The sequence below is a fragment of the Hyperolius riggenbachi genome, chromosome 1 (genome assembly GCF_040937935.1).
Source record: "Hyperolius riggenbachi isolate aHypRig1 chromosome 1, aHypRig1.pri, whole genome shotgun sequence".
Lineage (NCBI taxonomy): Eukaryota > Metazoa > Chordata > Amphibia > Anura > Hyperoliidae > Hyperolius > Hyperolius riggenbachi.
The window spans coordinates 41,207,924-41,280,012 of record NC_090646.1 but is presented as its reverse complement, the minus strand read 5'-3'; the positions used below and the strand labels follow the sequence as shown (position 1 = coordinate 41,280,012).

The following is a 72,089-nucleotide window of genomic DNA, read 5'->3' as shown; positions in this document are numbered from 1 at the left end:
ACACTCCAGTACATTGCGGTGAATGTTCGTTACAGTCAGTCTAGTGCCATTGCACAGACCTCTTGCTGGCATGAGGTTTCTGAGAAGCATAATGACTGCACCAATTTTAATTTTCAGTTTATGCGGAGGCATGCCAGTGGGCGTAAGACTGTTAAGAAATTCTTCTGGGAATGAAAGTTGTTCTGCGGGATCGTCTGTGACGATGGAGTCAACACTGGTGAAAGTTACTTTGTAGGTAGGGATACGTTTCAGTTCTTGTTAATTAAGGTGTAGCGAGTCGTCGTTGGTGATGCTTAATATAGCTCGGGTACTCAGTATTTTGGGAGTGACAATTGAGAAGTCGATGTCACCATATCGTTCTTGAATGGGTATATGTAGGAGTAGTAGCAGTGCACAGAACCGTGACCACAAACTGCTGGAGTGCTGCACCCCAATTAACAGTTCATCCATCCAAGGCAAGCAGAAAAAGCTGGGTACGCACATCCAATGCAAAAGATAATTTATTCTAGATAATTGATAAAAGTAGTTACAGGCTACAATACCAGTATTGGAGACGGAGAGAGGTACACGTAGTGGGGGAAGGGTCGACAGCTGTTTCACACCATAGTAATGTGGCGTTTCCTCAGGACATCTGAATACATGCATACAAGCCCCTTATATACATTCAAAAGGCCCCGATTTACATAATTAAGTGAATTACCTCAAATACACATTGCAGGTGTGTTTCCCGGAAAACCCTAAGGTGGAGCTGAACATACAGCAGCCAATCGAGTCATCCTGCGCCGTGCAGGAAAGGAACATAAAAAGCCCACTCGCCTCATCTGCTCCCATTCAATACAGGGACGCTACACTTCCGGTATCGCGGAAAGCACACTAAACTGTATTAGGCTGCGTGCGACCATTTAGTCGTATCCGCCCAAAAGATCACGTCACTGCTGGTTGCGCCGGAAGTGATAGACAAAAGCGAACTGGCAACAGGAGGGTCTAGACACGCCGTCCCCCTGAGGTGCAGGGGGATGAAGTGTATTCCAGCCAACAAGGATCCCCAGATAGGCTGCACATGAAAATAAGATCCAAAGGGATGTGCAATGGTCACCACATACCATCAAACATACTGGCCTCTAGTGGAGCCAAAAGAAAAGCACACCATATTTTTCATTTAGTAGGCTCCAACGGATGGCCAGATGAATAAATTACATGAAAAACTACATTATTTATTTGGACCATTACACTCACCCCCCGGATATGTTACCTCGCTCCACTGGTGGGGGTCGCCTCCAGTCCTGCAATAAAACACAAAGGGGCAAAAATTTAGCATAAATGTTAATTCAAAGGGCCAAATATGCATATTATAAAGTCAGAAGTAAAACAGGGAAAATGACAGAAATTCTAAAAACAATCCCTAACCATAATAAATCTTGTTTAGTCCCAAGTTATTAGTTGCATCAAAATAGGAGATCCAGTAACTCTCTCTTCTTAATCGTTTTCTTATTCCAGTCCCCCCCCCCCCCCCCCCTGCCCACGTCTATCCCTGTTAACTATTTCTATTCCAAAGAATCGTAGAAGGGTGACATCTTACTGATGAGCGGAATGCATATGTTCTATTACACGGGGACTCCCTACACCATTATGGATCGACCGGCAGTGATCTTGAGTGATCTTGATATCTGTCTTTTAGGGGTCTCGTTGTTTCCCCAACATAAATCCTATTGCAGGGGCAAATAAGTGCATAAACAAGACCCCTAGATTGAAAGTTGATAAATTGTCTGAATCTGCAGGTCTTGCCATATCTGGCGAAGGAGTCACCTCTACATATAAAATTGCAGCAAGAACATAGTCCGCAACGGAAATACTGGTATTGTAGCCTGTAACTACTTTTATCAATTATCTAGAATAAATTATCTTTTGCATTGGATGCGCGTACCCAGCTTTTTCTGCTAGCCTTGGATAGTTCTTGAACGGGATCAGAAGTCAGAGGAAAACAATCTGTAGGCAATGTTACAGCTGTTCCGGTTTTGCCGTCTCCAACATCGAGGAGCCATTTTGCGAAATATTTTTCATGATGGAGCGCTCTCATATTTGTCGTCAGTGTAAGTACATGCATGTGATGCCACAAAGGTTGTTTGTTAATGCAACTGGCAACAGCAAGTGCTCGGGAGCAACGCATAATGACGGGGAGTATTTGTCTGAAATCTCCCCCGAATAGTATCGTTTTCCCTCCAAATGGTTGCGTCTCACCCGTGAGGTCACGTAATAACCTGTCAACAGCCTGGAATGCATATGCATGTGTCATTGGCACCTTGTCCCATACTGTATTATCAATTTCGATTGCAGCAGATGTTGAGCGTGTGGTGAGGTAGGTTTGATGTTGCATGTGGAAGCATTAGTCAGCTTCAAAGGTATTTTAAAACGGAATGTGCATTACGTCCACCCGGTAACAATGTTGCAGCAATATGGGTAGATGCTACGGCTGTAGGAACGTCTCCCCTCCCTCTGATGGTATGAATCAGAGGTTTGTAGGCAAAGGTTTTCTTGTTCCTGCAGGATCGTCTAAGAAAAAGCATGTTTGTTGCGGATAGGCATTGCTGTATGCAGCGTGTAAAACAGAGTCAACAGCGATTTTTTTTTTCGGTGTTGAGTTTAGCGTAGTGTTCCACAGCGTTTGAGTGTTCAACCTGAGCGTCGATGGTGACAGATGAATGACACAGGGGAAGAATGTCAGTGGTTGATAGGTGTAATTTGTGCAGGTTGAGGCCATGTGGTTGGAGCATATCATTAACCCCCCTGGCGTTACAATAAATTCGCCAGGGGGGCAGCGCAGCACTTATTTTTTTTTTTTTAAATCATGTAGCTAGCCTAGCGCTAGCTACATGATAGCCGCTGTGCAGCGGCATACCCCCACCCCTTCCGATCACCTCCGGTGATCAGAGCAAACAGGAAATCCCGTTCAGAATGTGATTTCCTGTTTGGTTTCCCCGTCACCATGGCGACGATCGTGATGATGTCATCGACGTTGTGATGTCATCGGGAGTCCCGATCCACCCCTCAGCGCTGCCTGGCACTGATTGGCCAGGCAGCGCACGGGGTCTCGGGGGGGCTGTTACACGGCGGGTAGCGGCGCATCGGCGGCAAGCGGTGGCGATTGTACACAACACGCAGCTAGCAAAGTGCTAGCTGCGTGTTTTAAAAAAAATTATGAAAATCGTCCCACCAGGGCCTGAGAAATCCTCCGCGGCGGCATAGCCCGAGCTCAGCTCGGGATTACCGCCAAGGAGGTTAATTTCCGCGAGAGCATACATGGAAGCGGTGGCTGGGGAGTATTTTGTGAGAAGGTCCTCACAAAGGGAGAGTTTATGCATGTCCCAAAGGCGTGGAACATTGTGCGGTTCAACGAAGACGTAGACAAAAACGAAAAGTTGTCGCAAGAAGAATGGCATTCGTATCTGGGATGCCTCTGTAAGAGTGAGAGAAAGAGAGAACACCAAGAGCCCAATATAGTGTAGTATGTACTGGTAATGTATAATTGGAAGAGTAATAATATTAATTTAATACTCACAAACCAGGGTTACCAGGTAGGCAACCACTGTCAAAGCAGGTGGGGAGATTGTCCTGACCCCACTCAGGATTAAAAAGTCGCTCTCTGTAGTAGAAGAAGGAAGGGTACAACCCTCCACCAAGGGTGGACTTGATGTAGATAATAGGATAGCAGAACATACGACTGTGGATTTTCAGTCAAAACTATTTTACTGGATACTCCAAATAAAGTGCAACGCATTTCGTGAGATACAACCCAGCTTTATCAGGCAATAACAAATAGGAGTAAACAGCATCTGCCAGTATCATCAACACTGAGCGCCTCCATCAAAGAGGCACTCAGTGTTGATGATACTGGCAGATGCTGTTTACTCCTATCTGTTATTGCCTGATGAAGAGGGTTTGTATCCCGCGAAACGTGTTGCACTTTATTTGGAGTATCCAATAAAATTGTTTTGACTGAAAATCCACAGTCGTATGTTCTGCTTGGAGGAGGTAAGTCCACCACTACCTCCTCTACTACCAAGATGGGTTTTTAAGTTCTTTTATCCTGTTTGTGCCTCTGTTATCCTATTATCTGCCTCTGTAAGAGTGTCATCCCATAACTTGTTGTCATCATTAAGGAGACCTAATTGTTGGCACGCTTCTTTGAAAGTGTTACATTGGACGTCATTGACAGTTTGTAGATACTGAAAACTTTTGACGCCTACGGAACTGGTAAGGAGAAGTCGGAGATAATAGCATTGTGTGTCGTTAACAGGCATTCTACCGATAATGTTGGTGCCTCCTCTGATTCTCTTTTTCCATTTTGGACTGTTGGACTGTTGGAATGTGTAATGTTGTGGAACATCCGTGTAATGTAAGTCCACAGCTTCCGAATCTGTTTTGTTTAGTTCAAACCATGCTAAGAGCATAGTGTTTTTGTTAGCTTGTCTTTGTAGCGCTTGTTTCTTGTGACCTTCATGAAAGAAGATGAGTTGTTGTTCTGGCAAATGAACCAGTAATCATGTAATGATGTGAGATTTTTTGGAAAGACTGTATTCGTTCAAACGCCACATAGCCTCCGGAGCACTAACATACCTACCATCAAGAAAAGACTGTATTTCATCATATTGGAAAACACCATCGACTGGCTTCTTGTGAAGTGCAAAGGATGCAGTGTCGTGTCCTTTGTACACATACTTATACAGGTACTTGATACATTGAATGGAGGCGCAAACGTCAACATTAATATGCGCATTGAATTTCTGAGAAAGCCAGGGATTGTAAGGAACTATCCAACGGTTGTCGATATCGTATTTGCCTACAATGGCAGTTCTTGCCTGTCTTCGGCGGTATATGGGGTATCGGTGTGTATTTTCTTGCGTCTCAGTGTTGAAGTCCTTTGGGAAACTTTTGGAACTTGTGCCGTCTTTCATGCAAGGTGAGTTGGAGTAAGCATTCCACACGGACCATGGACCATGCATTTAGTGACAATTTGGAAAAGTCGACAGTGTATTTGAGGATTTGGAAGCTCAGCGCAGACATACTTGTCTATGTCATCTTTGGTTCTTATTTTGGATTGTGAGTCAAGTGTAAGTAACATATGGCAATCCTCGTTTTTGGAACTCACTGACGTACATGTAAGCGATAACATTGCCAAAATTATTCTTGTCGAGAATATCTGTTAGGAATTCTTGCAGTTTGAAATGAAAGACGCGGGCAACGATGTCGGGTCTGTGTTCTGGTCAGTCATGAGGAGAAATGGCGTTGGAGATTTCCGGCCAAGTAGGATTGCAGGTGAAGGTTAGAAATAAGTCAGGCTTTCCACATTTGCGGACAATTGCCATTGCATCTTGGTAGTTCTGTTGCATGTACCTTGGACTCCCTTGAAAGATAGAGGGAAGAATGACCAGGGCAGAGGTTATGGTCTTGTGCTTTAGCAGTGATAGCATCAAGCAGTCCCCTGTATTGCTCTACATGCAAATCTTGTTGATGGGAGCGTAGGCAATGTAAAGCCGCGCCTTCTGTTCAGACATACGCATCAACGACGTATAGCTGGAAGAGTTTGCCACTGGAATGCAAGGTGGAAAATGCAGATCGCATGGCAAGCCTGTAAGCATAATATTGTAGTTGTGTGACTCGTGTTCGTTTAGCGGTTTGCTTGTGCTCAACATGGGTCAATTGTATGTGCCAGCCTGGATCTCCGTCAGGGAACAGAAGCGGATAAACCATGGGATCGCAGTTCATATTGAGTACAGAGATACGCTTGCAAGCGTCTCCCGTTGGGTATATGCAAATGTTGCATTGGGCAGGAGGTTCCCCATCTTCCCCTACAAAGATAGCAGCAACATCAGTTTGACAGGATGGGGCCTTATACCTTCTGATATCCAGACTTGGTTTTTCCATGAATACCATTCGTACAGCAGCAACAGAGTTACTGTGACTGATAATGTCATGCATTTGAATGTAAGAATTAGCGAAGAGATTAACCTGTTGTATCATTTTGTCTAGTTTCATAAACAAAATGTCCTTGCAAGTAGTGATGCTCAAATACCCCTTTTTAAAATTCGAGTTTGGTCGAATTCGAATAGTAAATTATTCGAGGTCAGTCGAATATTCGAGTCGAATAATTTTTACTATTCGATTCGACCTCGGACTTCGAGCTCACTATTCGAGTCGGTATTCGAGCTCACTATTCGAGCTGACTATTCGAATTGGCCTTAAATAGCTTCCAACACTTGTTTTGAGGGTGAATGATGCAAGAAACATCTTTTTTTCCAAGTAACAACAGCAAGTGATTATGTGGGGATGTTCCTTTAAAAACAAAATGTGGAAAGAGAAGTTGTGTCCTAAATTTTGTTCAGTAGTGTTACTGTATATACTTGTTCTTCTTCTTCTTTATCTTTCTTCTTCTTCTAGATCTTCTTCTTCTATATCTTCTTCTTCTTCTTCTTCTTCATCATCTTCTTCTTCTTCTTCTTCTTCATCATCTTCTTCTTCATCTTCTTCATCTTCTTCTTCATCTTCATCTTCATCTTCTTCTTCATCTTCATCTTCTTCATCTTCTTCTTCTTCATCTTCTTCTTCTTCTTCTTCTTCTTCATCTTCTTCTTCTTCTTCATCTTCTTCTTCTTCATCTTCTTCTTCTTCATCTTCTTCATCTTCTTCTTCTTCATCTTCTTCATCTTCTTCTTCTTCTTCTTCATCTTCTTCTTCTTCATCTTCTTCTTCTTCATCTTCTTCATCTTCTTCTTCTTTTTCATCTTCTTTTTCATCTTCTTCTTCATCTTCTTCTTCATCTTCTTCTTCATCTTCTTCTTCATCTTCTTCTTCTTCATCTTCTTCATCTTCTTCTTCTTTATCTTCTTCTTCTTTTTCATCTTCTTCTTCATCATCTTCACGTATTTCTCTTTTCAATATTTTTTTAAAGAAATGCAGCTATTTTTGAGCGTAACAAATAGCTGGTGGGCGCACGCATGTTGGAAGCGCCATTGTATGTGCTCCCTGGCAGTGGAAACACAAAGACAGCAGGAGGTAAATTCAGCAGCAGGAGGAGGAGGATGAGTGTGTGGCAGCAGGCAGTCAATGAGGCAGGCAGCTCGCCGTGACATAATAGCCCTGGTACCTAGCGGTGATACCAGGGCTGTAAATAAACACAACAGGAGGTCCCAGACAGCGGTCGTGCAGCCCACATTGTGTCCAATACACAACTGGGACAACACAGTTTTCAACCCGGGCACCTCAGAAAAATTAAACCTTTTTTTTTTTTTAATGGTTTTTTGGTTTTTGGTTTTACAACCAATATAGCTATTGTTTGACGTAATAGCTGGTGGCAGAGTGGCAGCAGAAGAAGGTAATGCTGTGTACCCTGGCAGTGGGAAACACAGACAGACAGCAGCAGCAGGAGGAGGAATGGAGGAGTAGGCGAGCAGCTATTGTTTGACGTAATAGCTGGTGGCAGAGTGGCAGCAGAAGGTAAATCATCTGTGTACCCTGGCAGTGGGAAACACAGACAGACAGCAGCAGCAGCAGCAGGAGGAGGTGTGGAGGAGCAGTGTGAGTGTGGCAGCAGGTAGGCAGCGTGACATAATAGCCCTGGTACCTAGCGATGATACCAGGGCTGTAAATAAACACAACAGGAGGTCCCAGACAGCGGTCGTGCAGCCCACATTGTGTCCAATACACAACTGGGACAACACAGTTTTCAACCCGGGCACCTCAGAAAAATTAAACCTTTTTTTTTTTTTTAATGGTTTGTTTGGGTTTTGGTTTTGCAACCAATATAGCTATTGTTTGACGTAATAGCTGGTGGCAGAGTGGCAGCAGAAGAAGGTAATTCTGTGTACCCTGGCAGTGGGAAACACAGACAGACAGCAGCAGCAGGAGGAGGAATGGAGGAGTAGGCGAGCAGCTATTGTTTGACGTAATAGCTGGTGGCAGAGTGGCAGCAGAAGGTAAATCATCTGTGTACCCTGGCAGTGGGAAACACAGACAGACAGCAGCAGCAGCAGCAGGAGGAGGTGTGGAGGAGCAGTGTGAGTGTGGCAGCAGGTAGGCAGCGTGACATAATAGCCCTGGTACCTAGCGGTGATACCAGGGCTGTAAATAAACACAACAGGAGGTCCCAGACAGCGGTCGTGCAGCCCACATTGTGTCCAATACACAACTGGGACAACACAGTTTTCAACCCGGGCACCTCCGAAAAATTAAACCTTTTATTTTTTTTAATGGTTTGTTTGGTTTTGGTTTTGCAACCAATATAGCTATTGTTTGACGTAATAGCTGGTGGCAGAGTGGCAGCAGAAGAAGGTAATTCTGTGTACCCTGGCAGTGGGAAACACAGACAGACAGCAGAAGGGCAGTACACAGCAGCCCACTGTAGGTGTAAAATGTGTGGCTGCAGGCGACGTAATAGTCAAAGTGAACCAGGCTGGCTTAGTGAGCAGGAGCCAGGAGGTGGTAAAGGGTGGTAAGGCACATTAACGATGGTTCCGGCAGCCAGTTCATGTCCCCCTCTCGCCGACAACAGGGGCCAGGAACTCGCCTTCCACCCACGCCTGGTTCATCTTGAGAAACGTCAGTCTGTCCACAGACTTGTGAGACAGACGTGAGCGTTTCTCGGTGACCACGCCACCAGCTGCACTGAAGCAGCGCTCGGACAGCACGCTGGAAGGGGGGCAGGACAGCACTTCCAGGGCGTACTGCGCCAGCTCGCTCCAGATCTCCATGCGCTTGACCCAATACTCCATGGGATCAACAGGGGCATCGCTGTCAAGCCCGCTGTACGACCCCATGTAGTCAGCCACCATGCGGGTCAGGCGCTGGCTGTGACCGGAGGAGGATGCTGCTGCATGCATCTCCTCTCTAGTCACTGCTGCCGGAGCCTCTACAGTCCTGTAGAGCTCGTGGCTGAGAGACAGCAGGTCTGTGGGGCGCTTGCTGCTGCTGGATGCAGGCACCTGCTGCTGCCTCTGTGCTGGCTGCTGGACAGTGGGGGTGGAAGGCTGGGGGAAGGCTTCCTCCAAGCGCTCAACAAGGGCCTGCTGCAAGCTCCTTATTTGTTGCGCTGGGTCTCCTCCTGCAGGCGGCAGGAACTGGCTCAACTTCCCCTTGAGGCGTGGGTCCAACATCATGCTGATCCAGATGTCCTCCCTCTGCTTCATCTGGATCACCCTGGGGTCCCTGCGCAGGCACGTCAGCATGTGCGCTGCCATTGGGAAGAGGCGGGCCACGTCTGCTGGCACATCGACGTCAGTGCTGTCCTCATCCTCCTCCTCTGCCGCCTCATCCTCTCTCCACCCCCGCACCAACTCAGCTGCGCTGTGCTGATCCCCCTCATCAGCAGCCAGGTCAGGGACCTCCACCAAGTCCTCCTCCTCCTCCCCCTCAGAGGTGGACTGCGCAGCTGGTTGCCGCTCCTGCTGGTCCAAGGCTGCCGCTCCCTGTTCCAGCAAAGCATCGAGGGCCCTGTTCAGCAGAGAAACCAGGGGCACCCACTCGCAGACCATAGCATGGTCCCTGCTCACCATGTTTGTGGCCTGCAGGAAGGGAGCCAGCACAAAGCACACCTGCTGCATGTGCCTCCAGTCATCATCGGGGACGATGGACGGGATGTTGCTGGTCTTGTCCCTTCTCTGAGCTGCGGAAACAGTGGCCAGGGCAAGGTACTGGTTGACAGCGTGCCTCTGTTCAACCAGACGCTCCAACATCGCCAGGGTGGAGTTCCAGCGAGTCGGAACGTCAAGGATCAGCCGATGGCGTGGCAGATCCAGCTCCTTTTGCACGTCTTCCAGGCTCGCACAGGCTGCAGCCGAGCGCCGGAAGTGACGCACAACATTCCTTGCCGTTTCCAGCAGTTCGCCCATCCCCTGGTAGGTGCGCAGGAACTTCTGCACCACCAGGTTCAGCACGTGGGCAAGACAGGGGATGTGGGTCAGGTTTCCCCTGTCTATTGCGGCAACCAGATTGGCCCCATTGTCGGCCACCACCTCTCCGACTCTGAGGCCTCTGGGGGTCAGCCAAATCCTCTCCTGCTCCTGGAGTTTGGCCAACACATGGGTTGCCGTCAGCTTGGTCTTCCCAAGGCTGACCAAGTGCAGCAGCGCTTGGCAGTGGCGGGCCTTCACGCTGCTGCTGAGGCGGGGGGTTTGGCCAGGTGTGCCGGAGGATGGCAGAGGATCGGAGGAACCTGCTGCAGTTCCCCTGAGCCTGCGGGGTGGCACCACCCACTGTGTTGCTGCTGCTGCTGTGCCCGCTGCTGCTCTCCCATCCTCACCCCCTTCCACCAAGCTGACCCAGTGGACAGTGAAGGACAGGTAGCGGCCTGTCCCGAAGCGGCTGCTCCAGGAGTCCATGGTGACGTGGACCCTTTCACCAACCGCGTGCTCCAGCCCTCGCTCCACATTGGCCATCACAAAGCGGTGCAGTGCAGGAATGGCCTTGCGGGCAAAGAAGTGTCTGCTGGGGAGCTGCCAGTCTGGGGCTGCGCAAGCAAGCAGCGCACGAATGTCGCTCCCCTCCTGCACGAGCATGTACGGCAGGAGTTGGGAGCACATGGCCCGTGCCAGCAAGCCGTTCAGCTGCCGCACGCGACGGCTGCTGGGAGGCAGAGCCCTAACCACCCCCTGGAAGGACTCGCTCAAAAGGCTCTGGCGTGGCCTTTTGCTGGCACGGGAATCAGCAGACACAGCGGAGGAGGCCACTGAGGACTGGCTGCCAGAACAGGCCTCAGTGTCGGCGGCAGGAGTTGCAGAGGGGGGAGGAGCAGTGCGTTTCCGCACTCCTGCTGGTGCTGCTGGAGGAGCAGGAGGGCGGGTGGCTGCTGTTGCTGCTGCTGCTGCTGAAGGCTGTGCAGTGATGGGTGTGGTGCCACTGCCAGCACCAGATGCCTTCAGCCTCTGGAACTCCTCATGCTGGTGGAAATGTTTAGCCGCAAGGTGGTTGATGAGCGAGCTGGTGCAGAACTTTAAGGGGTCTGCACCTCTGCTCAACTTCCGCTGACAGTGGTTGCAAGTGGCGTACTTGCTGTACACAGTGGGCATGGTGAAATATCGCCAGATTGGTGACTTAAACATCCCCCTACGGCATGGAAGCGCTGCTGCCTGTCTCCCTGTGGTGGTTGGGGGGGGGGGCTTGGGGGGCTTGGGTGCGGCTGGTGGTGGTACTGGCAGATGCTGCTGCTGCTGCTGCTGAGCCTGAGACACCAGCAGGCTGTGGGACCTGCCTACTGCTGCTGCCAATGCTTGCAATGATGCGCCTCCTTGCAAGGCCCACAAGAGCATCCTCCTCCTCCTCCTCAGAGCTGCTGAGGACGACATCCCCTGGAGGTGGTGGCACCCAGTCTCTGTCTGTCACCGGGTCATCATCATCCTCCCCCTCCTGAAACATGTCCTGCTGGGATGAGGACCCCCCAAACTCCTCTCCTGATGCATGGATGGGCTGCTTGACTGTCGCCACAGTCTTGCTGTCCAATCCCTCATCCCCCAAAGTGCCCATCAGCATCTCCTCCTCAAGATCGCCAACAACAGCAGAAAATTTACTCATGATGCCTGGGGTCAAAAGACTGCTGAATGACAGGTCGGCGAGTGACGGTGAACTGGCCTCCTCCCCAGACCCTGCTGGGCGGCTGCTGCGAACAGGGGTGGTGGTGGTGGTGGTGGTGAGGGTGGAGGCCTCGGATGCAGAGCTGATGGCGGGCTGCTCATCCTCCGTCATGAGTTGCACCACAGTGTCTGCATCCTTTTCCTCAATGGGACGTTTCCGACCCGGCTGGAGGAAAATGGGAGCAGGTGCTACACGCTGCTGCTGCTGTGTCTCTGCAGCGTGAGTTGCAGATGCTCCTGCTGGGCGGCGCCCAAGGCGTCCACGGCCAGTGGCTATGGGAGGAATGTTAGCCACTGACGCTGCTGCTGCTGCTGCGGAACTGTGCATGGTGGCGCGCCCGCGGCCGCGGCTTGCCACAATGCTGCTCCCTCTCCTCCTGATTCCCTTGCTGCCCTTCCCCTTGCCCAAACCGCGCTGGCTGCCACTTCCAGACATCTTCAATGTTTTGGGCGTATAGAGAAAAGTTTTTTAAAAGGGCGGCTGAAAAGTGGGGTACTTTAATGGAGTGGGTTGGTTGGTGAGGTGACTGAGTGAGTGTCCCCTAGTACAGTAAGTAAGTAGTAACAGTCAGGAAGTACAACTAGCAGTTACAATAATCAGTAGTAATCACAAGTAAATTTAGTGTGTGTACACTCAGACAGTGAGTGCACGCACGCAGGAGCTAGTAGCCTATGGACAGTGACTGAGTGTCCTAGACTCCTAGTACAGTAAGAGTAAGTAGTAACAGTAAGTAGAACTAACTAATTACGATAATCAATCAGCGATCAGAAGGAAATAGAGTGTGTGTTGTGTGTGTACACTCAGACAGTGAGTGCACGCACGCAGGAGCTAGTAGCCTATGAACACAGTGACTGAGTGTCCTAGACTCCTAGTACAGTAAGAGTAAGTAGTAACAGTAAGTAGAACTAACTAATTACAATAATCAATCAGCGATCAGAAGGAAATGGAGTGTGGGTGTGTGTACACTCAGACAGTGAGTGCACGCACGCAGGAGCTAGTAGCCTATGAACACAGTGACTGAGTGTCCTAGACTCCTAGTACAGTAAGAGTAAGTAGTAACAGTAAGTAGAACTAACTAATTACAATAATCAATCAGCGATCAGAAGGAAATGGAGTGTGGGTGTGTGTACACTCAGACAGTGAGTGACCGCACGCAGGAGCTAGTAGCCTATGGACAGTGACTGAGTGTCCTAGACTCCTAGTACAGTAAGAGTAACTAGTAACAGTAAGTAGAACTAACTAATTACAATAATCAATCAGCGATCAGAAGGAAATGGAGTGTGGGTGTGTGTACACTCAGACAGTGAGTGCACGCACGCAGGAGCTAGTAGCCTATGAACACAGTGACTGAGTGTCCTAGACTCCTAGTACAGTAAGAGTAAGTAGTAACAGTAAGAAGAACTAACTAATTACAATAATCAATCAGCGATCAGAAGGAAATGGAGTGTGGGTGTGTGTACACTCAGACAGTGAGTGCACGCACGCAGGAGCTAGTAGCCTATCAACACAGTGACTGAGTGTCCTAGACTCCTAGTACAGTAAGAGTAAGTAGTAACAGTAAGTAGAACTAACTAATTACAATAATCAATCAGCGATCAGAAGGAAATAGAGTGTGGGTGTGTGTACACTCAGACAGTGAGTGACCGCACGCAGGAGCTAGTAGCCTATGGACAGTGACTGAGTGTCCTAGACTCCTAGTACAGTAAGAGTAACTAGTAACAGTAAGTAGAACTAACTAATTACAATAATCAATCAGCGATCAGAAGGAAATGGAGTGTGGGTGTGTGTACACTCAGACAGTGAGTGCACGCACGCAGGAGCTAGTAGCCTATGAACACAGTGACTGAGTGTCCTAGACTCCTAGTACAGTAAGAGTAAGTAGTAACAGTAAGTAGAACTAACTAATTACAATAATCAATCAGCGATCAGAAGGAAATGGAGTGTGGGTGTGTGTACACTCAGACAGTGAGTGACCGCACGCAGGAGCTAGTAGCCTATGGACAGTGACTGAGTGTCCTAGACTCCTAGTACAGTAAGAGTAACTAGTAACAGTAAGTAGAACTAACTAATTACAATAATCAATCAGCGATCAGAAGGAAATGGAGTGTGGGTGTGTGTACACTCAGACAGTGAGTGCACGCACGCAGGAGCTAGTAGCCTATGAACACAGTGACTGAGTGTCCTAGACTCCTAGTACAGTAAGAGTAAGTAGTAACAGTAAGAAGAACTAACTAATTACAATAATCAATCAGCGATCAGAAGGAAATGGAGTGTGGGTGTGTGTACACTCAGACAGTGAGTGCACGCACGCAGGAGCTAGTAGCCTATCAACACAGTGACTGAGTGTCCTAGACTCCTAGTACAGTAAGAGTAAGTAGTAACAGTAAGTAGAACTAACTAATTACAATAATCAATCAGCGATCAGAAGGAAATAGAGTGTGGGTGTGTGTACACTCAGACAGTGAGTGACCGCACGCAGGAGCTAGTAGCCTATGGACAGTGACTGAGTGTCCTAGACTCCTAGTACAGTAAGAGTAACTAGTAACAGTAAGTAGAACTAACTAATTACAATAATCAATCAGCGATCAGAAGGAAATGGAGTGTGGGTGTGTGTACACTCAGACAGTGAGTGCACGCACGCAGGAGCTAGTAGCCTATGAACACAGTGACTGAGTGTCCTAGACTCCTAGTACAGTAAGAGTAAGTAGTAACAGTAAGTAGAACTAACTAATTACAATAATCAATCAGCGATCAGAAGGAAATGGAGTGTGGGTGTGTGTACACTCAGACAGTGAGTGCACGCACGCAGGAGCTAGTAGCCTATGAACACAGTGACTGAGTGTCCTAGACTCCTAGTACAGTAAGAGTAAGTAGTAACAGTAAGTAGAACTAACTAATTACAATAATCAATCAGCGATCAGAAGGAAATAGAGTGTGGGTGGTGTGTGTACACTCAGACAGTGAGTGACCGCACGCAGGAGCTAGTAGCCTATGAACACAGTGACTGAGTGTCCTAGACTCCTAGTACAGTAAGAGTAAGTAGTAACAGTAAGTAGAACTAACTAATTACGATAATCAATCAGCGATCAGAAGGAAATGGAGTGTGGGTGTGTGTACACTCAGACAGTGAGTGCACGCACGCAGGAGCTAGTAGCCTATGGACAGTGACCGAGTGTCCTAGACTCCTAGTACAGTAAGAGTAAGTAGTAACAGTAAGTACAACTAACTAATTACGATAATCAATCAGCGATCAGAAGGAAATAGAGTGTGTGTTGTGTGTGTACACTCAGACAGTGAGTGCAGTGCGCACACGCAGGAGCTAGTAGCCTATATGAACAGTGACAGTGAGTGTCCCTACGGGTACAGTAAGAGTAAGTAGTAAGTAAGTACAACTAACTAACAATAATCTATCAGTAATCAGAAGGAAATAGAGTGTGTGTACACACAGACAGTGAGTGAGTGCACACACGCAGGAGCTAGCTAGTAGCCTATAAACAGTGACAGTCAGTGAGTGTCCTACTCCTAGTACAGTATAACTACAATACTATTAGTAAAGGACAGCAGAAATACTGGTATAGATGAGAGAAATAAACAGAGGACAGCTGCCCACAGAGGCAAGGCCCCCCTGAGGCCTAAACCTGTAAGCTTGCAGCAGCTGCCTGTCTCTAATGTAACACACAAGCTACTAACTAAAATACAATGTCTATCTAACTAACAACAATATAGGTGTATATGGCAGGTGTAGGTGAGCAAAAACGCTAGGTAAATGATCACAATAGAGCACTTGCTAAGCCAAAGCACAAAGGAGCAACTCTCTCTCTGTACAAGTCTCAGGCAAGCATGGAGAAACGGAACATGGCGGCCGCTATTTATAGGGTAGGGGCTGGCCAGGGTCCCCCTCTGTGATTGGCTGCCGTCAGAGGGCCTGGGAGCCCTCTGATTGGCTCTAAGGACATCAATCTGGGCTATGACGCTATTCGAGCTCGGTACCAAGCTCGAATAGCGCCGGGTTGCTCGAATAGCTCGAATAGTGAATGGGCTATTCGAGTGTACTCGGATAGCCCATTCGAATAGCTCCAGCTATTCGGAGCTCGAATACCGAGCTCGAATAGCTGGAAAAGAGCTCGAATATTCGAGCTACTCGAATATTCGAGCTCTGCTGAGCACCACTGCTTGCAAGTGCTGTTACAATGAGTGGTAGCCTCAGCAATCGAAGATATATAACTGACCGTATTGTGGTGACGTGTTAGGATTGGTATATAAAGGAGAGACTTGGTGATAAATTTGACTGTGGATTCTGAAAACATACGGTCCGTGGCCAGGTTGTTGAGCGGTGTGGGCGCCCATTGAAGCAAAAGCTAAAGCAGAGTTGTATTTCCTGATATGATCACAGTAATTTTGGGACAGCGGGTTCTTGCCAGTCAAGAGGTCTTGTAATAAAACAGGAGGTTGCAATAGGGATGGCAAACACACCTTGACATTATGACAACACTTAGTGTAATGTCCCAATTTGTTGACCTCTGATGGCCAATGAAGAGCGATGCAAGAAGTACATAGTGCGGTAGGTAGGCCAATGTTATGTTCCTGGATGGGAATGGCGGTATCTTCTTGGAAAGCAGCAGAAAGTTGAATGTGGTGACTGCGCATGTGGTTTGCGAGAAGATGTGAGCTTTTGTAAGAGGTTTTGCAATGTACAAATTGAAAGATTGTGTTTTGGGAATGTGTTTTCGTATGTTTGTTGAGAAGAAATTATGTTTGAAAGCATTGACTGCACTGTTCACACTGAAAGGACTTAGTCACAGAATGTGTTTTGACATGCTTGGTAAGAGATGTGCGTGCGTTAAAGTGTTTGTCACAAATGTTGCATACAAATATATTTGTTGTATGTATTTTGACATGGTTGAGGAGATCCACGTGAGCCGTGAAGTGTTTGTTACAGAATGTGCAGTAGAAGGTGTGACTGGAATGAGTTTGTGGTTCTTGAGAGTGCGAGTAGTTTTGAAGCATTGGTGGCAATGTTCACATTGTATCATTCATTCAGTGGAGCGGGTTTTGAAATGTGCGCTGAGATATCTCTGCTGTCCGAACGTTTTGAAACAAATGGTGCATTTATACGTTTGTTCAGTGGAATAAGTTTCTAAATGTACGTTGAGATATCTCTGCAGTCGGAAGATTTTCGAACAAATGGTGCATTGAAAGTTCTGTGTGGAATGTGTTTGTTCAGTACCGACGTTGTCAATAGATGGCAGCAGATTGTCTCATCACGTGATTTATGCGTTTGTTCAGTGGAGTGGGTTTTGAAATGTGCATTGAGATATCTCTGCTGTCGGAAGGTTTTCGAACAAATGGTGCATTCATGTGTGTGTTCAGTGGAATGAGTTTCTAAATGTGCTTTGAGATATCTCTGCAATTGGAAGGTTTTCGAACAAATAGGGCTTGATTCACTAACCGGCGTTAGTGTGCCTTATCTGAGGTTAGTGTGCCATATCTGATGCTAGTGTGCCTTATCTGAGTTAGTGTGCCTTATCTGAGTTAGTGTGCCTTATCTGAGTTAGTGTGCCATATCTGAGGTTAGTGTGCCATATCTGATGCTAGTGTGCCTTATCTGAGTTAGTGTGCCTTATCTGAGTTAGTGTGCCTTATCTGAGTTAGTGTGCCTTATCTGAGGTTAGTGTGCCTTATCTGAGATTAGTGTGCCTTATCTAATGCTAGCATGCCTTATCTGAGTTAGTGTGCCTTATCTGCGTTAGTGTGCCTTATCTGAGGTTAGTGTGCCTTATCTGAGATTAGTGTACCATATCTGATGCTAGTGTGCCTTATCTGAGTTAGTGTGCCTTATCTGAGTTAGTGTGCCGTATCTGAGTGAGTGTGCCTTATCTGAGTTTGTGTGCCTTATCTGAGATTACTGTGCCTTATCTGAGATTAGTGTGCCTTATCTGAGTTAGTGTGCCTTATCTGAGGTTAGTGTGCCTTATCTGAGATTAGTGTGCCTTATCTGATGCTAGTGTGCCTTATCTGAGTTAGTGTGCCTTATCTGAGTTAGTGTGCCTTATCTGAGGTTAGTGTGCCTTATCTGAGATTAGTGTGCCATGCGTACGTACGAAAAGGGCGTCGGGAAAAAAGGGCGCGTGGTATAAACGATAAATGGAAATATCGTTTATAGAAATTATTGTGTAGAATTTCGTTTATAAATAGTGATTTAAAAATGTATAAATCACTAAATAATGTGTATGAGATCGGCAATTCTTAAAACGTTAATCTTCCCTGTTTGTAAAGTGAAACTTATATTTTCGTTTATTAAAAACCCTCCCTGTACCTATCCCTAACCCCTAGACCCCCTGTTGGTGCCTAAACCTAAGACCCCCCTGTTGGTGCCTAACCCTAAGACCCCCCTGTTGGTGCCTAACCCTAAGACCCCCCTGTTGGTGCCTAACCCTAAGACCCCCCTGTTAGTGCCTAAACCTAAGACCCCCCTGTTAGTGCCTAAACCTAAGACCCCCCTGTAGGTGCCTAACCCTAAGACCCCCCTGTAGGTGCCTAACCCTAAGACCCCCCTGTTGGTGCCTAAACCTAAGACCCCCCTGTTAGTGCCTAAACCTAAGACCCCCCTGTAGGTGCCTAAACCTAAGACCCCCCTGTTGGTGCCTAAACCTAAAACCCCCTATGGATAATAATGTTTTACAGACATGAATAAATAAAGAATGTAAAGAAAAAAAATGTAAATTATTTTTTTGGGTGGATAATAATGTGTTAGAAATGTTTTAGAAATAGTGATTTATTATCTTCATAAACGTTATTCGTCACGGGCTCATTTTGTAAACTTAAATCATCACAAACATAGTTATAAATCCTTAAAAATCTCCGGGCGCCGTTATAAATCCTTAAAAATCTCCGGCACCTTATTTTCCCCGTTCAGCGCCCATTAAACGATATTTATAATGAAAGTGAATGGGGCGCCCTTTTTGTCCACTTGTCTCATGCGCCCAAATCTACTGCTTCCGTGTGCCATATCTGATGCTAGTGTGCCTTATCTGAGTTAGTGTGCCTTATCTGAGTTAGTGTGCCTTATCTGAGTTAGTGTGCCTTATCTGAGTTCGTGTGCCTTATCTGAGATTAGTGTGCCTTATCTGAGATTAGTGTGCCTTATCTGAGTTAGTGTGTCTTATCTGAGTTAGTGTGCCATATCTGAGGTTAGTGTGCCATATCTGATGATAGTGTGCCTTATCTGAGTTAGTGTGCCTTATCTGAGTTAGTGTGCCTTATCTGAGTTAGTGTGCCTTATCTGAGGTTAGTGTGCCTTATCTGAGATTAGTGTGCCTTATCTAATGCTAGCATGCCTTATCTGAGTTAGTGTGCCTTATCTGAGTTAGTGTGCCTTATCTGAGGTTAGTGTGCCTTATCTGAGATTAGTGTGCCATATCTGATGCTAGTGTGCCTTATCTGAGTTAGTGTGCCTTATCTGAGTTAGTGTGCCGTATCTGAGTTAGTGTGCCTTATCTGAGCTTGTGTGCCTTATCTGAGATTAGTGTGCCTTATCTGAGATTAGTGTGCCTTATCTGAGTTAGTGTGCCTTATCTGAGTTAGTGTGCCATATCTGAGGTTAGTGTGCCATATCTGATGCTAGTGTGCCTTATCTGAGTTAGTGTGCCTTATCTGAGGTTAGTGTGCCTTATCTGAGGTTAGTGTGCCTTATCTGAGATTAGTGTGCCTTATCTGATGCCAGTGTGCCTTATCTGAGTTAGTGTGCCTTATCTGAGTTAGTGTGCCTTATCTGAGTTTGTGTGCCTTATCTGAGATTAGTGTGCCTTATCTGAGATTAGTGTGCCTTATCTGAGTTAGTGTGCCTTATCTGAGTTAGTGTGCCATATCTGAGGTTAGTGTGCCATATCTGATGCTAGTGTGCCTTATCTGAGTTAGTGTGCCTTATCTGAGTTAGTGTGCCTTATCTGAGTTAGTGTGCCTTATCTGAGTTTGTGTGCCTTATCTGAGATTAGTGTGCCTTATCTGAGATTAGTGTGCCTTATCTGAGTTAGTGTGCCTTATCTGAGTTCGTGTGCCTTATCTGAGTTTGTGTGCCTTATCTGAGGTTAGTGTGCCTTATCTGAACTTAGTGCCGCTTAAGTAGCTTTGTGCACACTAAAAGATGCACAAAGCTACATCACGCACTGCACAATAACATCGCACCCGCTATACTGTACATGATGCGATCTTAAGGTCGCATAGGATGCGACCTAAACGGCGCATCAGTGCACCGTTATCGTCGCATTTTATGCAACCTTATGGTCGCATCATATACAGTATAGCGGGTGCAACGTTATCGTTGCACCCCGCGCAAATATCGACGCATTACGCTGTGCGCGGTGCAGTGCAAGATGTAGCTTTGTGCATCTTTTAGTGTGCACAAAGCTACTTAAGGGGCACTAAGTTCAGATAAGGCACACTAACCTCAGATAAGGCACACTAACTCAGATAAGGCACACTAACCTCAGATAAGACACACTAACCTCAGAAAAGGTTAGCGCTGTAGTTTGTGCCCACTAAGTGATGAGGCACACTAACCAGCTTAGTGCCGGTTAGTGAATCAAGGCCATAGTGCATTGAAAGTCCTGTGTGGAATGTGGTTGTTCAGTGTCGATGTTGTCAACATGTTGTAGATGGCAGCAGAACGTCATCACGTGTGATTGTAAGAGGCAAGATAACTTCATAGTGGCCATGATCCAACGGGCTGCTAAAGAGCAGGGAGATGGAGAGACGTTGGCCGAGATTGTAAACTCGAGGAGAGGCATGAGGACTTTCTCTGAAGTGAATGGTGATAGTTGCAGGAAGTATTTGGGACATAGCGACAATTTCTGCCTCCCCACCATAAACACCAGAAGTGCTCATGTAGTCAGCATAGTGTTGCGCAGACTGTATGATTATGTTTCCGTGGCTAAGAACAACGGACAGCACATCGCCGAAGTAATCCCAATGTTAGTAAACATAGTTCACAGCCATGTTGCGAAGTTCGAGAGCAACAGTTTCCTCAATGACATTTTTCCAGAAGTATGCGACCGATAGAAACAAACAGTTACATGACGCAGGAATTGGTATAACATTGAAGGAAACGTTTCCATGAAAGACATATAAAGCGGCGGCCATCTTCTATCTATCTATCTATCTATCTATCTATCTATCTATCTGTCTATCTATCTCTCTATCTATCTCTCTATGGGCTCGATTCACAAAGCGGTGCTAACCCAGTTAGAGACTTTAGGCGTGATAACCTTTGCACCACGCTGGTGAAAAGCCAGTTTAGGCGTGATAAGTTTAGGCATGATAAGTTTAGATCGCGCGCAAAGTCCCACACGTAAAGCAGCACCATTAAACTCTATGCGAAGTGTACCAGACTTTGCTAGTGCAAAACTTTTGATCAGCTGTGCACTGCGGTGCTAAACCAGTTGGTGCTTAAACGTATCACGCCTAAACTTATCACACCTAAACTTATCACACCTAAACTTATCATGCCTAAACTGAGTTTAGGCGTGATAAAGGGCTTTTCACCAGCGTGCTAACTGTTAGCACCGCTTTGTGAATCAGGCCCCTATCTCTCTATCTAATAGAGCACGTGCCTCAACCTTGAAGCAAGAAGAAGAAGAAGGCTTTCCATGAGAAAAAACTTACCTTAATGTCCATTGCGTTCTGCTACATGCGCATTAACTTGGGGGCACCACATGAGAAAGGAGTGAAGCATGGGTCACCCCAAGCGTTAGGGCTCAGGGCTGGCTCACATACAACACTCTAGAGGGAGGGGGGAGGACAGGCGCAGACAACTCACTCCAGGGCTCACACCACAGGAGCAAGCCATCCACCACCTGCCTCCAATGGATACAAACTGCAAAAAATGCTTTCCATGAGAAAATTAATGTGCATATAGCAGAATGTAATGGAGGTTAAGATAAGTGCCTGTTTTTAATATTGGGAAGTGGGTGCGGACGGCTCTCCCCGGAGCTGGCCACGCTTGGGGGGGTCGCTGGCCTCCCCCTCCAGGGTGCCGCTTTGGTCCCCATGCTGTGAGAGAGCTTGGGGCCCTGCGCCCCCCCCCCCCCCAGTTTTATGGGGGCATTGGGAAGCCTCCCCGTAGTGCTCCTGGATAGTGCTGATGTAGCATGAACTAATTCCCGCAGGGCGACTGCTTTGCAGTATTGGTTTTTTGACCCTGCATAGTTTGGCATGCGAAAGCAAATGCATATTTGTATGAGCATTGCCTCATGAATTGCCAATTAGGCCAGATTTGCAAAGCCAGACTTGCTAGGGTTAAACTTGGTGTTTGAGCACACATACATTTTATCATGGAAAGTACTTCTTCTTCTGGCTTGAAGGTTGAGGCACGGCCCTGGGGGCAGGGTGCTACTTCTTCTTCTTCTTGCTTGAAGGTCGAGGCACTTACTCTATCTATATATATACAATCGTGTGTGTGTGTATGTGTGTGTGTGTGTGTGTCGTGATCACTCAAAGACGGCTTGACCGATTTGAACGAAACTTGGTATGCAGATCCCTTACCTGGGATGATATGTTCTGGGGGTCTCGCGGCCCCCCTGCACACGTGGGCTGAGCTACAAACAGTAAATCAGATTTCAGAGTCAATGGAAAAAATGTAAAAGGCTGCCATTCTCACAGTAATCAAGCCAGAGTCCCCACACTTGACACAGTTGGTCACTTGGTGACCGAGGTTACAAATCCAGGAAAAGTGGGCAGAGCATAAAACAGCCAATGAAATTTCAGACATTCATTTTAAATGGAAAAATGTAAACTGCAGCCATTCTTACACTGTTAATGGTAGGGTTTTCAAACTTGCTAAACTTGGTCACTGGGTGACTGGGAATAATATTCAGGAAAGTGGGTGGAGCCTACAACAGCCAATCAAAAGTCACCTATTGATTTTCAAGGTGAACATTAAAACTGCTGCCATTCTTACACTGTTAATGCCAGAGGCTTCAAACTTGCTACAGTCGGTCATTGGGTGACTGGGGTCCAAATTCACTTAAGGGGCGGGGCCACAAACAGCCAATCAGACTTTCTTGGTGGATAAACTGCTTCCATTCACACATATTTGATGCCGGGAACCTGAAAGTTCACAAACTTGGTCATTGAGCGACTGTGTGTCAAGGTTACAAAAAGTGGCCGGAGCCAAAAATAAAGTTCACTAGGAAAATATAAACTGCAGCCATTCTTACTCTGTTACTGGCAGGGTTCTCAAACTTTGCACAGTTGGTCACTGGGTGAATGGGATGAATATTCAAGAGAGTGGGTGGAGCCTACAACAGCCAATTAAAATTCACCTATTGATTTTCAATGGGAATATTTACATTGCTGCCATTCTTACACTGTTAAAAGCAGATGCTTCAAACCTGGTACTGTTAGTCACTGGGTGACTGGGGTTCAAATTCGTAAAGGGGGCGGAGCCACAAACAGCCAATCAGATTTGTTTAATTTCAATGGGAATATACAAATTATTGATACCAAAAGCCCAAAGCTCATAAACTTGGTCATTGAGTGACTGTACGTTAAGGTTAGAAAAAGTGGGCGGAGCCAACAACTACATTTCATTCCAGGGGAAAATATAAACTGCAGCCATTCTTGCACTGTTAATGGCAGGGTTCCCAAACTTGACACAGTGGGCCACTGAGTGACTGGGATTAATATTCAGAAATGTGGGTGGAGCCAACAACAGCCAATCAAATTTCACCTATTGATTTTCAAGGGGAATATTTACATTGCTACCATTCTTACACTCTTAATGGCAGAGGCCTCTTACCTGATAGGTGACTGGAGTCCAAATTCACTAAAGGGGGCGGAGCCACAAACAGTTAATCCGATTTGTTAGATTGATTTCAGCCATTCTGTTATTGGCAGGGTTCTCAAACATGACACAGTTGGTCAATGGATGACTGGGATTAATATTCAGGAAAGTGGGTGGAATCTACAACAGCCAATCAAAATTCACCTATTGATTTTTAATGGAAATATTGAAACTGCTGCCACTCTTACACTAATAATGGCAGAAGCCTCAAACCAGCTACATTCAGTCATGAAGTGGCTGGGGTTCAAATCCACTAAAGGGGTGGAGCCACAAACAGCCACTCAGATTACTTTACTGGATTAACTGCTTCCATTCACACAATTTTGATGGCAGAAACCCAAAAGCTTAAAACTTGGTAACTGGGTGACTGGGATTAATATTCAGAAAAGTGGGTGGAGCCTAAAAAGAAAATCAAAATTCACCTTTTGATTTTCAAAGGGAATATTTAAATTGCTGCCATTCTTGCACTGTTAATGGCACAAGCCTCAAACCTGGTACAGTTGGTCATTGGGTGACTAGGGTTCAAATTCAGAAAAGGGGTGGAGCTACAAACAGCCAAACAGATTTGTTTCATCTCACTGGCAAATTACAAATTATTGATGCCAAGGACCCCAGAGCTCACAAACTTGGTCATTGAGTGAATGTGTGTCAAGGTTACAAAAAGTGGGTGGAGCCAAAACAAATTTCACTAGGAAAATATAAACTGCGGCCCTTCTTACACTGTTAATGGCAGGGTTCTCAAACTTTTCCCAGATGGTCACTGGGTGACTGAGATTAATATTATGGGAAGTGGGTGGAGCCTATAATAGCCAATCAAAATTCACCTGTTGATTTTCAAGGGGAATATTTAAATTGCTTCCATTTTTGCTCTGTTAATAACAGATGCCTCAACCCTGCTACAGTTGGTCATTGGGTGACTGGGGTTCAAATGCCGGAGAGGGGCAGAGCCACAAACAGCCAATCTGGTTTGTTTAATTTCAATGGGAATATATAAATTATTGATGACAAAGACCCCAAAGCTCACAAACTTGGTCATTGAGTATTTGTGTGTTAGGGTTAGAAAAAGTGTCCGGATCTAACACCAGCCAAATACATACCCGGGTAACGCCGATTCATCAGCTATTATTCATAAATGTGGATGGAGCCTACAAAAGCCAATCAAAATTCATCTATTGATTTTCAAGGGAAATATTTCATTACTGCCATTTTTGCACTGTTAATGGCACAAGCCCCAAACTGGGTTACAGTTATTTATTTAGTGACTGGGGTTCAAATTCAGAAAAGGGGTGGAGACACAAACAGCCCATCAGATTTGTTGTATTTCAATGCAAAATATTGAAGCCAAAGACTGCAAAGCTCACAAGTAATTAAGTAATTGTCTGTTACTGTTACAAAAAGTGGACAACACCAGCCAAATACATATGCAGGCAATGCTGGGTCATCAGTGGGTGGAGACAAATACAAATTTCACTGGGAAAATGTAAACTGCAGCCATTCTTACACTGTTAGTGGTAGGGTTCTCAAACTTTGCACAGTTGGTCACTGGGTGACTGGGATTAATATTTATAAAAGAGGGTGGAGCCTACAAAAGCCAATCCAAATTCAATTATTGCTTTTCAAGGGGAATATTCAACTGCTGCCATTCTTGCACTGTTAAGGACACAAGCTTAACCACTTCCAGACCGCCCAACGCACAGAGGCGGCCGGGAAGTGGACCCCGCAAGGACCAGCTCACCCACAGAGGCGGCGGTCCTTGTACGGGCATGGGCGGCGCGATCACGTCATCCGTGACGCGATCGGCCGCCGGGGACTGGCTCCGCCCACCTCACGCTGTAACCCCCTGTCACTGCCACCCATCAATCACCCCCTGTCACTGCCACCCATCAATCAGCCCCTAACCTGCCCCTTGCGGGCAATCTGATCACCCACCCACACCAATAGATCGCCCGCAGATCCGATGTCCGATCACCTCCCAAGTGCAGTGTTTACATCTGTTCTCTAACCTAAACACCCACTAATTACCCATCAATCACCCCCTATCACCACCTGTCACTGTTACCTATCAGATCAGACCCTAATCTGCCCCTTGCGGGCACCCAATCACCTGCCTACACGCTCAGATTGCCCTCAGACCCCCCCTTATCAATCCACCAGTGCAATATTTACATCTGTTCTTCCCTGTAATAACCCACTGATCACCTGTCAATCACCTGTCAATCACCCATCAATCACCCCCTGTCACTGCCACCCATCAATCACCCCCTGTCACTGCCACCCATCAATCAGCCCCTAACCTGCCCCTTGCGGGCAATCTGATCACCCACCCACACCAATAGATCGCCCACAGATCCGACGTCAGATCACCTCCCAAGTGCAGTGTTTACATCTGTTCTCTACCCTAAACACCCACTAATTACCCATCAATCACCCCCTGTCACTGCTACCTATCAGATTAGACCCCTATCTGCCCCTAGGGCACTCAATCACCCGCCCACACCCTCAGAACGCCCTCAGACACCAGCCCTGATCACCTCGCCAGTGCATTGCTTGCATCTATTCCCCCCTCTAATCACACCTTGAGACACCCATCAATCACCTCCTGTCACCCCCTAGCACACCTACCCATCAGATCAGGCCCTAATTTGCCCCGTGTGGGCTCCTGATCACTCGGCCAAACCCTCAGATCCCCCTCAGACCCCCTTCCGATCATCTCCCCAGTGCATTGATTGCATCTATTTTCCCCTCTAACCACCCCCTGAGACACCCATCAATCACCTCCTGTCACCCCCCTAGCACTCCTATCCATCAGATCAGGCCCAATACAACCTGTCATCTAAAAGGCCACCCTGCTTATGACCGGTTCCACAAAATCCGCCCCCCTCATAGACCACCTGTCATCAAAATTTGCAGATGCTTATACCCCTGAACAGTCATTTTGAGACATTTGGTTTCCAGACTACTCACGGTTTTGGGCCCCTAAAATGCCAGGGCGGTAAAGGAACCCCACAAGTGACCCTATTTTAGAAAAAAAGACACCCCAAGGTATTCTGTTAGGTGTATGACAAGTTCATAGAAGATTTTATTTTTTTGTCAAAATTTAGCAGAAATTGATTTTTATTGTTTTTTTTTGTGTCATTTTTCACTAACTTGTGACAAAAAATAAAATCTTCTATGAACTCTCCATACACCTAACGGAATACCTTGGGGTGTCTTCTTTCTAAAATGGGGTCACTTGTGGGGTTCCTATACTGCCCTGGCATTTTAGGGGCCCTAAACCGTGAGGAGTAGTCTAGAAAACAAATGCCTCAAAATGACCTGTGAATAGGACGTTGGGCCCCTTAGCGCACCTAGGCTGCAAAAAAGTGTCACACATGTGGTACCGCCGTACTCAGGAAAAGTAGTATAATGTGTTTTGGGGTGTATTTTTACACATACCCATGCTGGGTGGGAGAAATCTCTCTGTAAATGGACAATTGTGTGTAAAAAAAATCAAACAATTGTCATTTACAGAGATAGTTCTCCCACCCAGCATGGGTATGTGTAAAAATACACCCCAAAACACATTATACTACTTCTCTTGAGTACGGCGGTACCACATGTGTGGCACTTTTTTATACCCTAAGTACGCTAAGGGGCCCAAAGTCCAATGAGTACTTTTAGGATTTCACAGGTCATTTTGCGACATTTGGTTTCAAGACTACTCCTCACGGTTTAGGGCCCCTAAAATGCCAGGGCAGTATAGGAACCCCACAAATGACCCATTCTAGAAAGAAGACACCCAAAGGTATTCCTTTAGGAGTATGGTGAGTTCATAGAAGATTTAATTTTTTGTCACAAGTTAGCGGAAAATGACACTTTGTGAAAAAAACAATTAAAATCAATTTCCGCTAACTTGCGACAAAAAAATAAAATCTTCTATGAACTCACCATACTCCTAACGGAATACCTTGGGGTGTCTTCTTTCTAAAATGGGGTCATTAGTGGGGTTCCTATACTGCCCTGGCATTTTAGGGGCCCTAAACCGTGAGGAGTAGTCTTGAAACAAAAAATGACCTGTGAAATCCTAAAGGTACTCATTGGACTTTGGGCCCCTTAGCGCAGTTAGGGTGCAAAAAAGTGCCACACATATGGTATCACCGTACTCAGGAGAAGTAGTATAATGTGTTTTGGGGTGTATTTTTACACATACCCATGCTGAGTGGGAGAAATCTCTCTCTAAATGGACAATTGTGTGTAAAAAAAATCAAACAATTGTCATTTATAGAGATATTTCTCCCACCCAGCATGGGTATGTGTAAAAATACACCCCAAAACACATTATACTACTTCTCCTGAGTACAGCGGTACCACATGTGTGGCACTTTTTTACATCCCAAGTGCACTAAGGGGCCCAAAGTTTAATGAGTACCTTTAGGATTTCACAAGTCATTTTGCGACATTTGGTTTCAAGACTACTCCTCACGGTTTAGGGCCCCTAAAATGCCAGGGCAGTATAGGAACCCCACAAATGACCCCATTCTAGAGAGAAGACACCCAAAGGTATTCCGTTAGGAGTATGGTGAGTTCATAGAAGATTTTATTTTTTGTCACAAATTAGCGGAAAATGACACTTTGTGAAAAAAACCAATTAAAATCAATTTCCGCTAACTTGCGACAAAAAATAAAATCTTCTATGAACTCGCCATACTCCTAACGGAATACCTTGGGGTGTCTTCTTTCTAAAATGGGGTCATTAGTGGGGTTCCTATACTGCCCTGGCATTTTAGGGGCCCTAAACAGTGAGGAGTAGTCTTGAAACAAAAATGACCTGTGAAATCCTAAAGGTACTCATTGGACTTTGGGCCCCTTAGCGCAGTTAGGGTGCAAAAAAGTGCCACACATGTGGTATCGCTGTACTCAGGAGAAGTAGTATAATATGTTTTTTTGGGGTGTATTTTTACACATACCCATGCTGATTGGGAGAAATATCTCTGTAAATGGAAAATTGTGTGTAAAATCAAATCAAACAATTGTCATTTACAGAGATATTTCTCCCACCCAGCATGGGTATGTGTAAAAATACACCCCAAAACACATTATACTACTTCTCCTGAGTACGGCAATACCACATGTGTGGCACTTTTTTGCAGCCTAACTGCGCTAAGGGGCCCAAAGTCCAATGAGCACCTTTAGGCTTTACAGGGGTGCTTACAATTTAGCACCCCCAAAATGTCAGGACAGTAAACACACCCCACAAATGACCCCGTTTCGGAAAGTAGACACTTCAAGGTATTCAGAGAGGAGCATAGTGAGTCCGTGGCAGATTTCATTTTTTTTGTCGCAAGTTAGAAGAAATGGAAACTTTTTTTTTTTTTTTGGTCACAAAGTGTCATTTTCTGCATACTTGTGACAAAAAATAATATCTTCTAAGAACTCACTATGCCTCTCAGTGAATACTTTGGGATGTCTTCTTTCCAAAATAGGGTCATTTGGGGGGTATTTATACTATTCTGGAATTCTAGCCCCTCTTGAAACATGTCAGGTGGTCAGAAAAGGCAGAGATGCTGGAAAATGGGAAAATTCACTTTTTGCACCATAGTTTGTAAACGCTATACCTGTTACCCAAACCAATAAATATAGGCTGAATGTTTTTTTCTTATCAAAAACATGTTTGTCCACATTTTTCACGCTGCATGTATACAGAAATTTTACTTTATTTGAAAAATGTCAGCACAGAAAGTAAAAAAAATCATTTTTTTGCCAAAATTCATGTCTTTTTTGATGAATATAATAAAAAGTAAAATTCGCAGCAGCAATCAAATAGCACCAAAAGAAAGCTTTATTAGTGACTAGAAAAGGAGCCAAAACTCATTTAGGTGGTAGGTTGTATGAGGGAGCAATAAACTGTGAAAGCTGCAGTGGTCTGAATGGAAAAAAAGTGCCTGGTCCTTAAGGGGGGTAAAGCCCACGGTCCTCAAGTGGTTAAATCACGACCGAAATCCAAGTCGAAATTGGAATTCTGAGTCAAGTCGGAATCACGATCATGGCTTATCCAGAATCCGATACTGCTGAGATCGGAATTAACTGGATCCGTGATCGGGCACATCTGAGCACCACTGGCCTCAGGGTCCCAATAAGGCTCCCCCCATCCCTGTAACTGCAGGGAATCCAGCGCTGGCTTCCTCGCATCCTCCCACAATCCTCCCCCGACCAGCCTTGCAAGGCTTGATATATTTACCTTGCCGAGATCCAGTGCAGGCGCAGTAGTGGTTCTTGGTTTGGGCTAGATGGAAATAGTGGAGCCTGATCATATCCACTCTACTGTGCAGGCGCAAAAGGACTCGCATCTGCGCAGTAGAGCAGATCAATGTGTTCAGCTATTTCCTCCTTAACCGAAGGAAGAGTGGCTAGTGAGCCTACACAGGATCGTGGAAGGTAAATATTTACATTGCTGCATTTCGGGGGACTTGGGCAGGCTAACGGAGGGATGGAGGAGGACGGGGGAAGCCTTGTTAGGATCCGGAGACTTCCCCCTCTTGTTTTGTTTTTCACATACAGATCCTCTTTACGTTCTATGTCTTGTTATTCCCGGTCAGTTGTGTGGTAAAGCTGCAACCAACACACAACATACTCTAGCAATTAACAATCTGCAATAAATGTTAATAAAGACAGATACAGATTTAGATGCACATTACAACAAAAGGCAAACTGCTGGTGACATTTTCATGCTATATTGGGATGTATGATGCAAGATGTGTTAAGCAGAATTGTGGGCATAAAGTCTTAAAGAGAATTTTCAACGTAACCCTTTCTGGACCAGCACCCTCTGCCCCCTTAAGGACCAGAGGGTGCTGGTCCTGTAAATCGCCGCTTCCCGACGAATCGCCGCAATGATCCGCCGCTCCCGACGAACACGCCGCTCTGTTTCTGCCGCAGGCTGCTCTCTCTGCCGTCGGTATGATGGCAGAGCGCTGTGCGCCGGTCAGGAGCCGCTTGCATTGGCTCCTGACCCTGTCACTTCATGTAAGCCAATGAGAGCGGCTTACATGAATGACAGGGCCAGGAGCCAATGAAAACGGCTCCTGCCCGGCTCACAGTGCTCTGCCGTCATAGAGGCGGCAGGGCAGCAACGAGCGGCTGGGGTAGAGCGGGGACAGCGGCGGAGATGGGCGGGGGCGCGCGGTCAATGGGACGTAGAGTTTACGTCCTGTCAGGACCGCAGCGCCCCCCTGCCCGACGTAGATTCGCACTCACTCGGTCCGAAAGTAGTTAAAAAATGCCCGGGGGGGGGGGTACTCACCTCAGTAGGGGGTTCCTACCGAGCCTCTGGATCCTATCGAGGCTTCCCCCGTCCTCCTGTGTCCTCCGGTGGTCTCTCTGTGCCTCTCCGAACAGCAGGCATGTAAATATTTATCTTCCTGTCTCCAGCGCAGGCACAGTAGTGGTTCTCCACTTGGAAATAGGCTGAAATAGCCAATCTCTGCCTGGTCCTCACTACCGTGCAGGCGCAAGTCTCCTGCGTATGCGCAGTAGAGCCGACCAGACAGAGTTCAGCTATTTTTGCCCATTTCCGAGAGGAGAGCTGCAACAGCACCCCTGGTAGAACCAGAAAAGGTAAATATTGTACAGCCTGGCTAATTGTCAGCAGTGCATTCCATGGGCTGCAGTGAGACTGCCGTGGGACACAGGAGGATGGGGGAAGCCTCAATAGGATCCAGAGCAGGGGCGTAGCAATAGGGGTTGCAGAGGTAGCGACCGCATCGGGGCCCTTGGGCCAGAGGGGCCCCGAAGGACCCTCCCTCAACTACAGTATTAGCTCTCTATTGGTCCTGTGCTCATAATAAACACTTCTATAGATACTTTGAATAGTGGTAATCATTAACAAACTGTTCCCCATCCCCTTCTTGCACCACTGACACTGTAGCTGCAATTGGCAGATTTTGGTGCACCGTATCAATTGTTATGTATAGAGTGCTTGGGGGGGGCCCCACTGTAAAACTTGCATCGGGGCCCACAGCTCCTTAGCTACGCCACTGATCCAGAGGCTTCCCCCTACCAAGGTGAGTACCCTCCAGGGGCATTTTTTTTCATTACAGAGTCTCTTTAAGCATGAAAAGTAGTGTTTAATGTATTGTATGTAATGTGTTGCATTCTGTTCTTCTCATGCTGCATTAAAACCTTAAGACTATCATTCTGCTTTAGGCAGCTTACTGAATTCGCCCCATAATATCAGTGCCAATGTGTGAACAAGACTAAAGAGATAGAGGCTGAGAATTGTTGAGCTACAGTATATCAGAGGTGTTTTTACTCGCTGTATTTCCCTCCTCACAGCCCATTGTCCTTTTCCTTTCAAGCTTCATCACTTTCTAAAACAAATTACACATCCACTTATTTTAAATGAGTCTGTGCCGTACTTTGATGAATATGGAGAATTTGTTAATTACTACGGAATAACGAATTTGGTATTCAGAGATAACAAGACGTTGGCTTTCAAAGTAGTGGGAAACTTCACCCCCTGGGCCCCTGAAGGTCAACAAATGAATATTAACGCCAGCGCCATAGTGTGGAAACACAGCAATGAGGTGAGAGCCTGACCTACACTCATGTTTTATACTGAAGATTTTGTGGTAACCTGGAAGCTCCAGTAAGAGAAATAAGAATGTCAGAGCCTCTCTACTCCCTACAATGTCTGTGCAGAAAGATAATGAGGCAAAGTCTTCACTCATTGGCCATTATGCAATTCACTTTTCTCCTTTATTTTTCATCTTTTCGACAGAACATTAAAAATGATGAGCAATGTGCTTAGTTATTTCACTTGTGCGGAATTTCATGTAAAAGTCTTAAATGATTTTTTTTTTTGCATACATTGCAAAAAATATTTGAATTAACCAGAATTTACATTGTCATAACTATTGAGTTAAGCAGTTAGTAGTACCCCATACACAATTTACTTAGGGGTGGGAATCTCGGGGTCTCCTTGTTAGAGATGCGGCGAACTGTTCGCCCGGCGAACATCTCTGGAGCTCTTACTACTTCCGGGTCGCACTGACCCGGAGTAGTACGCCTGTGCTGCCCAGCGGAGCGCGTCCTAGATTGCGCTCCTGTTGCCGGGCACTCTCTGTGCATGAGCATGACGTCATTCATGACGTCACGCACACGCGCAGAAAGTGCCCGGCAACAGGAAGGAGATGAGAGCCGGGCAGCGCAGGCGTACTATCTCCAAATCCCTGGGGCTCTTACTACTTCCGGGTCGCACTGACCGTGCAACCCGGAAATAGTAAGAGCCCCAGGGATTTGGAGATGTTCGCCGGCAAACGGTTCGGGAACCGTTCGCCACATCTCTACTCCTTGTTAAAGGGGATCCCCAGATTTTACTATGGACCCTTCCTCTTGTCCATAGTATAGACAAGGGCATTGGGGGAGTGTGGAAATCTTTGCCACCCCTCTTTTCCAAAGTCCCCCAACATCATGGACCATGTGGGCTGGTAAAAAGCTCAGGGTGTGGAGTCCCATACAGTCTATACCAGCCTGCATAGGTGACAATGGGTTAAAGAGGCTTGGGAGGGAGGAGCCCCATGCTGTTCATGTCCATTTTCTTAAAATGTATTAACCACTTCCCCTCCAAGAGTTCTTTTCCCTTAAACACCACAGCAATAGCGCTCCTTCCATTTATTCAACTATACCTTTATTACTTGCTTACTATATCTTGTTTGTTGTTTTTTTTGTGTGCCACCAATTAGCCTTTCTTTGGGGGGCAGAAGGGGGGGGGGGGGGGGTTAGTAAGAATTATTTTATTCTAACTGCATTTTAATGGGAATAATAAAAAAAAAATATAGAACAAAAAAAAAAAAAAAACACTATTTCCCAGTTTTCGGCCATTATAGTTTTAAAATAGTACTTGCTTTCGTAATTAAAACCCACACATTTTATTTGCCAATTTGTCCTGGTTATTGCAACATTTAAAATTTTTCCCTAGTACAATGTATGCCACCAATATTTTATTTGAAAATAAAGGTACATTTTGTTTGCATCCCTCACAATTTACAAGCCCATTATTTAAAACTAGCCAACCCGCGGCATAGCATATGCCGCATAAGAGGGTAGAGGGCAGGAAGGGGGTATTGGGCACAGCGGCAGGGAGGGGGGTTGGACCCCCCCTCAACTGGGTCCCCCATGTGTGCTCTACCTCCAGCTTAAGCTCAGCAGGAACCCTCCCCCTCATCTGGTTCCCCATGTGTGCTCCCGCTCCAGCTTAAGCTCAGCAGGAACCCCCCCCCTCACCTGGGTCCCCCATGTGCACTCCCCCTCCAGCTTAAGCTCAGCAGGAACCCCCCCTAACCTGGGTCCCCCATGTGTGCTCCCCCTCCAGCTTAAGCTCAGCAGGAACCCCCCCTCACCTGGGTCCCCCATGTGCGCGCCCCTTGACCCTTCCTGCTTAAGCACAGTAGCAGCCGCCACTATTAGTAAGAGGCAGCGAGCGGGGATGACTCACCTCTTCCGTGCTCCAGCGTGCGTTCCACTGTCATCACTTCCTGCAATGCCACACACTGTATTGGTGTAATTTGCCTTTTTAAAACAGAAGGAAATCTGCGATAATTCAACTATAAGTGAATATTTGTGGTTACCCACAATGCACTGCTACTAAATATGCAAATAATTCCTTTTCACTCTTCGCAAACCAAGCAAGCATCCAGACCCACTGGTGTATAGCAAGCCTATAGCTTTAAATTTTACACAGCCATATCAAACCCACATGTGACAGCCTGTTTCAGACTTTTGGTCCTCATCTGTACATGGCAGGGATTGATACGGCTGTATGAGATAGGGCTTGGACCAGTACAACAGAGTAACCAAGCAGCTCAGGGTGACCCAAACCACTCGGAATGTATATAGGAGGATAAAAGGGTCCAAAAAGACCTCCTACTAAAAAAGCAAAGTTTGTTGTAATTTGCCTTCCTAAAACAGAAGGAAATATGCAATAATTCAGCTATAAGGCCTAGTGCACATCAGAGCGGTTCTGCTGCGGTTTGCGATCCGCTTGCGGGTGCGGATCCGCTAGGGTAATGTATTTCAATGGGCTGGTGCACACCAGAGCAGGAGGCGTTTTGCAGAAATGCATACTCCCGGGCTGCTGCAGATTTTGGATTGCGGATGCGTTTCTGCCTCAATGTTAAGTATAGGAAAAACGCAAACCGCTCTGAAAAACGGCACTTCAGAGCGGTTTTCCAGGCGTTTTTTGTTACAGTAGCTGTTCAGTAACAGCTTTACTGTAACAATACATGAAATCTACTACACCAAAAACGCTTCCCAAAACCGCAAAATGCTTGGTGAAACGCTACATAAAAATAAGAAAACCGTTTCAAAATCTGCTAGCATTTTGCGGAACTGCTAGCATTTTTTGGTGTGCACCAGGCCATTGTGAACATTTGTGGTTACCCACAATGCACCGCTACTAAATATGCAACTAATTCTTTCCACCCTTAGTAAGCCAAGCAAGCATCCAGCACCACTGGTGTATAGCAAGCCTATAGCTTTAAATTTTACACAGCCATACAAAACCCACATGTGACAGCCTGTTTCAGACTTTTGGTCCTCATCAGTACATAGCAGGGATTGATATGGCTGTATGAGATAGGGCTTGGACGAGTACAACAGAGTAACCAAGCAGCCCAGGATGACCCAAACCACTCGGAATGTATATGGGGATAAAAGGGACCAAAAAGACCTTCTACTAAACAAAAATCAAAGCTTGGTGTAATTTGCCTTCTTAAAACAGAAGCAAATCTGCAATAATTCAGCTATAAGTGAACATTTGTGATTACCCACAATCCACCACTACTAAATATGCAAATTATTCCTTTTCACCATTCATAAGTAAATCAAGCCTATACCTTTAAGTTTTACACAGTCATATCAAACTCACATGTGATAGTCTATTTCAGACTTTTGGTCCTCCTCAGTACATAGCAGGGATAGATAAGGCTGTATGAGATAGGGCTTGGACCAGTACAACAGAGTAGCCAAGCAGCTCAGGGTGACCCAAACTACTAAGAATGTATAGGAGGATAAAAGAGACCAAAAAACCCTCCTACTAAAAAATAAAGCAAAGCTTGGTGTAATGTTCCTTCTTAAAACAGAAGCAAATCTGCAATAATTCAGCTATAAGTGAACATTTGTGGTTACCCACAATGCACTGCTACTGAATATGCAAATTATCCCTCTTTGCCCTTGGTTTGATATGACACTACTTCTTCTTCTTGCTTGGACCAGCCCCTTTTTCTTGCTTGGACCGGCCCTGGGGGGAGGGCGCTACTTCTTCTTCTTGCTTGAAGGTTGAGGCACTTACTCTATTATATATATAGATAACAGTAATATACCCTCTTGACCTACATATTAAAAAGTTCAGTCCCTAAAGTAACTCTTTATGTTTTTTTATGTTAATTTTTTTTTCAATACGAAAAAAAATGGGTACTATGGAATAGTGTGGAGGGAAATATTTTATTTTAAATGTACATGTGGGACTTTTTATATATATATAAAAAAAAATGTATATGTAATTTTACTATTTGGGCACAAGATATCCTTGTGCATTACTTTTTGTTGCCTACTATTAGTATGCTAAACAGGAAGCAATGCGTGTCCACGTTGCTTTCACTTTCTGTGAATGGCACGGCATCTTATGGATCGATGGCGCTCATTCACACGGGCACTTGGATTAATGAATGGGAACTGTGTTCCCATTCATTCATCCCCCTCTACCGATCAGCGGTGAGAGTGAGCGCGGGAATGAGCGGAAGTGCACGCCGGCAAGGGAGGAGTACCTTCACCCCTGCAAGGTAAAGCAGGGATGTAGATACTCATTCTGGGGAAAGGGAAGTGGTTAAATGCACATTGCTCTCATTCATTTGCCAATAACTTTGTTACTACTTATCACACCTAAATTATATATATATATATATATATATATATATATATATATATATATATATATAATTTCTTTTTTTTTTCTCTTCAGGACAAATTAGGCTTTTAGCTTGGAATAATTTTGTTTAGTAATTACTTTATTTTCTATGCATTTTAACGTCTTAAGGACCACCTCACGCCAATTGAAGTGAACGCGAAAGCTTTCTCAGGACCATCATGCAATTGGCGTTAAGTCCTAGGGGTGTGGTTTGCAGGGGGATCACGAGCCGATGTGCACGCATCCCTGTTTGAATGACAAAGCTCAGATGCGTCATCAGTCTCCCAGTGGCGCTCACCACTAGGAGACTGTTAGACGCCAAAACATCCATCTATTTACATGGTACAGTACTGCAATCTATGGAAGAGCTGTACTGGGGATAGCTGTGTCACTCGGCTGTCCCCTGTAGAGGCTCAAGAGTGATCGGCGCAATCATTGCAATCAGTGTAATCAAGCAAAAACATAAATTTGCATACAAATTACAATATCTAATAATGCATTTGTTCTTTGTGTTTAATTGGTTATTATCTGAACACTAAAGTTGACCACACACCATACAATTTTCAAAATTTCTATTAAATTCAAGAATTACTATCATTTTTTATGATTCAGGAAACCCACAGCTGGAAATACATTACTACACTATTCGAGCCATCATCTGGAATTGCAAAAAAGAGCAGTACCAAGAGGGCAGTTCCATAGGCATAGAAGGAACTGCACTCTAGATGAGGATTTTGTAAGTGAAGGCCAGGATCCAAGTAAAAGACTGGTAGAAAGATGATACCCAGAGGTTCTTGTGGAGCAGGAATATCAGAGGATGATGGAGAAGAAGAGGGAGGAGTTACAAACGGGTCGCTCACCATGTAAAAAAATAGGGGGGGGGCAAGAAAAGAAATACCCCATTAGATTTGTCACAACCTATGGTGCCCATTGGTATTCGTTACAGAGGGTATTACAGAAACACTGGGGAATACTGGCACTTGATGAGAGAACAAAGAATCTTGTGGGGGAGAGACCATATATGACAGCTAGAAAAGCCCCCAATTTGAAAAACAAATTGGTAAGATCTGAATTTATAAGTAAAGAAAAGGAGACTTGACTTAACAAATTTCCTCAAAAGTTTGGGATGTTTAGTTGTGGCGATTGCAATGTATGTGGTTTGGTGGAGAGAACAAAAACATTTATGAATGCTAAGGGCACTAGATCTTTTGAGATCAGAGATAATATTAATTGCAACTCAAAAAGAGTGGTATATTGTATTAGATGCCCATGCAATCTATTATATTTTGGGAAAACAAAACGACGTTTGAGTACCCGAATTGGGGAACACGTGAAGAACATTGAAAAAGCTGAAAAAGATAGCCCACTAGGGACCCGCTTTGCACGTTACCACAACAGGGACCCTAGGGGATTACGATATAAGGGGATTGTGAAGCAAAAAGTGTCACCCAGAGGAAGTGACATAGAAAACGAGTTATATAAAATTGAGGCAACCTGGATCTACCGTCTGGGGACTAGAATACCATTCCGACCTGAATATGGTGTACTTCCTGGAATAATATGTAAAAGGGGTGTATAGTGAAGATAAAGAAGGTGAACCTCTGTGAATGAAGGATTATGTGAGTAAGAATATGAAAATTGAAAAATAACAAAAAATAGAAGTATTTTGAAAGAATCCCGCTTTTGCCCTTCAATTTTACCACAAGAAAGATGGCTGGGATGAAACAGGCGGAGCCACTATGCCGAGGATGACACTGGTTATAAGGAAATAATGCTGCAGTGAATGCCATCCCCAATTCACTTTGAGAAAGCCCCGTAGGCTGAGCAAAATGCATCAGTGGGCGGGGACTGGCTGGCACATGTGAGCGCTCACCAAGCCCGGGATGCACCTCCACAGTGGAAGACGATCTCAGCAGGAAGCGGAGTGAGGTGATGCGGACGTAAGCATCAGGCAATCACTGTGGCCCTGAGCGTCGCTCCCTCGAAAGCTCGCAGAAGCTATTAGAAGATCGTGAGTAGTGTGAAATTGCTCTAGTTCCTATCCGTGCAGCCATAGAGGGCGGAAGATTGGCATGTAACATAGCCAGGCGTGCAGCAGTAGCTGGGACTTATACATTCAAACGGGCAGCTCTTTAGTGCTCAATTTAGGAAAGAAATATCAAGTGAGAGAGAGGAGAACGTGTAAGATCTTTTGCTATACCCCCATAATAGTGTACCTGAATGATATATGACAACATGTGAAGATATTGATTGCATTTGGGACTATATCGGCTATCTTAAAGTGACAGTGCACTGTTGGGCGTGAGTGTGGAGGCCTCGTGGTGTGCACCAGGTGTAGGGCCCACATATGTCTCAATGTGATTGGATGACCGATTGACTTGCATAGGCTTAGGCTGGGTGGTCAATACGGTCTCATATTTTCACAGTGACAGTGGGCATTGAAATATCAGCAGCTCCAGTGCCAGCCATTTTGGTTTTAGGATGTTTTAACTATGATTGTGAATCATCTTTTGTATGTCCATTTTGCAAGCTATAATTCAAAGATAAATTAAAGAAAACCTGAACTGAAATTAAAAGTCAAAATAAACATACACAGGTCATACTTACCTCCCGTGTAGTCTACTCCTCAATCTCTTTCTCCTCCCCCGCATCCTGTTTGTCCACTGTGATCAATGGAATTTTCCGTCCTCCATTTTGAAAATGGCCATTACCCATAACAGCTTTCTGGTCAGCACACAGTTAAACTGTAACATCGCCCAATTGAGCCATAGGGAAACACGGACATTACCTGCTACATCAGTTGTCCACTCAGCTATAACTGACAGCAACGGATATATAACTGACATCAACTGCTATATTTCAGTTCTGACAAAATGTTGTCAGAACTGGAAGGGATTGTTGTCAGAAGAAAATGGTGAGCTTCTGAAAGGAACTGATGGCAAGGTAACTATGTAATGTTCATTTGAAGTTACCTCATGTGTTTATTTTAAATAATTTTACTCAGTACAGGTTCTCTTTAAGCACATGAAGATACTCTGGTTTTCTAATTTGGTAGGGAGGATGATTGATTGTAACATTTGAAAAATTGTATGTACCACACGTGTAGAATTTGTTCCCAATTATGAAAAAAAGATTATAATCTCTAAAAAAATGGCTTGGGTTTATATATTGAAAAATTGACAATCTACCCTACACCATTTAACCACTGTACCCCCCGCGGTTTGGATTTCTCTGTCCCTTTTTTCCCCATTAAAAAACCAAGGGACGGAGAAATCCGTACCTCCCGCCGCTCGTGCGCGCGCTCCCACCGCTCATGCACGCCGCCGCCCGCTCGCCCGGAGATCAATGAACGGGAAAATCCATTCCCGTTCATTGATCTAAGCCCCCGCAATGATCTGCTGCTTCTTTGAGAAACAGCGCAATCACTGTGATTTGGCCAGCCTCGTACTGCTTCCTGTAAGCGTCCTTCCGGACGCTTACAGGTCGCATGTAAACAAACTCACGGTGGCCATCTTGTGGCCAAATAGTAAAACTACACCCTAAAGCATTTTACATATACAAATACATTAGTTTTATACAATAAATTAACTCATTACCTCCCACACTCCCTAATTTATTTATTTTTTGTAATTAAAGTAAAAAAAAAAAAAACATATATAGTTACCTTAGGGACTGAACTTTTTAAATACGTTATAAACTACGGGCTTGTAATTAGGGATGGATGCAAAAGTGAAAAAATGCACCTTTATTTCCAAATAAAATATTGGCGCCAAACATTGTGATAGGGACATAATTTAAACGGTTTTATAACCGTGACAAATGGGCAAATACATTTCATGGGTTTTAATTACAGTAGCATGCATTATTTGGTCTTCAGGGGGGTTTAACACTGTGGTCCTCAAGTGGTTAAAGAGACTATTCAGTCTAAGATAAACATTACATGTATCCTTCTCATGAAAAAGTTATAATGACCAGGTATTTTTTCTCTAACTCAGGTCTTGAGCTGACTGTCACATGTGCCACGACTTCTGGCATGTAGCCACGCCCCCTTGCAGATGAATGTCATGGCTCTCTCTGTATCTGAGATAGAAGTGCCACAGCATGTCTCTGCAATGGGGTGGAGCTCGGCACACACAGGGCTCAGGGGAGAAAAGACCAGGCAAGTCATAATGGAAAACTTATGCTTTTGCGTGATTACACTGATGTTATGTTCATTTACCACTAAGAAGGAGGGCACTTTATTATTAGATTTATATTTGCAATGCAAGTAGTATGCAAATGTACGAATAATGCAAGCTGTATGCAAACTTATGTTGGAAACACAAGATTCAGCATGTTGTGTGCTTTTTTTTGTACTGTGAAGGTAAGACAATTAATATTTAGTTCCAGCCAGAACTAATGTTTTTTTTTATTTTGTTACTTACAAGTGAGAGGGTGGATGAGAGTGTATTGGAGAGGAACATAAGTGTAATGTATTGTTCCAGGAGCTATGTAAGGTCTGAGGTGTGAGTAGATTAGTGTTCACTCCCTCAGGATGGGCACTCTGAAGAGTGGGAACCTCCCACAGAATGTGTACAGCTGAGGAAAGAGGATATGACATCATATGCAGCTCTTCTCCAGGTCCACACTCTTTGATTCAGAGTGATGACTGTGCAGTGCCTCCATGCTTGTACATGGAAGAGTGTGTGAATGCAAATATGTCTAACAGTGGAGGGGTCATGGAGGATCGCGGTATAAAGAACAACCTACTAATGGGAAGTATAATTCCAGTGAATTCCATTGGGCTATCTTAGTTAAACCCCCTTATAAAACTGCTTCTATCAGAAGGACAGAAGTTGTTTTTTGTTTGTTTTTTGTTTTTTTGCGTAAAATACATATTTTTTACCCTTTAGGCAAATTAACTGTCTCCATTTAACACCTGTAGATGGTTTATTTTCAGGCTCCGGTATCTCGATGCTCAGCACCCTGTTCTCCTGGAAGTAGGAAAATACCCGACTCATCAATCCATAAATGCTGCTATGAGTGTATCAGATGTGCCAAGGGAGAAATATCCAACATGTCAGGTATGCCAACGCCCTGCTGTGACTTTTACAGCAGCTGCAGGTGATGAAGAAACTGAATTATAACTGTGCCTCCACTTTTATCAGAACTACACTCAATCTTGCAACATAGAAACATGGGCACCAGTAAGTTCAGCAAACATTTGCCATTTATTGCACTTGAGTGTGTAAAACGTAAATAGCATCATTGCACATGGGTAACAACATGGTACTTCACCCATCCAGACGACAGCACACACCCAGAACCTGTCCTCTGACAATTGTTTCGCACCAGCCGGTGCTTGATCACGGAGAGCTTGACTCTATGGTGCTATGCTGTTCAAAGACGCCCCGGAGGAGGAGGCGTGAACAAATAGCATTTAAAGAGAACCTGTACTGAGTAAAAATATTTAAAATAAACACATGAGGTAACTTCAAATGAGCATTCCATAGTTACCTTGCCATCAGTTCCTCTCAGAAGCTCACCATTTTCTTCTGACAATAATCTCTTCCAGTTCTGACAATATTTTGTCAGATCTGAAATATATCAGTTGCTGTCAGTAAAATATCAGTTGCTGTCAGTTATAGCTGAGAGGAAAACTGAAGTACGAGGTAATGTCCATGTTTCCCTATGGCTCAAGTGGGCGATGTTACAGTTTAACCACTTTGTCCTTTGATACAGTATATCTACGTCAGCTGTGGCTCTCTCCAAGCCACAGCGACGTAGATATACTGACCTGCTTGCAACCCTGTTGTGCAGGAACAGGTGCGCTTCAGAGCGCACCTCCCGGCACTAACAGCTGCAATACTAATTGGTGAAAGGGAAAATGTTCCCTTGTAGCCAAGTAGTAACCCCCCCCCCCCCCCCCCCCGCGGATGAACGATCACCGCTGTAGCAAACAGCGGTGATCCTTCATCTCTCCCCTCGGTGGCCAGAGCTGTAAAAAAAAAGGGTTAGAAAGCAGCCTGACTCACCTTTTCCTGTTCCAGCGATCAGCCTGCAGCCCGAGCCTCCGATCGCCGCTCTGCACGCAGCCCTGTGATGCTGAATAGCCGAGTCCCGGCTTGATGACGTCATCAAGCCGGGACCCGGTAACCGGCATCACAGGGCTGCGTGCAGAGCGGCGATCGGAGGCTGGGGCTGCAGGCTAATCGCTGGAACAGGAAAAGGTGAGTCAGGCTGCTTTCTAATCTTTTTTTTTTACAGATCTGGCCACCGAGGGGGCTGCCTGGGGGGGGCATCTGGCTGGCTCCTTTGGGGGTGCGTGGACCCCTGGTGGGGGGTGGGGGGTAAAATGTGCAGCTGGGGGGGGGAACAATAAAATAAGAGGGGTACAATTTAAATTATGTGCATAATTTTATACTGGGGGCAGATCTGGCTATAATGGTGGGGGGGCCCTAATCCAGGGTGCACCCGCTAATCCTGAGGGCGCATCTGGCTATAATGGGGGACCACTATTCCTGGGGACACATTTAGTTATAATGAGGGGCAGTAATCCTGGGAATACATCTGTATCTATACTGGGAGGTGCCAAACAGAGGACACATCGGGCTATACTGGGGGTGACTGATATTGGGGACACATCTGGCTATAGGGGGGGGTCTGATACTCGGGACACATTTTGCTATCTATACTGGGGGACAGAATACTGGTGACATGTTTTTATCTTCTGTGGCACTTTTTATTTTTAAACTGGAATTGATAAAAACTGAGCAAAAATGCATTTTTTTCATTTTTCCCCTCTTTTGCCCATTAAAATGCATAGAAAACTTTTTTGGTCTAGGGACAAAATACCCGCCAATGAAAGTCTAGTTTGTCCTGAAAAAAACGATACCTAGATCATTTAGGTGTCGTGAGTAGGGATAAAGTTATGGCTGATTAAAAAGGGACACCGCTAAAGCGTCAAAACTGCTCTGGTCAATAAGGGGAAAACAAGGTCTGGATGCGAAGTGGTTAACAGTGTGCTGCTTAGAAAGCTGTTATGGGTAATGGCTATTTTCAAAATGGAGGATGGAAAATTCCCTTGATCACAGTGAACAAACAGGACGCGGGACAGGAGAAAGACACTGAGGAGCAGACTACATGGAAGGTAAGTATGACTTGTGTATGCTTATTTTGACTTTTAATTTTCAGTTCAGGTTTTCTTTAAGTTACATGCCCCTCTTGCTGCTGGACCAATGACTGGCTGGCTCTAGCTGGCTGGAGTGGGTGCGCTATGTACGTGTGCACTTCCGTTGCTGCCTGCCAATGACTGCTCATACCCGGCAACCTGTCACGTGAAAAAGTCATGTACAGGTATTGCCATGGTAACAAGTAAACTAACCTGAGCGGCATAGTCATGGGTACACCCCACATAAACAGCAAAGGCTGCAGCCAATTACGCCTGCATTAGCTGTGTCACACTATTGAACCTCCCAATCAAAAGGTCAAGGCATAAAGAGGAGAAGCAAATTCGGACTATTACATTAAAGGTAAACACATCCCACTTCTAAATACAACAACTGTGGAAAATTTTACAAGATAGAAAATTTAAACAGCATAATGCTATAGAGTCAAGTCAGCCATGATCAAGCACTGGCTGGTGTGAAAGAATTGTCAAAGGACGAGTTCTGGGTGTGTTGTGTCATCTGGATGGGTGAAGTACCATGATGTTTTTATCCATGTGCAATGCTCCTATCTATGTTTTACACATTCCAGTGCAATAAATGGCAAATGTTTGCTGAGCTTACTGGTGCCCACGTTTCTATGTTGCAAGATTGAGTGTGGTCCCTAAGTGCAGCTGTTAATTCCTCCTGGTCCCCCAGTGCAGCCATTAACTTTGCTGGGTAGACATACCGTAATACTTGAGTCAATAAAAAAAAATCAGCTTAAGAGGGTCAAATATTGGAGTCAACTTATAGACAAAGTTGACTTATATTTGAGGATACTATATATGGGTAGGTAATTATTATCATACATTATTAAGTGGATGATGTCATTGTGTTTATTCTTGCAGACAGTGAGAACTGCATGCAATGTCCTGATGAAAAATGGCCAAACGAGGAGATGAATCTCTGCATTCCAAAACTGGAGGAGTTCCTCTCCTACACGAATGATGGAATTGCTGTTGTATTTTCATCAATCTCCATTTTATGTTGTCTTCTGGCTGGTTTAATAATGGCAGTTTTTGCATATTACCAGGACACCCCCATTGTTAAAGCTAATAACAGGAACCTGAGCTATCTTCTCCTGGTCTCCATCATGCTGAGCTTCCTCTGTGTCTTCTTGTTCCTCGGTCCTCCAGTAGATGTAACCTGCAGGCTGCGTGTGACGTCTTTTGGTGTCATCTTCTCAGCAGCCATCTCTTCTCTGCTTGCTAAAAGTATCATGGTCTGCATTGCTTTTAAAGCCACCAAACCTGGAAGTTCCTGGAAAAAGTGGATGGGAACCAAATTATCTCATTCTCTTGTGTTTCTGTGCTCATTGGTACAAGTAATAATCTGTGTGACTTGGTTGTCTGCTTCTCCTCCCTTCCAGGAGAGAGACACTCACTCGTATCAGGAAAAAATTGTCATTCAGTGCAATGAAGGGTCAGTTATTGGGTTCTACTCTGTCCTGGGATATATGGGGAGTCTGGCAGCTGTTGGTTTCATAATAGCATTTTTAGCCAGAACATTACCAGACAGCTTTAATGAAGCCAAGTACATCACGTTCAGCATGCTGGTGTTCTGCAGTGTCTGGATTGCCATGATCCCGGCCTATCTGAGCACCAAAGGGAAATACATGGTGGCTGTGCAGGTGTTTGCTATTATGGCATCAAGTGCTGGACTTCTTAGTTGTATATTTTTTCCAAAAATCTACGTAATTCTATTCAGGCCTGACTTAAACACAAAAATAGGTTTATTAGGAAGCAAAGAAAACTAGGCTTAGAGCTATGCATGTGGGTCAAAAGGATGTCCAAAAATGCAAAAAATAAAATGCATACTTGGCAATGTGCAGTATTCAAGAGATTTATTTATGTATTTATTTTTGGTATAATCTTAAGACCATTTTATTAACCACTTCATCACTGAGGGGTTTTACCCCTTGAGCACCATAGCAATTTTCACCTTTCAGCGCTCCTTCCATTCATTCATCTATAACTTTATTATTACTTATCACAATGAAATGAACTATATCTTGTTTTTTTCGCCACCAATTAGGCTTTCTTTAGGTGGGACATTATGCCAAGAATTATTTTATTCTAAATATGTTTTAATGGGAAAATAAGGAAAAAATTTGGGAAAAAAATAATTATTTTTCAGTTTTCGGCTATTATAGTTTTTAAATAATGCATGCTACTGTGATTAAAACCCATGAAATGTATTTGCCAATTTGTCCCGGTTATAGGGACTATTATAGGGACTATCGCAATGTTTGGTGCCAATATTTTATTTGGAAATAAAAGTGCATTTTTTTCAGTTTTGCGTCCATCCCCAATTACAAGCCCATAGTTTATAAAGTAACAGTGTTATACAGTCTTGACATAAATATTTAAAAAGTTCAGTCCCTAAGGTAACTATTTATGTATTTCTTTTTAATTGTAAGCTTTTTTATTTTTTTTTAATTACAAAAAAAAAATTGGGGAGTGTGGGATGTAATGAGTTAATTTTTTGTGTAAAACTGATGTATTTGAATATGAAAAATGCTTTAGGGTGTAGTTTTACTATTTGGCCACAAGATGGCTACAGTAACTTTTTGTTTATGCGACCTGCAAGCGTCCGGAAGGGCACTTGCAGGAAGTGCTATGAGGCTGGGAACCTTTTTTTTTTCTTCACAATGATCACGCTGCTTCTCGTACAAGCAGCAGATCATTGCAGGGCTTAGATCAACAAACAGGAATGGATTTTCCCATTTTTGATCTCCGGGCGAGCGGGCGAAGGCGTGCACAAGCGTGGGGGCGTGCACACGATCGAGCGGAAGAGCGGGCAGCGGCGGGAGCGCGGGAGGTATAAGACGCACCTAGGTTTAGAAGGCAAAAACCAGGGAAAAAAAAATACTAAGCCTAGGTGCATCCATGGACCAGGAGTGTCTTAGGGACCTCTACCCCCTCCCCAAGATGTCTCTAAATTACACTGCTTGCTCCGCTACACTAACCACTGCTGCCCCCACCAACTATACTACACTTCACAAATCCACTGATGCCCCCTTCCCCCAGCTACACTACACTACACAAACCCCTGCTTCCCCCACAAAAACTAGCTATGCTAACCACTTCAATTTCAATGAGAGCTATCTCACCTATCAAGCCTGGGTGGCATCTTCTTCTTTAAAAAGCAGCTGGGCCCAGGGTGGAGGTCCAGGCTGTAGACTCCACGAGCGGCATAGCAGATGTCCCTGTAATCCTTGCCCCCTGCAATGCTTGTGCTCTTGTCCCTGTGGCGTTCCCTGCTTCAGCCTTTATCCTGTCCCTGCAGCGAATCAGCAGCAGCCTGACCTAAAGTGTTCCCTGCATCAGCGTGATCCGAGCAGTACAGGACAGCTTCAGCCGCTACAGGGTCAAGGGGAAACACCAATTAACAACACAGTATGGAGGCCTCAGAGGACTCTGCCATTATAGCGTCTTAAGCTGTCCTGTACTGCTCGGATGACGATCAATCTCACTTCCAGGAACATGAATGAGGACGGGAAATCTTTTTTTTTTTACTCAGAAAGACCGCAGCCTCTGATATGAGGCTGTCGGTTTTTCTGCGGGGGACTTCGATCAATGAATGGGAACTATAATCCCATTCACTGATTGCTGGGCAAGCGGCCGGCAGCGGGAGTGTGCACGGGAGCGCGCAGCCAACAAGTGCAGCCTATCTAGATGAGAATCTTCGTACAGATAGGCTTAAGTGGTTAAAGACACCCAGCCGTACATGACATCTGGCTGTTTCTTGAATACTCCCTATTCCTGCCGCACTCCTGTTATTTCTTCCACTCACTAGTATTGCAATAAATTGAAAAAAATAAATAAATAATAAAACTCAAAATAGCCTAGAATTTCTTGGTTGTTATGGACAAGTCACCACAGACAACCAGGGTAAGGGACAGTGAACAACAAAAAGCGCTAGCATAATCGCAAACGCGATTCTTTTTGAAGTGATTTATTCAGAGCGATTCTAGGCATGTGTCTAGTGATTTTCTAGTCATGCCTAGCGATTCTTGGAGCATTTTGGTGTATTTTTTTTACTTTTTATTTGTTACAGTGCAGCTGCAACTGAACAGCTTCTGTAACAAAAACGCTTGGAAAATCGTTCTGATCAAGTGCTTTTAAGAGCGATTTTCTACTTTTCTATGCTTAACATTGAAGCTGAATCACCTCAGAAAAGCGCAGAGATGGTGCAGGACCCGCGTTTGCATGTGGGACAAAATCATATCACTCTGGTGTGATCCATCCCATTCAAATACATTAGCCAAGCACTTTTCAAAGCGCTGGCATTTTTTAAAGTGCTCAGAAGGGTTTTGGTGTGCACCAGCCTTAAAGCGGAAGGAAACCCAGCATTTTCTTCTTTGCTTTAAAAAAATATTTACAGCATATTATATACAACCAGCATTTTTTTTTTACTAGAACAGCATTGAAAGGGTTACACACAGGGCTTGAAAGTTCAGTGCAGAGAAATCTGGACTCATCGGAAGTGGAGATAATGTTATCTTGTGTTTACTTAATTTTATCAAGTGAGGAATGTGACACATTCTCTGACTGTGCAGAAGCTCCTGGAGACAGAGCGACACTCAAAGCATTTCTGCCCTCAATACATAATGAATACAACCAGTTATGAATAAAATGCAAAGGCAGCTCTCATAGCATGAAACTGTACTTTGGGAACTTGTAATTTCTAAATGAATAATAATACGTATTCACAAACGCAAATATGATAACCATATGGCATATAAAAAGTAGGAAAACATGTTTTTATTGAATATTATGTCAGGGTTTTATACCGCTTTAACATGTGGTCAAGCATTGTGTGTAGCCTCCACCGTGATTCACACACATGACCCATACCTCAAACTTTAGCTTTAACTGCTTACCCACTGTTGAGTGGGTAGTTGTACCATTGACAGTGATGTAGACGGCCATAGGGGGTGAGTCTGCATGGGGGTTTTATCCAGGTTTAGCTTTAGAAACCTGGCTGACATCCAGAATGAGATGGCTGAGAGGCAGGAGGATACCTTCTCCATGGTGGTGATGTAAAGATGTAAAGATCCGTGATATGGAGGTATATCTAAGTGTCATCTGCATACAGGTGATAGTTGAAGCCCAGAGAGGAGATAAGTTTGTCAATGTAGGTGCTGTAAATGGAGAACAGCAGGGGCCAAGAACAGAGCCTTGGGGACCCCAACTGAGAGGGGATGGTGGTTGAGGAGGAACCATCGAAGGAGGTCTTAAAAGGACAATTTTAGAGATATGAGGAGAAACAAGCTAGAGTGAGGACTTGAATACCCACATGTATTGGAGGAGCAGGGAATGATTGAATGAGTAGGGTTAGGGTTAGAAAAATATTGGTATTTAGTACAGATATTTTACACTTTAATAGTAAAACATCAGTATTAAATACTATTATTTTATTATCGACATTACTGAGTGCCCAAATTTCCAGCTGCCTTTTTTTATATGTATGTACCTGTTTCAGTCCTGTGTCACAGGGCTGCTCATGTGGGTCCTTTAATATAGGATTAAGCCCAGCCTCTTACCATGCACAATGTCACTCCTTATAAACAAGTAGTGGAACAGAGCTCAATTAATATATTCAAGGGGGAAGTCCAACTTTACTCTAACAATATAAACAAAATCTTTCTTTATTCTTCCATGAAAAAAAATCCAGAATAAAAAAAAACACCTTCTAAAACAACAGGCCAACCAGCGTTTAGGCTGCCATAACCCTAAGCGCACACCAAAGTTCCAGGTTTTTTTTTTTTTAGTGGTCACAAAGTTTTTGCATGTATACTTTAAATAAATGTGAAGGGCACCTCCAAGCTCACTCCTGCCACTCTCACCAGTCCATAGCGTCTGTTTGAGCTTCACTGTTGCCCCTACATGCCATCGATGCAAGTAACTTGCTATTTCCAGGTATGTGATCTGTGACATGATAAGCTCCTCCCTTCGCATTTCATCTTCCAGTCAGACTTATCAGGGGCATGCCAAGCAGGGGCAAACTCAGGATTTTCAAGGGGGGGGGGGATGTTAGAACATCATGCTGGGTACACATAATGTAATTTCATGTCCGACCGACCGACCAAGGAATCGATCAGGAGCAGTTTGGATACAGATAATAATGAGGACAGCCGACATTGGTAATGAAGAGGAAAGTGAAGCATTCACACAGGAGGGCACAGGACTGTGCTGATACCGACTCTATGTTCCCCAGAGCTGCTTCAGTCTCTGTACACACACTGCTGCTCCAAGCTCTGTCCCCAGACACTGCACTGGCCCGGGTCTGAGGGGGGATTCTGGGCAGCTGTAATCGCCCCCTGCGTTTGCCTATGCCAAGCGTACACATCACAAGTCTTTTATATAGAATTGCCCACCTCCTTCTGGATTCAAAGACCAATAATTTCTTTTCTCTTAATAATTTGCATATAGTGAGTGCAGTCTAGCATGCTTACAGTTGCCCACCACTTCCATGTATACAGTGAGTTGCAAAAGTATTCTGCCCCCTTGAAGCTTTCCACATTTTGTCACATTACTGCCACAAACATGAATCAATTTTATTGGAATTCCACGTGAAAGACCAATACAAAGTGGTGTACATGTGAGAAGTGGATCGAAAATCATACATCATTCCAAACATTTTTTACAAAAAAATAACTGCAAAGTGGGGTGTGCGTAATTATTCGGCCCCCTGAGTCAATACTTTGTAGAACCACCTTTTGCTGCAATTACAGCTGCCAGTCTTTTAGGGTATGTCTCTACCAGCTTTGCACATCTAGAGACTGAAATCCTTGCCCATTCTTCTTTGCAAAACAGCTCCAGCTCAGTCAGATTAGATGGACAACGTTTGTGAACAGCAGTTTTAAGATCTTGCCACAGATTCTCGATTGGATTTAGATCTGGACTTTGACTGGGCCATTCTAACTCATAGATATGTTTTGTTTTAAACCATTCCATTGTTGCCCTAGCTTTATGTTTAGGGTCGTTGTCCTGCTGGAAGGTGAACCTCCGCCCCAGTCTCAAGTCTTTTGCAGTCTCCAAGAGGTTTTCTTCCAAGTTTGCCCTGTATTTGGCTCCATCCATCTTCCCATCAACTCTGACCAGCTTCCCTGTCCCTGCTGAAGAGATGCACCCCCCAAGCATGCTTCTACCACCACCATATTTGACAGTGGGGATGGTGTGTTCAGAGTGATGCGCAGTGTTAGTTTTCCGCCATACATAGCATTTTGCATTTTGGCCAAAATGCAGGGATGGTCATAGTCAGCCAACTTCGCTACGCTGGAACTACGCGTAGTTTTACGCAATTATGCTTCGCCAAACTACGGCTTCAGAATTAAATATTCGCTTCGTATGCATTTAGTAGAATACGCGTTAAAATATGCAATTACGCGTAGTGTGAAGCGTAGTGTATGCGGATGCTTATGCCTGTATGCAGAAAATTTTACGCAATAATTCCTCTTTAGATGCTTGTACCGGGAACTCTTCTATGCGTACATTCCCCTTTCCAATGCGTAAATTTGTAAGCATACAATCGTACACGGAAAAATAGACGCGATTAATGTATAAGTAGTTCACTACGCAATACACATGTTAACTACGCATAGTAAGCGTAAGCTACGCGTAGCGGTACTTCGCTACGCGTAAATTCGTAAGCGTAGTTCTGCAACTTCACCTACGAACTACGATGCGTAGATGCAAACTACGATGCGTAAATTCACACTGGCGTAGTTTCTGCTCTTCCCTGCCAAAAGTTCTATTTTGGTCTCATCTGACCAGAGCACCTTCTTCCACATGGTTGCTGTGTCCCCCACATGGCTTGTGGCAAACTGCAAACAGGACTTCTTATGCTTTCTGTTAACAATGCCTTTCTTCTTGCCACTCTTCCATAAAGGCCAACTTTGTACAGTGCATGACTAATAGTTGTCCTATGGACAGAGTCTCCCACCTGAGCTGTAGAACTATGCAGCTCATCCAGAGTCACCATGGGCCTCTTGACTGCATTTCTGATCAGAGCTCTCCTTGTTTGGCCTGTGAGTTTAGGTGGATGGCCTTGTCTTGGTAGGTTTACAGTTGTGCCATACTCCTTCCATTTCTGAATGATCACTTGAACAGTGCTCCGTAGGATGTTCAAGGCTTTGGAAATATTTTTGTAGCCTAAGCCTGCTTTCAATTTCTCAATAACTTGATCCCTGACCTGTCTTGTGTGTTCTGTGGACTTCATGGTGTTGCTCCCAATATTCTCTTAGACAACCTCTGAGGCCCTCACAGAGCAGCTGTATTTGTACTGACATAAGATTACACACAGGTGCACTCTGTTTAGTCATTAGCACTCATCAGGCAATATCTATAGGCAACTGACTGCACTCAGATCAAAGGGGGCCGAATAATTATGCACACACCACTTTGCAGTTATTTATTTGTAAAAAATGTTTGGAATCATTTATGATTTTCGTTCCACTTCTCATGTGTACACCACGTTGTGTTTGTCTTTCATGTGGAATTCCAATAAAATTGATTCATGTTTGTGGCAGTAATGTGATAAAATGTGGAAAACTTCAAGGGGCCGAATACTTTTGCAACCCACTGTATTTATTTATATTTAAAATACCACAAAGCACACTAAATCATTATTAACTTTGAAATGTTTTATTACAAGGAGGAGGTTTTATCATGGGGTAGTAAACGCTTATACAGATATACCTCTATTGCTTTTTACACTTCTCCAACCAACAATCTTTGCTCTAGCACCAGCTAGCATTTAAAGATATAACGCATTAGCAAAGCATTGCTGAGTGTCTTGTTTTAGCTTAATTATATGGCATGCTAATACTGTGCTGATTAGATCATCCTTACCTAAATAATACCACATTATTACTTTACTAGCTGGTGGACCGATATTGCCTGGGTATGAATTTGGCTAGTGTTAGCTCCACCCACTTGTTCTAACCCTAACACACAATTACTCAATTACTCATTGACCTAGCTTGTGAACTTTGCGGTCTTTGGCATCAATAATTTGCATTGAAATGAAACCAATCTGATTGGCTTTGGCTCCACCCTCATTTCTGAATTTGAACCCCGATCAGCCAATGACCAACTGTGCAAGGTTTGAGGCTTGTGCCATTAACAGTGCAAGAATGGAATCAATTAAATATTCCCCTTAAAAATCAATAGGTGGATTTTGATTGGCTTATGTAGGCTTCATCCACTTTTATGAATATTAATCCTAGTCACCCAGTGACCAACTGTGCAAAGTTTGAGAACCCCACCATTAACAGTGTAAGAATGGCTGCAGTTTGCATTTTCCCAGTGAAATTTGTATTTGTCTCCGCCCACTGATGACAATTACTCAATGACCAAGTTTAGTAGCATTGCGGTCTTTGGCATCAATAATTTGCATTAATATGAAACAAATCTGATGGGCTGTTTTTGGCTCCACCCCCTTTTATGAATTTGAACCCCAGTCACCCAATGATCAACTGTACCAGGTTTGAGGCTTGTGCCACTAACAGTGCAAGAATGACAGTAATAACATTTTCCCCTTGATAATCAATAGGTGAATTTTTATTGACTTTTGTAGGCTCCATCCACTTTTCTGAATATTAATCCCAGTCTCCCAGTGACCAACTGTGCAAAGTACCATTAACAGTGTAAGAATAGCTGGAGTTTACATTTTCCCAGTGACATTTGTATTTGTCTCCATCCACTTTTTGGTTATGGGGATAAAAACTATCCTATGTGTTATTCCAGGTAATGTACTATGTGTGTCCAAATTTCATTCAAATCTGTTCCATTTTTGCGTGATTGAGTAAAAAACATCCAAACGTCCAAACATCCGAACTTCCGAACTTTCCCATTTATAATATTAGTAGGATTAACGCAACATTCATCATTATTGCCTATAAACATATACCTAGCACACTAATATTATTTAATATTAGCTGATGGCCTGGCATTGCCCAGGTATGTAATTGGCTGATGTTGGCTCCGCTCATTTTTTGAACCCTAACACACAATTACTCAATTACCTAGTTTGTGAGCTTTGTGGTCTTCGGTATCAATAATTTGCATTAAATGAAACAATTTTTTCTCAATTTGAACTGCAGTCACTCAATTACCAACTGTACCAGGTTTAAGGCTTGTGCCATTAACAGTGCAAGAACAGCAGCAATAACATATTCCCCTTGAGAATCAAAAGGTGAATTCTGATTGATTTAACAGTGTAAGAATGGCTGCTGTTTACATTTTCCCAGTAAAATTTCTATTTTTCAATGTGTGTGCAAATTTCATTCAAATCTGTTTAGCAGTGGCGTACCTAGGGCATTTGGCACCCGGTGCTGGGTATTAAAAGACCCCTCCCCCTTAAAAAATGGGCGTGGCCACAACCAGCAAAACATTGGGCGTGGTCATGACTGGATGAGGGCGGAGCTAACTGTAATTTAAAGTATTAGCTAGTATAGTTGCCCCCAGTATAGCTAGTATAGTTGCCCCCAGAGCTGCCCCAGTATAGATAGTATAGTTGTCCCCAGTATAGCTAGTTTAGTTGCCTCCAGTATAGCTAGTTTAGTTGCCCCCAGTATAGCTAGTTTAGTTGCTCCCAGTATAGTTGCCCCAGTATAGCTAGTATAGTTGCCCCAGTATAGTTGTCCCCAGTATAGCTAGTATAGTTGCCCCCAGCATAGCTCCCCCCAGTATAGATAGTATAGTTGCCCCCAGAGCTGCCCCAGTATAGTTGCCCCCAGTATAGCTAGTATAGTTGCCCCCAGTATAGCTAGTATAGTTGCCTCCAGTTTCGCTGCTCCCAGTATAGCTAGTATAGTTGTCCCAGTATAGCTAGTATAGTTGCCCGCAGTATAGTTGCCCCCAGTATAGCTAGTATAGTTGCCCCAGTATAGCTGCCCCCAGTATAGCTAGTATAGTTGCCCCGGTATAGCTAGTATAGATGCCCCCAGTATAGCTAGTTTAGTTGCCCCCAGTATAGCTAGTTTAGTTGCCCCCAGTATAGCTAGTATAGATGCCCCCATTATAGCTAGTATAGATGCCCCAGTATAGCTAGTATAGATGCCCCCAGTATAGCTAGTATAGTTGCCCCCAGTATAGCTAGTATAGCTGCCCCCAGTACAGCTAGTATAGATGCCCCCAGTATAGCTAGTTTAGTTGCCCCCAGTATAGCTAGTTTAGTTGCCCCCAGTATAGCTGCTCCAGGAGGGGGGAAGCAGCGCTAGAAGGAGGGGCAGTGGGGGCAGTGGTGGGGAGGGGGGAAAGATCTCCCCCCTCCCTCACCTGGATCCCCTCCTTCTGCCGCTCTTCTCCTCCAAATGACAGCGGGGGCAGCGGGCAACTTAGAGTAAGGGCGGGAGGGCGGGAGGGCAGAGACTACTCATTTTACGTCTGCGTTCCAGCAGCTGGAGCGCTCCGTCGCCGTCATGTGCCTCTGTGCCTCCAATGCGTGTCACAGCATTGGAGGCGCAGAAGAGGCACGTGACGGCGACCCAGCGTTCCAGCTGCTGGAACGCAGAAGTAAAGTGAGTAGTCTCTGTCCGCCCGCCCTGACTGTAAGTTGCCCGCTGCCCCCGCTGTCATTTGTAAGGGAAGAGAGGCAGAAGGAGGGGATCCAGGTGAGGGAGGGGGGGATCTTTCCCCCCTCCCCGCAGATATCCCAGTCACCCCTCCTTCCAGCGCTGCTCTTCCCCTCCTGCACTGTCTGCAACAATGGGGGGTCATGGCGACACCCCCCTGGCTGGCTGTCACCCGATGCGCCACGCCCCCCTGCGCCCTATTGTAGGAACGCCACTGCTGTTTAGCCATGTTTGTGTGATCAAGTAACTAGCATCCAAGCATCCAAACTTCATAGGATAATATTAGTAGGATATAATAAATAAATAAATAAATGACTCCCTGTGTGAGACAGTAATATAGCCCCGTATCTTAATCTGAATGCCTTGTAGGGTGGCATTATGTGGTCACCCTTAAAGAAAACCTGTAACCAAAAAAAGCTCCCCTTGTGGGTGGAGTCAAATACAAATTTAACTGGGAAAATGTAAACTGCAGTTAGTGGAGCAGAAAAAAACAATCAAAATTCACCTGTTGATTTTCAAGGTGAATATTAAAATTGCTGACATTCTTGCACTGTTAATGGCACAAGCCTTAAACCTGGTGCAGTTGGTCACTGGGGTTCAAATTCAAAAAAAGAGGCGGAGCCACAAACAGTCAATCAGATTTGTTTCATTTCACTGGGAAAATACAAATTATTGAAGCTAAGGACCCCAAAGCTCACAAACTTGGTCATTGAGTGGCATTGTGTTTAGGTTACAAAAAGTGGGCAGAGCCAAAAATCAAATTTCACTGGGAAAATATAAACTGCCATTCTTACACTGTTAATAGCAGGTTTCTCAAACTTTGCCCAGATGGTCACTGGATGACTGAGATTAATATTCAGGGAAGTGGGTGGAGCCTATAATAGCCAATCAAAATTCACCTGTTGATTTTCAAGGAGAATATTCAAATTGCTGCAATTTTTAAATTGTTAATAGCAGATACCTCAAACCTGCTACAGTTGGTCATTGGGTGACTGGGGTTCAAATGCTGAAGTGGGGAAGAGCCACAAACAGCCAATTTGATTTTTTTATTTTCAAATTATTGATGCCAAAGACCTTGAAGATCTCAAACTTGGTTATTGAGTGTTTGTGTGTTAGGGATAGTAAAGTGGGTGGAGCCAACACCAGTCAAATACATACTCGGACAATGTCGGGGCATCAGCTAGTATATATATATATATATATATAAAATCGGATGCGTGTATGTATGTATGTATGTATGTATGTGTGTGTGTGTATGTGCCGCGATCACGCGAAAACGGCTTGACCGATTTGAATGAAACTTGGTATACAGATCCCTTACTACCTGGGATGATATGTTCTGGGGGTCTCGGGTCCCCCCTGCACATGTAGGCAGAGCTACAAACAGCAAATCAAATTTCACCCATTCAAGTCAATGGAAAAAATGTAAAAGGTTGCCATTCTCACAGTAATCAAGCCACAGTCCCCACACTTGGCACAGTTGGTCACTTGGTGACCGAGGTTACAAATCCAGGAAAAGTGGGCGGAGCATAAAACAGCCAATCAAATTTCAGCCGTTCATTTTAAATAGGAAAATGTAAACTGCAGCCATTCTTAGACTATTAATCGCAGGGTTCTCAAACTTGGCACACTTGGTCACTGGGTGAATGCGATTAAGATTCAAGAAAATGGGTGGAGCCTACAACAGCCAATCAAAATTCACCTATTGGTTTTCAAGGGGAATATTTAAACTGCTGCTATTCTTACACTTTTAATGGCAGAGGCTTCAAACTTGCTACAGTCGGTCATTGGGTGACTGGGGTCCAAATTCACTAAAGAGGCGGGGCCACATACAGCCAATCAGATTTCCTTGGTGAATAAACGGCTTCCATTCACACATTTTTTATGCCAGGAACCTCAAAGCTCACAAACTTGGTCACTGAGTGACTGTGTGTCAAGGTTACACAAAGTGGGCGGAGCCAAAACAACTTTTACTGGGAAAATATAAGCTGCAGCCATTCTTACACCGTTAATGGCAGGGTTCTCAAACTTTGCACAGTTGGTCATTGGGTGACTGAGATTAAGATTTTGGAAGGTGGGTGGAGCCTACAACAGCCCATAAAAATTCACCTCTTATACTGTTAAAAGCAGATGCCTCAAACCTGGTACAGTTGGTCACTGGGTGACTAGGGTCCAAATTCAGAAAGGGGGCAGGGCCACAAACAGGCAGATTTGTTTATTTTTCAATGGGAATATACAAAGTATTGATACCAAGGACCCCAAAGCTGATAAACTTGATAATTGAGTGACTGTATGTCAAGATTTGAAAAAGTGCTGTGCCAACAACTACATTTTTAACATGGCAGGGTTCCCAAACTTTACACAATTGGCCACTGGGTGACTGGGATGAATATTCAGAAATGTGGGTGGAGCCTACAACAGCCAATCAAAATGTACCTATTGATATTCAAGGGGAATATTCACATTGCTACCATTCTTACACTGTTAGTGGCAGAGGCCTCAAACCTGATACAGTCAGTCATTGGGTGACTGGGGTCCAAATTCACTAAAGGGGTGGAGCCACAAACAGCTAATCAGATTTGTTAGATTGATTTCAGCCATTCTGTTATTGGCAGGGTTGTCAAACGTAACACAGTTGGCCACTGGGTGACTGGGACTAATATTCAGAAAAGTGGGTGGAGCCTACAGCAGCCAATCAAAATTCACCTTTTGCTTTTCAAGGGGAATATTTACATTGCTGCCATTCATGCACTAATGGCAGAGGCCTAAAATTTGCTACAGTCAGTCACTGGGTGACTGGGGTTTAAATTCTGAAGGGAGCGGGCCAAAAACAGCCAATCAGATTTGTTTAATTTCAATGGTAAAATGCAATTTATTGATGCCAAGGACCCCAAAGCTCATAAAGTTGGTCATTAAGTGACTGTATGTCAAGGTTAGAAATAGTGGGCGGAGCCAAAAACAACTAACTTTTTACATGGGGAAATGTAAACTGCAGCTTTTCTTACACTGGTAATGGCAGGGTTCTCAAACTTCACACAGTTGGTCACTGGGTGACTAGGATTAATATTCAGAAAAGTAGGTGGAGCCTACAAGAGCCAATCAAAATTCACCTATTGATTTTCAAGGGGAATATTGAAACTGCAGCCATTCTCACACTGTTAATAGCAGAGGCCTCAAACCTGCTACAGTCGGTCGTTAAGTGTCTGGGGTTCAAATTCAGGAAAGGAGCGGAGCCAAAAACAGCCAGATTTCTTTGCTGGATAAACTGCTTCCATTAGCACAATTTTGATGCCAGGAACCCAAAAGCTCACAAACTTGGTTATTGAGTTGTGACTGTGTGTCAAGGTTACAAAAAGTGGGTGGAGTTAAAAACAGATTTTTCTGGGAAATTATAAACTGCAGCCCTTCTTCACTGTTAATGGCAGGGTTCTCAAACTTAGCATAGCTGGTTACTGGGTGACTGGGATTAATATTCAGAAAAGTGGGTGGAGCCTAAAAATGCCAATCGAAAATCACATGTCACTTTTCAAGTAGAATATTAAAATTGCTGCCATTCTTGCACTGTTAATGGCAAAAGCCTCAAACCTGATACAGTTGGTCATTGGGTCACTGGGGTTCAAATTCAGAAAAGGGGACAGAGCCACAAACAGTGAATCAGATTTGTTTCATTTCATGGGAAAATACAAATTATTGATGCCAAGGACCCCAAAGTTCACGAACTTGGGCATTGAGTAGTGACTTTGTGTCCAGGTTACAAAAAGTGGGCGGAGCCAAAAACAAATTTCACTGGGAAAGTGTAAACTGCAGCCCTTCTTACACTGTTTATGGCAGGGTTCCCAAACTTTGCCCAGATGGTCACTGAGTGACTGAGATTAATATTCAGGGAAGTGGGTGGAGCCTATAATAGCCAATCAAAATTCACCTGTTGATTTTCAAGTGGAATATTTAAATTGCTGCCATTTTTACACTGTTAATAGTAGATGCCTCAAACCTGCTACAGTTGGTCATTGGGTGACTGGGGTTCAAATGCTGGAGAGGGGCGGAGCCACAAACAGTGTATCTGATTTGCTTAATTTCTATGGGAATATACAAATTATTGATGCCAAGGACCCCAAAGCTCACAAACTTGGTCATTGAGTGTGCGTTAGGGTTAGAAAGTGGGCGGAGCCAACACCAGTCAAATACATATCCGGCCAACGCCGGGTCATCAGTGTGTGGAGACAAATACAAATTTCACTGGGAAAATGTAAACTGCAGCCATTCTTACACTGTTAATGGCAGGGTTTTTAAACTTTGCACAGTTGGTCACTGGGTGACTGGGATTAATATTCAGAAAAGTGGGTGGAGCTTACAAAAGTGAATCAAACTTCACCTATTGCTTTTCAATGGGAATATTTAATTGCCACCTTTCTTACACTGTTAAAGAGAATCTGTATTGTTAAAATCGCACAAAAATAAACATACCAGTGCGTTAGGGGACATCTCCTATTACCCTCTGTCACAATTTCGCCGTTCCTCGCCGCATTAAAAGTGGTTAAAAGCAGTTTTAAAAAGTGTGTTTATAAACAAACAAAATGGCCACCAAAACAGGAAGTAGGTTGATGTACAGTATGTCCACACATAGAAAATACATCCATACACAAGCAGGCTGTATACACCCTTCCTTTTGTATCTCAAGAGATCATTATACACAGGCAGTGTGCATAGAGGGGCCAGGAGGGGGGAGATGCATCACAGAACCACAACACTGAAGAACTTGGCAGCCTTCCAGACACAGGCCTGACAAGTCTGACAAGAGAGAGATAAGTTGATTTATTACAGAGATGGTGATAGTAGAACGTGCTGCAGTAAGCCAGAACACATTAGAATAGCTTTTGGAACTTGTAGGATGATAAAAAACAGGATGTAATTTTTGTTACGGAGTCTCTTTAAGGGCACAGGCCTCAAACCTGATACAGTTGGTTATTAGGTCACTGGGGTTCAAATTCAGAAATGGGGTGGAGCCACAAACAGCCAATCCGATTTGTTTCATTTCAATGCGGATTATTGATGCCAAAGACCCCAAAGCTCACAAACTTGGTCATTGAGTAATTGTGTGTTAGGGTAAGAAACAGTGGGCGGAGCCAACACCAGCCAAATACATACCCGGGCAACGCCGGGCAATCAGCTAGTATACATATATATATATATATATATACACTAAGATAAGCATGGTACTAATAACACTGATAGTTTGCTTTTACATTATGCATACAGTATATTTTATGTGCCTTTAAGACTGTAATCTTTTAAATTCAACGTTCAAAAAGTAATAAATGAAATAGAAATGTATGGAAAATGTGTTCCTATAGCATAAAAGCACAACCTGCTATCATTATCCCTACTGATAACGATAACAAGTTTTTTGTTTTTCATAATCAACATTTCATTCTTCACTTGTATTGACGTGACTGGATAGGACAGGTAATGGTTAAAATGAAAGACACATAAGTCACTTGTATGAGGAAGCCTGTTTGCCGTAGAACGCAGATGGTGACTGTGTTATTTAGTATATGGAAATAGGTTTGCTTTTCTGTGAATTAGTGTTTTCTATGTACTCGGTGTACGGAGCCATTCCACCACTGTAATCATGTGCCGGGCCGGTGGTATTCCTGTCACCAGGCACCTCCTCCGCTCACCTGTCTGTATAATTCAAAGGGAACTGAACAATAAAGGTTTACCTAGTATTACTGGCAATCTGAGGCATGACGCAACTCGCTTTACTATTCTGTGTAAGCCGTACTTTGCAGATATTTTTTCTCTTTGTTTGACCGACACGTCACCGGCTGTAAATGAAGCTGTTAATTCCTGAGGGGAGGCTGATGCAACCTGGCCGATACAATACGCTTTGTTTTGAAAGTTTCAGAATAAAATAGAACATAATTACAGGAGTCCATGTTTTTCTGTCGGCGAGCAGATGGTGAACTCCATCTTCAGATTCCTTTTCCTCAGGGGCTTCACGGGAACTTTCAGCCAATAGAACAGGCTTTGGCTTCTTTGAAGTAGATATTTACTACTAAATCCAGCAGTTTGGTTCCACCACTATCATTATGTACCGGGCTAGCGAGTCTCACTAGAGAATAGCCGCCTACAATGCTGGCAATGCTAAGAAAATAGACAGTCTCACAGTACAGTATAGCAAAATAATGATGTCACCGAAAACTCTTCTTTGTCTTTACTCTAGTGAACGTTGTTGAATCACTTATGCTAGTTTTGACAAGTTTGTTTTTAATCAATAATTGTGAAAGAAAAATAAAATAACAATAATTATATTCACAGGCATATCCCCGAATGTATTAATTTTACTGTAAATGAATAATTTGTTTATAAGACAAGCTTTGCAAAACAAAATTGGTTGTGTGAATAATTAGTAATAAAGTTAGGAATATGTCAGTTTATTATTAAGGCCCTCGCCCTCCTTAATTTTTATTACATTTAAAAATGAATATGTAAAATGTTTATTTGAAAAATAATTAGCAAAATTGTTTCATTTTTGTAATATCCCAAAATCTATCACAGGTGTGCCAGGATGTTGCTTCGGTTCAGCAACGACTTTTTATATTGTTATTATTATTATTATTATTATTGTTATTATTATTATTATTATTATTTCATTTTTATTTATACATGCCAACATTTTCCGTAGCACTGTATAAAGTAGAAAACACTCAAAAATGGGGAGTGTAGGCACATGAATAGTTCAACACATTGTACAAATAGGACAAACAGCAACACCAGTAAGAATAAAAATAATTGATGTGTACTTTGCAGGGCCGGTTCTAGACTTTTTGCTGCCTGAGGCAAACTTGTGAGGATGCCCCCCCCCCCCCCTGCAGGAAGGTGTTGCTGGCACACAGCAGTGGGCAGGAGGGCCCTCCAGAGCAGCGTTAGCATGGCAGCAGGAGGGGAATGGCAATCAGCGGCAGTGGGCGCTGATTGCCATTCCCTCCATGATCCAGGTGTCAGAAGCGCTGCATGCATACTCCTGGTCTCCTCCTTAAATGCCGCCTATTGCACGTCGCCTACGTACTGTATGCAGTGGGTGGCATTGAAGGAGGAGACCTGGAGGCATGCAGGCATGCAGTGCTTCCGACACCTGGAAAGCAGAAGCGGAGGTGAGTATTTTATTCCCCGCCCACTGCAACAGTGCCACACTCATGCTGTTCTGGAGGGAGAGCGGGGAAGAGGGAGCCCCAGGTGAGGTGGGGTTTAGCCCCCATCCCCACTGCTGCATGCCCGCTCCTCCTTCTTGTGCTGCTACCCCCTTCTGCTGACCTGGCCTTTCTTGGAAAATGTTGGCAATAAAGTGAGGAATATGTCAGTTTATTTTTAAAGCCCTTATCCACTTCCATTTTTATCACGTTTATTAATAAACTAGCTGATCGCCCAGTGTTGGCTAGGTATGTATTTGACTGGTGTTGGCTGTGCCCACTTTTTCTAACCCTAACACAAAATTACTCAATGACCAAGTTTGTGATCTTTGCGGTCTTTGGCATCAATAATTCGCATTGAAATGAAACAAATCTGATTGGATGTGGCTCCACCCCCTCTTTCTGAATTTGTACCCCAGTCACCCAATGACCAACTGTACCAGGTTTGAGGCTTTTGCCAATAACAGTGTCAGAATGGCAGCAATTACATATTCCCCTTGAAAAGCAATAAGTGAATTTTCATTGGCTTTTGTAGGCTCCATCCACTTTTCTGAATATTAATCCTAGTCACCCAGTGACCAACTGTGCAAACTTCGAGAACCCTACCATTAACAATGTAAGAATGGCTGCAGTTTACATTCTCCCAGTGAAATTTGTATTTGTCTCCGCCAACTTTTTGGTTATGGGAATAAAACCTATCCTATATGCTATTCCAGGTAAAGTACAATGTGTGTGCCAAATTTCATTAAAATCTATTCAGCCATTTTTGCGTAATCGAGTAACAAACATCCAAACTTTCACATTAATATGTATGTCAAGAGTGTATATTACTGTTATTTTTTAATTTGCGAGCTTGTAATTAGTGATGGACAGAAAATGGAAAAATGCACCTTTATTTCCAAATGAAATATTGGTGCCATACATTGTACTAGGGAAATATTTTAAATGTTGCAATAACCGGGACAAATTGGCAAATAAAATGTGTGGGTTTTATCCACTGTAGATTGTTTTATTTTAACACTATAATGGTCGAAGCCTGAGAAATAATTGATTTTTTCCATTTTTTTTTCTTCTTCCAATTAAAGTGTGCTTAGAATAAAATAATTCTTAGCATAATGTACCTCCTTAAGGCCTCTTTTCCACGAACTGTTGATGGGCAATGAAATGACTCTCAAACTCTCACAACTGCTTGCAGCTGCCTGGTAACTGCTCACTGCTGCCTGGTAGCTGCTTGCTGAGCACACAACTCAACAGTCCGTAGAAAAGAGGCCTCAGAAAGCCTAATTGGTGGTGAAAAAAACAAGATATAGATCATGTTGTTGTGATTAGTTGTGAATAAGTTATTGGTAAAAGAATGGGAGGAGCGCTGACAGGTGAAAATTGTTCTGGTCCTAAAGGGGTAAAAACCCTTCAGTGGTCAAGTGGTTAAAATTCCCTCCTATGCAGTTGATAGGGATGACTGATAACAGCTCTGTCAGTCTTGCAAGATTTCCCTTGAATTTACAGAGGTAACACAAATTTTCATCAAACAAGTTGTTAAGACTTTTACATATAATAGCAAATACATGCTATAATCACAAAATGCAACAATTCTAAAAGATTTTGTAGTTTGGGGAAAATCAATTTTAAAGTTAAAATAGGAAAAATGATTTTTAACTGCAGCTAAATGAGAGATAATATATCTACCCATCGGTTTGCTGATTTGCGTTAATCGACGGTGATTAACGCAAATCGCCAAAGTGAGAACGGGTCCATAGGGTATTATGGCACTAGTGCTTTAAAAAGCCCTAGCGCTTGAGCGTTTTGCCGAAATTGCCCGCAAAACGCTCAGTTGTGAATGGGGGCCTAAAAACGCTTGTGCAATGATTCATTGTGGACTGGAACCCACTGCACAACGCAATCGCTAATCGCAAGCGCTAGCGTTTGGTATGCACGTTTTACTAGCGATAAATGAAGCATTTTCCGGCGTTTTTTAGAGCGTTTTTGCTAAATGATGAGCGTTTTGTCAGCGTTAGCGATTAGCGATTGTATCAAAGCGTTTTGCAATTTCATTGGTTCTTTCAAATTATGTCAGTTTGGGCCAAGATTTAAAGAGAAACACAGACCAAGAATAGTACTTTATCCCAATCAGTAGCTGATACCTCCTTTTACATGTGAAATCTATTCCTTTTCAGAAACAGACCATCAGGGGGCGCTGTATGGCTGATATTGTGGTGAAACCCCTCCCACAAGAAACGAGAAAAGTAGCTACTTTTTGCAGTTTACTGTATGTCAACCTTGCTGTATTGTGGGCAATAGCTGTTTAATGTTCATTGCAATGGGCAAATAAAAAAGGATTAGGAACATCACCTACCAGCAGTGAAAATGTCACCATGTGATAAATGCCATAATGTAACTAATGGAATAAAGACACTTGACAATGGTTACTCAATATATGTTATCAATATATCTTATAATTTAGCTGTAAATAAACACAATAAATAAAACAGCCCAATATGTTATTCTTCTTTTTAATGTCATGTCAACTAACACAATCACTAAAACAGGAGTTCAGTTTACTGTAACAACTGTAGAAGAAACGTTGTAAACAAACCAGCAGTTTGTGGCCTTACAGGAAGTATAACATGCATGGTTACTTTCATGCTGGGATAAAGTAGTGATTGTTGTTAATATAGATTGTACATGCACAATAGAAAGAAAGATTATGTTTTCACATCTCTGTTTATCATTGCAACAGTAGTAAAGGTGAAGTGAAGTGAGAGGTATACGGAGGCTGCCATATTTATTTTGTTGTAATCAATACCAGTTGCCTGGCAGCCCTGCTGGTCTATTTCTCTGCAGTAGTATCTGAATAACACAAGAAACAACCATGCAGCTACTGTACTGAAGTCTGATATTAAGGTCATCAACCCCTGATATGCTGCATGTGTGTTTAGGGGCTATGGTTAATAGTGTTACAGGCAGATTATTAGCAACTGGCATTGATTAGCTGGGAATAAAAATGGCAGCCTCCATATCCCTCTCACTTCAGTTGTCCTTCCATGTCAAACATTGTTTTGTGTACCAATACGTACTTTAACATATGTTATTTTGTTCTAACAATGGTTTTCAAGATAGTAATTATTGTGCAGATGTCATATATACAGTAGTGATTGGTATTACATTGTTATATTAATAAGTAATAGAACAGTAACATCCAAAAAAAAGTATGTCATGGGCGTAATATTTACGCCCATGAAGGCCAAACCAATAACATTGTAAACACATAGTGATTGTGTGAAACTCGTTACACATAACTAATTCTCCTCTCGTGATAGCAAATCCATAAAACATGGTGGTTTTGGGGCAGTATTGTCACTTGTTGGTTGAGGCCTTCTTGGTGCAATATCTGTATATAACAGTGGTTCTTGGGTTTGCTCATTATTGGTTGGTTGTCCTTGGTAAGGGGGGAAATAGCCCATGTTGCTTGGGGGCCTATATGGATAATTTTGGTAGGCATACTCATTTTCAGGTGGATAATAGGTATGATGGTATGGAAAGGTGCCATATGGTGCTTGCTTGTGATATGGAGGAATTGGCACTGGAGGGGATGGTGAGGGTGTTGAGGATGAAGATGAGCTCTGTGATTGTTTCACAGAGGTAGATGGTGTAATTTTGATAGATTTTTTTAACTAGATCTATGATCGCCTGTCTGAGATCTAAAATTCTATCCTCTGGTACTTTTTTCATGTATGGGACAAGACTTACAGCAAAATTGTAGCTAGCATGGTGTAAAACACCTACAGCTTCCTGCATAGAACTTAATACACCACTTTCAAAACTGCTTTGTGATCTGCCAGCTCCACCTTGTCGCCTTCCTCTGCTTATTTGTTTTGTCTGTTTTGTAGTGGAGGTAGTAGGAGGCGCAGGAGACAATACAGTAGCACTGCTACTGTGAGACATATCATCACTTGGTGTGTCTGAGGTGCTTAATAAAGATACAGTAGTATTTCCCCTGTCTTCTTCTGCATCTTCGTCATCAACTGTCACCACAGGATCAGCCGGCATGTTATCCTGAGTCCTATGGAAGGACAAAGGTTGTTAAGTATTGCAAGTGTGAACATTAAATGTGTTGAGATATGTGTGTTGGCCTGTACAGAAAGTGAATGTATGTTAAGAATAGTCAAAAACAAATATACATTACTTACTCCTCCAAATCCATACATGGTCTTAAGAATGCTAGTTCTGCAGTGCAGCTATATTTGGGCCTATTGGATGCCCCCGAACCACTTTTGCTTTCCACTTTCTCTTCCAGCAGCTCCCTTCTAAAGTTATCCTTTATGGACTTCCAGCGAGTTTTCACTTGTTGTACTGTAAAATAAAATAAAAACAGTATTAAAATATGTTAATTTGTGACGGGTTGCTTGCTACTGTACATACATATGTGTCATTGCACTACCAGTATCGACTAGGCAGGACAACCATTACAACACTGCAAATGCTGTGACAATTGTAAAGGCTGTGTCCTACATAATTGTGTGCGGTACAAAGAGGACATCATTGTGGATGAATAACTTCCACCTGCTCCATTACAATCTCACACAGCATCCCAAAAAAAGGCAATGTAACATCATCAATCGATTGTGTGTGTATATATATATATATATACTAGCTGATTGCCCGGCGTTGCCCGGGTATGTATTTGGCTGGTGATGGCTCCGCCTACTTTTTCTAACCCTAACACACAATTACTCAATGACCAAGTTTGTGAGCTTTGCGGTCTTTGGTATCAATAATGTACATTTAAATGAAACAAATCTGATTGGCTGTGTGTGGCTCCACCCCCTTTTCTGAGTTTGAACCCCAGTCACCAAATACCCAACTGTACCAGGTTTGAGGCCTGTGCCATTAACAGTTCAAGAATGGTAGCAATTAAATATTCCCCTTGAAAAGCAACAGGTGAAGTTTGATTCACTTTTGTAGGCTCCACCCACTTTTCTGAATATTAATCCCAGTCACCCAGTGACCAACTGTGCAAAGTTTAAAAACCCTGCCATTAACAGTGTAAGAATAGCTGCAGTTTACATTTTCCCAGTGAAATTTGTATTTTTCTCCACCCACTGATGACACGGCATTGCCCGGGTATGTATTTGACTGGTGTTGGCTCCGCCCACTTTCTAACCCTAACACACAAACACTCAATGACCAAGTTTGTGAGCTTTGGGGTCCTTGGCATCAATAATTTGTATATTCCCATAGAAATTAAACAAATCAGATAGGCTGTTTGTGGCTCCGCCCCTCTCCAGCATTTGAACCCCAGTCACCCAATGACCAACTGTAGCAGGTTTGAGGCATCTGCTATTAACAGTGTAAAAATGGCAGCAATTTAAACATTCCACTTGAAAATCAACAGGTGAATTTTGGGCAAAGTTTGGGAACCCTGAAATAAACAGTGTAAGAAGGGCTGCAGTTTACACTTTCCAAGTAAAATTTGTTTTTGGCTCCGCCCACTTTTTGTAACCTGGACACAAAGTCCAGAATAAATACTCAATGCCCAAGTTTGTGAGTTTTGGGGTCCTTGGCATCAATCATTTGTATTTTCCCATGAAATGAAACAAATCTGATTCACTGTTTGTGGCTCTGTCCCCTTTTCTGAATTTGAACCTCAGTGACCCCAATGACCAACTGTACTAGGTTTGAGGCTTGTGCCATTAACAGTGCAAGAATGGCAGCAATTTTAATATTCTCCTTGAAAAGTGACATGTGATTTTTGATTGCCATTTTTAGGCTCCACCCACTTTTCTGAATATTAATCCCAGTCACCCAGTAACCAGCTATGCTAAGTTTGAGAACCCTGCCATTAACAGTGAAGAAGGGCTGCAGTTTACAATTTCCCAGAAAAATCTGTTTTTAACTCCACCCACTTTTTGTAACCTTGACACACAGTCACTACTCAATGACCAAGTTTGTAAGCTTTTGGGTTCCTGGCATCAAAATTGTGCTAATGGAAGCAGTTTATCCAGCAAAGAAATCTGGCTGTTTTTGGCTCTGCCCCTTTACTGAATTTGAACCCCAAACACTTAACGACTGACTGTAGCAGGTTTGAGGCCTCTGCTATTAACAGTGTGAGAATGGCTGCAGTTTCAATATTCCCCTTGAAAATCAATAGGTGAATTTTGATTGGCTCTTGTAGGCTCCACCTACTTTTCTGAATATTAATCCTAGTCACCCAGTGACCAACTGTGTGAAGTTTGAGAACCCTGCCATTAACAGTGTAAGAAAAGCTGCAGTTTACATTTCCCCATGTAAAAAGTTAGTTGTTTTTGGCTCTGCCCACTATTTCTAATCTTGACATACAGTCACCTAATGACCAAGTTTATGAGCTTTGGGGTCTTTGGCATCAATAAGTTGCATTTTACCACTAAAATTAAACAAATCTGATTGGCTGTTTTTGGCCCGCTCCCTTCAGAATTTAAACTCCAGTCTCCCAGTGACTGACTGTAGCAGATGTTAGGCCTCTGCCATTAAGAGTGCATGAATGGCAGCAATGTAAATATTCCCCTTGAAAATCAGAAAGGTCAATTTTGATTGGCTGCTGTAGGCTCCACCCACTTTTCTGAATATTAGTCCCAGTCACCCAGTGGCCAACTGTGTCACGTTTGAGAACCCTGCCAAAAACAGAATGGCTGAAATCAATCTAACAAATCTGATTGTCTGTTTGTGGCTCCACCCCTTTAGTGAATTTGGACTCCAGTCACCCAATGACTGACTGTATCAGGTTTGAGACCACTGCCACTAACAGTGTAAGAATGGTAGCAATGTGAATATTCCCCTTGAAAATCAATAGGTACATTTTGATTGGCTGTTGTAGGCTCCACCCACATTTCTGAATATTCATCCCAGTCACCCAGTGGCCAATTGTGTAAAGTTTAGAAACCCTGCAATGTAAAAAATGAAGGTGTTGGCACCGCCCACTTTTTCTAACCTTGACATACAGTCACTCAATTATCAAGTTTATCAGCTTTGGGTGTCCTTGGTATCAATACTTTGTATATTTCCATTGAAAAATAAACAAATCTGGCTGTTTGTGGCTCCGCCCCCTTCCTGAATTTGGACCCTAGTCACCCAGTGACCAACTGTACCAGGTTTGAGGCATCTGCTTTTAACAGTATAAGAGAATGGTAGCAGATGAAATATTCCCTTTGAAAATCAAAAGGTGAATTTTTATTGGCTGTTGAAGGCTCCACCCACCTTCCAAAATCTTAATCTTTCACCCAATGACCAACTGTGCAAAGTTTGAGAAACCTGCCATTAACGGTGTAAGAATGGCTGCAGCTTATATTTTCCCAGTAAAAGTTGGTTTGGCTCCGCCCACTTTTCGTAACCTTGGCACACAGTCACTCAATGACCAAGTTTGTGAGCTGTCAGGTTCTTGGCATCAAAAATGTGTGAATGGAAGCAGTTTATCCACCAAAGAAAATCTGATTGACTGTATGTGGCCCCGCCCCTTTAGTGAATTTGGACCCCAGTCACCCAATGACTGACTGTAGCAAGTTTGAAGCCTCTGCCATGAAAAGTGTAGCAGCAGTTTAAATATTCCCCTTGAAAATCAATAGGTGAATTTTGATTGGCTGTTGTAGGCGCCACCCATTTTCTTGAATCTTAATCACATTCACCCAGTGACCAACTGTGGCAAGTTTGAGACCCCAGTGATTAACAGTCTAAGAATGGCTGCAGTTTACATTTTCCCATTTAAAATGAACGGCTGAAATTTGATTGGCTGTTTTATGCTCCGCCCACTTTTCCTGGATTTTTAACCTTGGTCACCAAGTGACCAACTGTGCCGTGTGTGGGGACTAGTGTTGGGCGAACAGTGTTCGCCACTGTTCGGGTTCTGCAGAACATCACCCTGTTCGGGTGATGTTCGAGTTCGGCCGAACACCTGACGGTGCTCGGCCAAACCGTTCGGCCACATGGCCGAACTAAGAGCGCATGGCCGAACGTTCCCCGAACGTTCGGCTAGCGCTGTGATTGGCCGAACGGGTCACGTGGTTCGGGTAAATAAATACCCGAACCACGTCATATCTCCGCCATTTCTCTGTGGGTTTAGCTTTGGGTAGGCAGGCAGGGTAGTTCGCTCTCCAGCCACGCTAGCCAGGGTCCCCCCCAGTCATTGTGTGTCGCTGCTGGGAACAGTAGTACACCGCTCGCTCAGCCACTCTATATATAGCATTGTTTACTGCCACTGTGTACCTCGCTCAGCCACGCTATATATAGCATTGTGTTTTCTGACACTCTGTGTACACGGCTTAGCCTGACTAATATAGCATTGTGTGTACTGCCACTGTGCACCTCGCTCAGCCACGCTATATATAGCATTGTGTTTTCTGACACTCTGTGTACACGGCTTAGCCTGACTAATATAGCATTGTGTGTACTGCCACTGTGCACCTCGCTCAGCCACGCTATATATAGCATTGTGTTTTCTGACACTCTGTGTACACGGCTTAGCCTGACTAATATAGCATTGTGTGTACTGCCACTGTGCACCTCGCTCAGCCACGCTATATATAGCATTGTGTTTTCTGACACTCTGTGTACATGGCTTAGCCTGACTATATAGCATTGTGTGTACTGCCACTGTGCACCTCGCTCAGCCACGCTATATATAGCATTGTGTTTTCTGACACTCTGTGTACACGGCTTAGCCTGACTATATAGCATTGTGTGTACTGCCACTGTGCACCTCGCTCAGCCACGCTATATATAGCATTGTGTTTACTGCCACTCTGTGTACACCGCTCAGCCAGACTATAAACCGTTGTTTACTGACACTCTGTGTACACCGCTCAGCCAGACTATATACCATTGTTTACTGACACTCTGTGTACACCGCTCAGCCAGACTATATACAATTGTTTACTGACACTCTGTGTACACCGCTCAGCCAGACTATATACCATTGTTTACTGACACCCTGTGTACACCGCTCAGCCAGACTATATACCATTGTTTACTGACACTCTGTGTACACCGCTCAGCCAGACTATATTGCATTGTTTACTGACACTCTGTGTACACTGCTCAGCCAGACTATATACCATTGTTTACTGCCACTCTGATTCTGCTGGGAACAGTAGTACACCGCTCGCTCAGCCAGACTATATAGCATTGTGTTTACTGCCACTCTGTGTACACCGCTCAGCCACACTATATAGCATTGCGTACTCTGCCAGTCAGTGTGTATATTGCTGGGATCAGTAATACTCCACTCACCGTCAACCACTATATGAGCTCAACATGAGTTCCCCAGAGACCTCCGCTGTGAGCAGCACTCCCAACAACAGCAACAGCCAACGCCCCACGCAAGCTATAACATCCACCCCAGCAGCCAGTGGTCAGCAGCAGCCCTCCCCGGAGGAGAACGTTGTGTCCATCGGTCCGTCGCCAGAGCGATTAATGAGGGCTGCCATTGAGGAGATGATGGGGCCTGATGTGGAGGAGGAGGTCTGGCTCAGGCCAGCATCCCAAGTTAATGTTGAGGACGATGAGGGGTCTGTGTCTGGGGATGTTGGGGTGGCAGAGGTGGTGGGTGGGTCAGACTCAGGAGAAGAGTTGTATGATGAGGATGATGATCGGGACCATCTGTATGTGCCTCAGAGTCCGACCCCGGAAAACATGTTGTATCGTGTGTTTAGGTACTAAAATCTGCGTTCCCAGTAGTGTTGGGCGAACAGTGTTTGCCACTGTT

At 44.1% G+C, this 72,089-nt stretch overlaps 1 protein-coding gene and 1 pseudogene across 1 annotated transcript; one reads left to right on the top strand and one right to left on the bottom strand.

Moving 5' to 3' along the window:
* Positions 1-1,248: 1,248 nt before the first annotated feature.
* LOC137547309 (uncharacterized) lies at positions 1,249-5,468 on the bottom strand (annotated as a pseudogene).
* A 10,674-nt stretch (positions 5,469-16,142) lies between these two features.
* Positions 16,143-45,341, top strand: LOC137547251 (vomeronasal type-2 receptor 26-like). The gene is made up of 5 exons (XM_068270671.1): positions 16,143-16,180; positions 20,274-20,577; positions 31,792-32,019; positions 41,338-41,461; positions 44,434-45,341. The coding sequence occupies exons 1-5, from the start codon at positions 16,143-16,145 to the stop codon at positions 45,339-45,341; spliced, it is 1,602 nt and encodes a 533-aa protein (XP_068126772.1).
* The last annotated feature ends 26,748 nt before the right edge of the window (positions 45,342-72,089 follow it).

Coding starts and splice junctions, on each gene's coding strand:
- LOC137547251 (XM_068270671.1), top strand. CDS start 16,143: ATGGCCAATGAAGAGCGATGCAAGAAGTACATAGTGCG. Junction 16,181..20,273: donor TGCAAGAAGTACATAGTGCG/GTAGGTAGGCCA, acceptor AACATGTTGTAG/ATGGCAGCAGAACGTCATCA. Junction 32,020..41,337: donor TGTGGAAACACAGCAATGAG/GTGAGAGCCTGA, acceptor GTTTATTTTCAG/GCTCCGGTATCTCGATGCTC.